The following is a 67,088-nucleotide window of genomic DNA, read 5'->3' as shown; positions in this document are numbered from 1 at the left end:
TGTGGAAGAGTTTATTTTGGCTTACAGTTCCAGAGAGGGAGTCTATAATGGTGAGGAAGGTATGGTTCACGTAGCTAGAGTAGGCAGCTGGCTGCTTACATTTTGCACTGCACAGAAAGCCAAGAGAGTGAAGAGGAAGTGGTTCAAAGTATAAACTCTCAAAGGCTACCCCACTAATGTATGTCACCCAGCAAGGCTCTGCATCCTAAAAGTTCCTCATCTCTCCAAAGACAGCCCTTGCTGAGTCTTGTGTGGTTTTGCTTCTTCGTTGTGTTTTGCACAAGTGTTGGAGATTATATATCTCCCATTTTTAGTTCTCCCCTTCCCCCACTTTCCTCTTGGTTTGATTTTATGTTAGTCTTCCTGGCGGATCCATTTGGATTTATGTTCATCAGGAAAGTTGACTGCAGTAGCAACCATCGGTTTGACAGGAGTCCCTGTGTTAAGTGCAGGAGAAAACACAGTGTCTGTGGTATTAAAAGAACTAAATAAAACCCGGCGACAGGTCCCTGCTGCTGCCCCAGTCTTCTGGGTTCCCAGATAAAAGACCTCTATTTTTGATATACTTAAACCAGCTCCATGGCTGGACCACTTCCTCAGCTCCATGTGTTTTTAGTCAATGCTTTGTCATCCTTGAGGGAGAGCTCATGTCCTGCTTTCCTTGGTTTTGTGTCAGAATACTCTATAAAGTTGTGTCATAAACTTCTAATGAGCCACATCACACCTTCCTTCGATGACCAGAGAGATGCTGGGACCCCCTCAGCTTGACTCCTTTCCCACGGTTCGTTTGGCTTGTGGTCTGCTGCGTGGAACCAGATGTTACCTCACTCTGCTGCATCCTTGCCACGGGAGGATGAGGAGGAGGGCCAATTTCTCAATGTCAGGGCCCCTTACCCTTACCCTAGAGCTGTGCCCATAGGTCGCTGCGTTCTTCTTTGCTGGTGGGAGCAGATGGACTAAGGACAGCTCTGCCAAGCTTCCTACAGTCCAGGCCTCTCCTGAAGTCAGATTGCTGTGGTATTATGGGAAGGGGATTGTGAGCTTTGGAAATTTCTCCATTTCAGATTCCCATACCTCTCGACACTTGCCTGAAGTTTGTTCAGTTACACATTCATTATGTTTACATGTCTCTCTTTAGAGTGCTTCCTTATTTGTACAGAAGTTATGGAAAAATTTCCCACAATCACTGCTATTAAGGGCTTCTTTCCACTGTGAATTTAGTGATATTTAGTAAGTTCTGACATCTGACATAATCATTCACGATGCTCGTGACATATAAAAATTTCTAGTAAGGGTTTTCAGAGGTTAGTTAAGGTGGCCATATCTACAGATACTCTATTCTAAGGCTTCTTTTTGGCACAAATTACCTGAAGGAGAAAGAAGAGCTGGGAAAATAATGAAGGTTTTTTGTTTTTTGTTATTTTCATTGTATTTATAGTTTTTCTCTACTGTGTATTTTTAAGTGCCAATTAAGGCATTTGGGTTGACTACACGTTATTCTCATTCATAGCATTCACATTTTTTCTCTTTAGTATGATTTCTTTATTAAAAATGCCGACCTTTCCATGGACGTCACATTTTTAAGGACAACCTCTATTGTACCGGTTCTCCCACGATGTGAGGCCTACCTCACGATTAAATTTTCATTCATAGTGAGTTATGAAGCTTTCTGCCATTTCTAGTGTTGATAAGAATTCTGTGATGGCCAGATGTGATGCAATGGATTATTTGAGTTTTCTTGTATCTGTTAAGACTTGCTTTGTGTCCTAATTTGTTTTAGAGAATGTTCCATGAGCTGCTTAGAAGAAAGTATATTCTTTACTGTTTTTGTGGCATGCTCTACGGATTCTAGTAGGTCAGTTTGATTTATGAAATTACTTAACTCCAGTGTTTTCTTGTTTAGTTGTTTTTGGTCTGGATGACCTATCTATGACAAGAATGGGGGTATTGTCAGCATAAATATGTGATTTTAGCTGTAGTATATTCCTTCATGAGCTTGGGGGACCTTGGGTCTGGGGTACAGATGTTTAGGGTTATAGTCTCCTCTCGGTGGGCTTTTCCTTTAATGAGTACAATGTAGTCTCTTTTCCCATCACTTCTGATGAGTTTTGGTTTGAGGTCTGTTTTGTCAGATATTAAAAGGGGTTCGAGTGCTTGCTTCTTGGTTCCATTTGCTGTTGTCATCCATTTTACTCTAAGGCAGAGGCTCTTAGCCTTCTGAGTACAGTAACCATTTCATACAACTCTTCATGTTGTGGCGATTCCCAGCTGTAACATTATTTTCACTGCTACGCCACAACTGTAATTTTGCTGCTATTATGAACTGTAATTTAAGTATCTGATATGTAGGATATCTTCTTCATGATCCCCTAAAGGTGTTGCACCCACGGGTTGAAATCAACTGCCCTACTTGATATTTGTTCTTGACGATGGGGCATTTTTTGGATGAAGCAGAAAGGTGGATCACATTTCTCTAACTGATTCTGTTACTCTGTGACTTTTTATTGTGTAATTGAAACTATTATTATTAAGAGTTATTAATACGCAGTGTTTATTTCTGTAATTTTATAGTTTACATTTCCCATTTTTGATTAATTGTTCTTGGGTTATTTATTCCTTGTTTCCTCTTGGGTATAGCTAACCTTCTCTTTAGACTGAAATCTTCCTTCTAGTGCTTTCTGTAAAGCTGGACTGGTGGATAGAAATTGGCTAAATTTGTGTCACGAAATGTGTTTGTTTTCTTCCTTCCTTCCTTTCTCTTTTTTTTCCTTCTTTTTGTTTTGTTTAGTTTTTTCATGACAGGTTTCTCTGTTTATCCTTGGCAGTCCTGGCACTCTCTCTGTAGATCAGGCTGGTCTTGAACTCAGAGATCCACTTGCCTCTGTCCCGAATGCTGGAATTAAAGGGGTGTACCACCACCACTGGGCTATCAAATGCCTTTCTTTCTCCATTGGTTATGAGTGATTGTTTTGCTAGGTATATTAGTCTCAAATGGCATCTGTGGTCTCTCAGGGCTTGTAGAATATTCATCTAGAGTCTTCTGGCTTTCAGAGTCTCCACTGAAAAGTCAAGTATTATTAGTAATGAACCTGAATTTATATATGAGTGGTCTTCTCCCCTTCTAATAGCCTTTCTTTGTTCTGTAAGGAGATTTTTTTTGTTTTTTGTCTTGTTGTTGTCAGTTATTTATTTATCTATTTTAATTAATTAATTTTTGGTCCTATTTGGTATTCTGTATGCCTCTTGTGCTTTGGTAAGCATCCCTTTCTTGGGATTGAAGAAATTGTTTGTTTGTTTGTTTGTTTGTTTTGTTTTTTGAGACAGGGTTTCTCTGTGCAGCCCTGGCTGTCCTGGAACTCACTCTGTAGACCAGGCTGGCCTCGAACTCAGAAATCTGCCTGCCTCTGCCTCCTAAGTGCTAGGATTAAAGGTGTGTGCCACCACCGCCCGGCCTATGATTTTTTATTTTTGGTGCCTTTGGCCTGGGTTGCTGCTGCTGCTTCTCCTCCTCCTTCCTCCTCTTCTTCTTCTTCCTTTTCTTCCTTCTCCTCCTCTTCCTCCTCCTCCTCCTCCTTCCTTCTTCTTCCTCCTTCTCCTTCTTCTTCTTTAGTTATTATTTTCAGGGTTGCTTTTTCCATAGTGTCCCAGATTTCCTGGATGTTTTGTGCCTGGATTTTTTTCTAGATCTAACATTTTCTTTGACTGAGCTATCCATTTCTTTTACTTGGTATTCAGGACCTGAAATTCTCCATTTTTTTTTAATCTGCTGGCGATTATGGTTTCTGAAAACCTCTGTGGTTTTCATTTGACAGTCTAAGTTTTTCATTTGCAGTTTCATTTCAGTTTGGGCTTTCTTCAATGATTTTATTTCTTTGTTACAGTCTACATTCACATCTTGAATTGGTTTCATTATTTCATTCATCTCTGTGCTTTCATGTTCTTTATCGTTGTTCGTCAGGCATTTATTTACAGCCTCTTTAATGTCCTTAAACACATTCATAATTGGTATTTTTTTAAAAAAAGATTTATTTATTATTATATGTAAGCACACTGTAGCTGTCTTCAGACACACCAGAAGAGGGCGTCAGACCTCATTACAGATGGTTGTGAGCCACCTTGTGGTTGCTGGGATTTGAACTCAGGACCTTCGGAAGAGCAGTCAGTGCTCTTAATCATGAGCCATTTCCCCAGTCCCATAATTGGTATTTTGAAATCATTGTCACCGGGCAGTGGTGGCACATGTCTTTAATCCCAGCACTTGGGAGGCAGAGGCAGGCGGATTTCTGAGTTCGAGGCCAGCCTGGTCTACAGAGTGAGTTCCAGGATAGCCTTGGAACAGAGTAAGTTCCTGGAACCTGAGTTTCAGGTTTCTATACAGAGAAACCTTGTCTCGAACGCCCCCCCCCCCCAAAAAAAAAGGTCATTGTCTACTGCTTCGACTAAATTGCTTTCCTCAGGATCTATTACTACAGGTTTCTGGTTTCTGGAGGAGGGATATTGTATTGATTGTTCATGTTTGTGTGATCTAGGCATGTGGAGTTGAGTTGGAAGTGTTTCTTGCTGTAGGTATCTAATCTTGTCTTTGTTAGGTGGGTGGTCTCTTCTTTAGTTGCTGCTGTCCACCCTGGGTCCGAGGCAAGTGTGGTGGCTGTGGAGTCCCTGGTAGAGAGCTGTTCTGTGTGGTAGAGAGCTGTCATAAAAGAATGGAAATGGGCTAAAGGCAAGATTGAAATGGATCCTTTTTATATCTTGTATATATATATATATATATATATATATATATATATATATATATATATATATATGACATCTTTATTGGCAGACCATTAGAACAGTCAATTGGCATTCAGTTCCTAGGAAATAATTAAAACTTCCAAGATTCATATTGGAATACAAACATGTAGTTAGTTATGTTGAATACAAGGTATAAAAAGGACAAATAGTGAAATACAAAGGGCCAGAGTCCCACCAGGAACTAACTTAAAGCAAATCCCTCGGGGTGATTTAGGCTGCAGATTCTAGGCTCTGGATGGATCCTGTTTAATGATATTCAGAAGAGAAAACGGCAGTTTCTGCAGCATCTCAAGGGACATGAGAATGGAAGTATTGGAAGCAAAACCATTAGAGGGGCCAGAAAACAGCATTGCCGCATCAGCACCTGTAAATCCAGGCTGGTAAGAGGTACCTAAGTAATTCCTTCTGACAGGTGTGTAGCTGCTTCATTAAAAATATGTACTTTAAAATAAGTGAATAAAGACACGTTTGAGAGCACCCATGAGCACTTGGGAGCACGTGGGTGGCTGTGCTGCCTAATGTGTGTCAGGTCCTTTATAGGCACCGTCATCTTACTATTTACACAATGTGGTTTTTTTTTTAAAGATTTATTTATTTATTATATGTGAGTATACTGTAGCTGTCTTCAGACACACCAGAAGAGAGCATCGGGTCTTATTATGGATGGTTGTGAGCCACCATGTGATTGCTGGGGTTTGAACTCAGGACCTCTGGAAGAGCAGTCAGTGCTCTTAACTGCTGAGCCATCTCTCCAGCCCCCATAATGTGGTTTTTTGAGAGCATACATTTGCTAAGTGGGGATGGGAAAAATCAGACTTAACTTTGAAAAGCTTGCATTGGCCTTGTTTTATTAGTAAGACTTTAGCCTCCAGTTGAATTTCCATCTAAGCTTTGAGGATACTGAAAAGGTCTTAAGGTCCTGACAAAATTCTCTTAGAGATATATGGTAACATCCTAAGAGTAGGATACTTTAGCATGTCAATTCTCATCTCTTATTTTCCCACTCTACTTCTCCCAATATCCCGTGACCTTAAAAATCGAGTCGGTTGTCCAAGGTGATCCCCTCTCCAAAGGGCTTTGTGCTCCTATTAGGAACGTAGCAACGTGAGTGCAAGCCAAGCATGCCTGTGGTCTCTGATAAACAAGGAACACTTGTTTGCTTTGCCTTCCTTTGGCTGCCTACATGCACGTCCACTTAGTCAGGATAGGTAGTGTCCTCTGATGGTTATATTATCTCTCTTGACCTAGGTCAGAGGCATGGATGGGCAGTAGGTCTCCTTAGTCATCAGTTATGATCCTCTCACCAACAGGGAAAACTACATCCACAGAATCGGTAGAGATGATTGGTTTGGCCATAAGGGTGTGGCTATTAACATGGTGACAGGACAAAAGGACTCTTTGCTGACCTCATTTGAGGGGCTGTCCTGCCCTAGCACAGGGCTCAGTCCTGGGGGCACTGAGGATCAGCTGGAGGGGGGAGGGAAGGGAGGCAAGGGAGGGGTACCTTGCTTTTTTGAGGCAAAGAGAAAATCAAGTAGATTGAGAGGACTACTAAACTCCTGGGCATTTGCAGTTGGAAATACTCCTACCCTGCTTCTCCATCTGGCTTAAGAGGATAGAATGGGCTAATTCTCTAATGAAGGGCAAGTTCATTACAACTTTTCTATTCCATCTGATTTCTTAAGGTTTTTATCTCTCTTCCTGCTTCCTTGACATGGGTGATCTAGCACAGGGCCAAATAGCAAATATTACAAGAGTTAGGAGACGATCTGCAATGAATCAAACATGCCCTTCCAAAATTCAAGTGTTGAAACTTTATCACCAGGATGATGATTAAGTGGGACCTTTGAGAGGTGATCAGATCAAGCCCATAGACTTCTCATGACAGGGATCAGTGTGTTAGAAGCATCTGAAGAGACTACAGCTCTTCCCTCAACCTGTGAGGAAGAGGTGCCTTCTGTTAAAAAGGAAGTAGCCCCCCACCAGACCCAAACATGCTGGTGCCTTGATCTCTAGTTCAAAGTTTCAAGCTTGAGCTTGATTTTTTCTCTTGGGTCATGAGGTACAGATCTGTTGTCCACAAGCTACTCATGTTTATGAAATTGGTTACAGTAGACACAATCGCTAAGTAGCTACTTAATTTTGATGTTGTACACAAAAGCAGCACTCAGTGCAGTTGAGTTCCAATACAATTTATAGAAATAAGTAATGGCCAGATGTGGTCATAAATTCCAAGCCTAGTTTGCCAAATCCTGCCCTTAAAGCTGCTATACTGACTAAAGTAAGAAAGAGTTGACCAACTCTCCTTGGTTCAGCCATTCTCCTAGTCTGACTTCAAACCCTGTACTGGCTAGTTTTGTCAATTTGATTCAAGTCAGAGTTATCTGAAAGGAAGGAACAACCTCAATTGAGAAAATGCCTCCATAAGATCCAGCTGTACTGTATTTTCTGAATTAGTGATTGATGGGGAAGGGTCCAACTCGTTGTGGATAGGGCCATCACTGGGCAGGTGGTCCTGGCACCTATAAGAAAGCAGGCTGCGCAAGGAATGGCAAACAAGCCAGCAAGTAGCATCCCTCCATATCCTCTGTATCAGCTCCTGCCTCCAGGTTTCTACTCTAGAGTTCCTTGTCCTGGTTTCCTTCAGTGATAGACTATAATGTGGCAGTATAAGCTAAATAAACCCTCTTCTCCCCTACTTGCTTTTGGTCATGGTGTTTTACCACAGCAATAGAAACCCTGAGACAGACCCTAAGCCTATCACCCAGCTTAACCTCAAGTTTTTGTTCATTCCAACACATCTTTATGAAGAGTTCCTTTATTTTTATTTCCTGTGATCTGCAGCACTACAGAATTCACACTCCATTTACTCATCAGGCAGTGTTTTCCACTACTACTGCTTCTTTAAGCTAGCTCCCTGGCTCACTTTAGTCATAGAATGCAAAGTCTACTGAAATCAACAACAGAGGGAGGGTGTGGTGGTCTGAATGAAAATGGCCCCCATAGACTCACAGGGAACAGCATTATTAGGAAGTATAGGCTTGCTGGAATAGGTGTGGTCTTGTTGGGAGAAGCTTATCGCTAGAGAATGGGCTTTGAGATTTTAGAAGCTCAAGCCAGGCCTAGTGGGTGGCTCACTCTTCCTGCAGCCTGTGGACTGAGATGTACAACTCTCAGCTCCTCCAGCACCATGTCTGCCTGCGTGCAGCTATACTTCCCACCATGACAGAAATGGACTAAGCTTCTCAACTGTAAGCCAGACCCAATGAAATGTTTTCCCGTGTAAGAGTTGCCATGCTCATGGTGTCTCTTCACAGCAACAGACAGAGGGAAAGAACATCAACTAGAATGGTATAGGAAGGCAAAAACACTAAAAACCTGCGATTGCTCTTCCCGCAGTTTTACTCCTGTATAACCTGTAATACAGAATATAATGATAAAAATCTGGCACTGTGCTGTTTTACTCAATATTTAGTTGAGCTTTTGTTTTTGTATTTTCCATCCTCTCAATGGCTTTGGTCACATCCGTCACTTAGAGTAATATATCACTATGATTTCATGGCATGTTTACTTTAGAGGTCAGGGATAAAGACCAACTAATGTATGGAAGATAAGAATAACAGAATAATGAGAGCATGAAGGACAGATAAGTGCTAGAAAAAGATGTTTATCCTTGGGTAAGCCACTACAGGGCTGTCCTGTGAGCCTTTTCTACACTGGAGAGTACGCCAGGGGGGCCACATAATTGCTTTAGTCCTCTTTTTGACTGGGACCCTAAATCAAATTGACCCCTATCAACTTTTCAGATATGTTCAAACTGACACACACGCACACACAGAGAACTTTCTAAAAGTCACAGAACACACTTCACCAAACGCTGAATGAAATGAACTCTCCTTCATGATCTGATCATAAAAAGCCAAGGGCTCTATGAATGGCAAAGATGAGAAAAGGGAACTTTGGCACAAAAAAAGCAAGGAAGACTCTGACCTATTAGGTACCGTAGGGTAGATCCAAGGGAACTAGAGTTTCTCCAAAACAAAAGGATAACAATGCAATTATGTGAATCAATGACCAATACAGTTCATGTAAATCCAACCTAGAACCTTTTATAAGTACATTTAGTTATGTTCATTTAGTTTTTAATACAGAAATTACTCTAGAAGGAAATGATGCTGTGGGTCTGTCTTTGAGTTGAGAGTAACTCAACTGTGCCTTCCTGAGGATAAGGTTGTATGTCTGAAGCCTAATCTGCAAAGTAAAAGGTTTCCTCACTAAATGAAAGGCTCCAGCAGTCCCTGCTATGAGCACGGTGAAACCAGATTTCACAACGTTCACAGTCTCCCAAACATTTCTTGAATTTAAAATTTGGCATTTGGAAAACTGAGAACAAAAAAAAAATGAGAACTATAGCTAGAGGTTTTCACTATTATCAAGCCAATGGGTATAAGAGATTTCCCATCTATTGTTCAAAGTTATCCACTGGACAAGTGAAATCACACACACACACAGACACACAGACACTCCCCGGGGTCACATTATGGTCCTTCTATTTCAGCAATCAAACATTAAGCTCAGCGATGAAGCCAACCTTCACGTAACACTCAGTACTCCTCAGGACTGCTCTTCTGTGTGAGTTCTTTGATGTCGGAGGAGAGATGAGCTGCACTTGAGGCTTTTCCCACACTCATTGCACCTGAAGGGCTTCTCTCCCGTGTGAGTTCTCTGGTGTTGACTAAGAGCTGATGAATGAAGGAAGGCTTTCCCACACTCCCCACATTTATAGGGTTTCTTCCCAATGTGAATTCTTTGATGCTTTGCAAAATTTGAGCTCCGGCTGAATGTTTTCCCACATTCCTTACATTCGTAGGGCTTCTCTCCAGTGTGAATTCTCTGGTGCTGAACAAGGTGTGTGCTCTGACTAAAGGTCTTCCCACACTCACTACACTCGTATGGCTTTTCCCCCGTGTGAACTCTCTGGTGCTTCGTAAGAGATGAGCAGTGGCTAAAGGCTTTCCCACACTCTTGGCATTTGTAGGGCTTCTCGCCAGTATGAGTTCTTTGATGCTTAATGAGAGCCGATGAATGAATGAAGGCTTTGTCACACTCATTGCATTCATAAGGCTTCACCCCAGAATGAATCAGCTGGTGCTGGGCAAGGTGGGTACTTCGGTTAAAGCCTTTCCCACACACACCACACTCATAAGGCCTCTCCCCAGTGTGAACTCTCTGATGGACTGCAAGGGACGAGCTTTCTATGAAGGTTTTCTTGCACTCGCCACACTCGAAGAGAATTCGAGTGTGCGTTCTCTGGTGTTTGGTTAAATTGGCTCTGTGGCTAAAGGACTTCCCGCACTCACTGCATGTGTAGGGCTTCTCTCCAGTGTGGACTCTCTGGTGTCGGACGAGCACTGATCGGTAAGTGAAGAGCTCACCACACACATCGCATTTATGAGGTTTTTTCTCTTTATAAGGTCTCTGCTTTTTCATTAACTTTGATTTCTGCTTCAGTCTTTTCCCAAGCGTGTGGAAGTCACAGGATCCTTTGGGATCTCTGTCATCAGTCCTAAGGAGAGGTTTCTGGCTGAAGCTTTTCCAATATACATCACATTCACTCTCTTCTTCCACAGGGAGGGAGTTCCTGTGCATGGACATTTGTCTTGGGTGTGCCTCCCGTGTCCCTTGCTGATGCTCTAACCAACGCTCACACCCAAGAGCGGTTTCCGTGTCGGAGTCGGAAGCAGTATTTTGCATCAGTCTGTCAGATTCTTCTTTGGAAAAGTCCAGCACTGAAGTTGACTCCTTGTTCTCAGATCTGGTTTCCACGTCTGAAAAGACATTGCAAATGCAAATGTTCTTTGTTTTCTGTGCTTAACAGTAACACAGTCCTATAACAGGTAAAGAATAATGAAGATGAAAGCGTGCCTTTGTGGAATTAGGAGATCTCACATTCTTATTGGATGGTTTGTAAAATAACAAGAAAATCGAGGGGAGCAAGTGTGAAGATGAGTAGGTTCTATTCAGGAGAATCGGATGGGAGAGAGGTAATCAGAAATATGACACAAGGAAGGAAAAGATGAAAAAAAAGTGTCAGTGGAGGAGCAGGTGATGAGTGCATTGGTGCTGGATGGGAAAATCTTTTTGTATAGAATATCTTTTGCTATAATAAAATAGCCAGGAAATTACATACAATACACAGATATGTATAGCTAAGTATGTATAATTTACTAAGATGTAGTATAATACTATGCTACTATAAATACTATTCAGTATAGTAATTAAAATAGTATGGTGGAGAAATATGGACAGATAAGCCTAGAAAGAAATTCAAATATCTATAAGGGAACTGGGCTTACCTAAAGGTAGCATCACAAACCAATGGCAAAAGATTACCCAGGAATTGATGTTGGATTATAGGCTGTGAGCATGGAAAAGATACACTTCGCATCATTTACAAAAATAAATACCCACACAACAAAACTGGATTCCTTTATAATAAAATTAGATTATCTTCTGATGCCAGCAGGACAAAACAATTCCCAACAGATGAACTTACATTAGTTAGGGCTGGGTCTGGAGAGATGGCTCAATGGTTAAGGGTGCTTGCTGTTATGGTGGAGGACCCAGGTTCAATTCCCAGGACCCACAGGGAGGTTCAGAACGCTCTGCAATTTCAGAACTAGGGGATCCAACACTCACCACGCCCACACTCATACATGTGAAGTAAAAATAAATGTTTTTTTAAATTTATTTTAATTGTGTGTGTGTGTGTATGTATGTATGTGTGTGTGTGTGTATGTGTATGTCTGCATCTATTTGTGGATATGTATGTGTGTGTCAGATGCCCACAGTGGGTGGAGGCCTTGGATTCCCCAGAGATGGAGTCACATGAAGTTGTAAGTTGCCTAACAAGGTTACAGAGAATCAAACTCAGGTCCTCAACAAGAACAGTATGTATCCTTAACTTCTGAGCCGTCTCTCCGGCCCCTAAAATGATATCTTAAAGAAATTAGTAAGAGCGAGGGATGTAAGTCGAGGGTAGAGCGCTTGCTGCGCCTGTACAAGGCTTTGGGTTCTGATCCTAGGAATGGAAAAAAATTAGCAACTCTGACCTTGAAACTTGAAAGTTTGATATACTAACTTTGGGGCTATTAAATATACCCCAAACTGGAAGACTCAATTCCTCCTCATTTTGTAACACCACTACTACCAAGCACTAGGGTCTAAAATACACAAACAGTTCCAACAAATCAAGAAGCCTTGAATAGGCAGTAATCACAAGTGCTCCCGCAGTTCAGACTTAGCACCCGGAGACACGCAAATGAAGAACACGAAGGGGCATCTTTTTTACAAGACGGACAAGAGCCACCAGTCAACCAGTATTTGACACTTTAAGGCCCATATTATCTCCTTCCAGGCATCTACTTTAAGGCTATCTCAAGAGGAACATAAGTAATAAAAGATGATCATGCAGCTCCGTTAACGGCAGAAGGTAAAAACAGAGTGTCCAGCTTAGTCACACAATGCACTTACTCCACTCTCCCTATTGTTTGAAAGGAAAAATGTACAATCTGTTACATATTAATATAGATTTATAACAAAATGAAGTGATGGAGATTAAAAATGATCACAAAAAAGCAGTAGCAATATAGCAATATAAGTTTTTATGTATATAGGCATGTGCATACACATACCTGTACACGCAAATACAAGAATGAGTCACACCAACTTTAAGACAAAGTAGTTACTTCTAGAGAATGGGAGAATGAGGTCTTTGTCTGAATCGCTAAAATTTTAATTTCTTAAAAAGCATAGGACGACACTTATCTGAAGAAATGGCTAAAATAAACATAGATAATATTAACTGTTGATAAATGTGGAAAAACTAGAAGTTGGGACTTCTTCCAGTGGAAACATAATTGGAAAGATTTTGTAAACCTCTTTGACAATGTCTACATTTCACACACACACATACACACACACACACACACACACACACACACACACACACACGTTAATCAAAAGGCATGTGGAAGAATGTATACAGGACCACTGTTCGTATAACTCAAAGTGCACACTCTCCAAGTGCCTGTCTGCAGGAGAATGGGGAAAGTGGGAAACTGAAATGATGGAAGGCTATGAACTCTGACAGTGAGCTAATCTCCGGAAACACGCCGTAAAACATGGCTCTGTCTCACTGGGAAATCTCAGGAAGGAAGTTGGACTCAGAGAGCACACAGTGATTCCACTTAAATAAGGTTCGCCAGACATCAGAACTAACCATAGGTGTTGAACCAAGGTCACCCTTGGGAGAGAGGTGATTGAACACTGGGCACCAGAGTGCTTCTCAGGAGACTAGTGCTTTCTTGACCTAGGCAGTAGTTATGCGAATGTGTTCAACTTGTAAAAATTCATAGAAATAGTGCTTTTATGTATTTTACTGTTGCATAAAAGAAAAAAAATGAAAGGAAGGAAAGGAGTGGAGAATGAAAGAAAACATGTTTAATTTTGGTGATGGTTTTTTTATTTTGACATATGTTTAAAAGTATCAGACTTTCAAATATTTTGACAATCAAGGCGTACAGGCATTTCTAATGCTCTCTTAAGCTCTGAAAAGTGCATGTGTTCATTCTTGACGCGTCCGAAGTCCCATCAGCCTACCTACCTGAGTCACTGCACTTGGGAGACTTCTTCTCAAACTTCGACAGTTCTTTTCCATCTTTCCAATTATAGTTATCAGCTTTGGAAATGGGAAGCCCTGTTTGTTAAAGAGAAAAGGAAAGGAAGAGAGCAACAAAATGAGTCTTTATGGTGTACACAGAGATCTCCACTGGAACTTAGGCCCACGCCCTTCAGCTACAGAGGAGACGGCATGTTGCTGTAAGGGCATCTGCGGTGAAAGAGGAAGGACTTAAAATATCGGCAAGAGTCTAAGACTGGTACAAGGCTCAACAGAGTTTGAAAAGACAAATTTGTCTGTTGTAAAGAAAGACATGTCTTTCAGTTTCCTTACTGTCCAAAGGGACAATTATGGAACAATAGTTATAGAACAATTCTGCAGATCAATCTTTGATTCGGGAAAGAATAGGTCTTCAGTGGCATCCCCAACCTGTGACTGCAAGTACTGCTTTTTGTCTTCTCATAGCTTTTCCCCTTCTTCCTTTTCAATTACTAGAATTTCTTTGGGGATTTATATATGAAGGTTTGACAGAGGCAAATAAAGTGCATGAACACACACACACACACACACAAACACACACACAAGTGATGCGCATAGGATCCAAAATGGGCCACAAGCACTTCTCTTTCTGCACTATTCTGTTTCCCTTATGGATATATGCTTATTAGTTAAATTTCCAAAATCAAAGTGTCTCCTTTTTTTGTTCAGTTCTCTAACTGGAAGAATAACCTATGCCCAGAGATGCTGATGGCTACCTAGGCCACACAGGAGGATGCTAAGTTAATAGTTAAGACAGGGCACAGACATGTTAATTGACTATAAACAAACACAAAGTTCCAATGACATGTTTGCTTCCCTAAGTTCCTCCCCCTGAAGCTAGTGTCCATTAGAGGGTTATCTGATATACAGAAACCTAAACACTTCACCAAGGATCTAGAACAGAATGGGGTGAGGACATAGCTCAGTGGCAGTGTATGTGCTTAGTACATGCAAGGCTCAGAGTCAACCTTCAGCATCCAGCAAAATAAAACATTTTCTTCCTCTGTGCCGTAAGAAAATACTTAAACACTACTGAATGACGAGCGATGGGTTGTTACTACATTTCATTCTTAGTAATGAAGCAGTGACAGCCCCGGGGTGGATCTCAGAGCTACAGGAAGAAGCCGTTCTTACAGAATGAGACCAGGTTCCTGTAGTTCTCCAGCATCACGTCCCTGTGTGCGGCATCCAGTTTCTCCCATTCCTCTGGTGTAAAGTCCATGGCCACATCCTTGAATGTCATGGCTTCCTAAGATACAAATATACATTTTTTCATCATCTTTTAGTTGATACCTGTGGTAGCTTTCTTGATTGTCAACTTGACAATATCAGGAATTAACTATAAACCCAAGTAGCTGGGTACACCTGTGAGGGATCTCTCTCTCTCTCTGTCTCCCTCTCTCTGTGTCTTTATTTCTTTCTTGGTTCATTTGATCATTTGAGGTGGGAAACTTCACCTTAAATCCATACCTCTTCAGCAGACCTATCCAAACTTGGGACCACACTTTCTTATAGTGGCTGATATAAAGGCCATAGGAAATGGAAGCTTTGACTTCACCTACCTGCTCTCTCTATATCACTGGCAAGCTATATATCCTGCTGCAGAGGCATCCCTTCACTGGGATTAGAGCCTACTTCTTTGGGATCCTAACATATACTGAAGACCAGCCATTCGGACCACCAGTCTAGCCTCATGGGCTGAACAACTACTGGATTTTTGGACTTTCTGTCAGGAGACAGCTGCAGCTAGACTGCTGGACCACAGTCTCTCAGCCACCCTAATAAATCTCCTTTATATATACTCATTCTATCAGATCTGTTCTTCTAGGGAACCCTGACTAATACAATTCCTCTTCCTTTCATTCTGTCCAATGGAAATAAAGCAGAAGGCCAAGATGTACTCAACAAGGGAAGTGGTGGGCTCTCTAAGAGTGTTTAGAGCTCCGATAGACTATGATTCCCAATAGACTACGCACTCTCACTGAGTGCCAGGCACAGTGTGAGACTCAACGGGAAATAAGACTATGTTTGCACCGCTGAGAAACTACCATTTTTATGTAAAAAAAATTAAGATATATGTAGTGAGAAACAAAGAGAATGTCAGCCTACTTCCTCTATAAATCTTTAATAAAAAAACAAACACCATGACATAGTCTTTGGGAGAATTACAACACAGGGGTTGCAGATAGAGAGGTCATAGAACAAAAGGATTGGCAGTGAGCAGCATATCCCAGGAAATGTGGAATTAATTTAAGGCAAACGGCCATTAAATTAGAAAGTGTGATACGCTGATTAAGGTTACAGATGTAATTCAAAAGTGTTTACAAGGAAAATGCCATAAGGGTATATCTCTGTAACAACACCAACAGCAAAGGAAAAAGAGGGAGGTTGGCTACGTGCTGGAACTGAATGCCCCCTTTAAGTAAAGCCATAGGAGTGGGAACAATATTCCAAGTTTGCTGAAACAATGTAACAAATGCTTACTTGGACATAAAGTATTTTCTATTTAAAAGCTCATGAAACATTTGCAAAACCAACAAAGTAGATTTTATTAAATTTCCAAACAGGAATAGAATAAAGCCATGGCTGATGATAACTGCAAGACTATGTTGGAACATAAAAACAGAAATAGGAGCAAAATGCCAAGCCCAGCTTTAAATGGTTAAACACTTGGGAGATGCACAGCACTCTTGAACAAATTTCTTAGATTTGAAACTCTTTTTACAGTTTTTTTTGGGGGGAGGGGAATTTGTTTTTTTTTTTTTTTTCTGAGACAGGGTTTCTCTGTATAGCCCTGGCTGTCCTGGAACTCACTCTGTAGACCAGGCTGGCCTAGAACTCAGAAATCCACCTGCTTCTGCTCTTTTTACAGTATTTTAAAAACACATAAATACATGAGAAGAGCACAGAGATCAAATCGAAGAATCAGAACAAACTCAGAAAGAGAATTCCAGGATAAGAGCAGACACTTCATCTGGATTCAATACTATAATCACAACCAAATACAGAAAAACACACACCGGACAGTGGTCCTCTGTAGAAGGAGATAAGGGAGGAAACTTATACCTATTCATATCCATCTTCTGTACTGCTTATTAAATCAGTAAGAACTAAAATTATTCTACATATTTTCTAAACCTAGTAAGAAAAGGATGAAAAAAAAAAAAAAAACAAAAACCAAACCAACTCAGATAGATTTGAACACAAAATTTTCAGTATTAGCATTAAATAAAATCTAATAAAATTTTAAAAAAGGATAGACTTTAAAAATATGCACAAAAGATCCAGCCCACCATGATGACATTAAGAGTCTTCAGTCTAGCTGGGCCGTGGTGGCACACTCCTTTAATCCCAGCACTTGGGAGGCAGAGGCAGGCAGATTTCTGAGTTTGAGGCCAGCCTGGTCTACAGGGTGAGTTCCAGGACAGCCAGGGCTACACAGAGAAACCCTGTCTTGAAAAAAAAAAAAAAAGAGTCTTCAGTCTAGTATCCAGGCATGGAAATGCACTAACCACTCTCTCTTCCTTTGGTATCTGTACCCTGATTTTTCTGTGCTGGGAGATCAGATAGAACTGATTACATCTTGGAGTCACAGGTGGAACGTGTCCATATTCGTGTGCACAGCTATACTCCGTATACAACACCAATAATGGTGTAGAAAATGATCCTTTATATGCTGCTAGAATTAATCTCAGCAGCAGGACAACACCTAACCTTCAACCTGAACGATGTAAACCTACATTTGTTTGATGATGGCACGAAATTTAAAAAGCCTGCTTAAGGGCAAAACTCACAGAGTTTTATTAAGAGGTTGACAAGATGGACATGCTAGCTCTCCACGTTACTGCCGAAATCCTTTATCCAGCCAAACCTGGACTTTCAGTTAGTTTGGTCAGTAAAGGCATCTCTTTAGCTTCAGACTGCATGTAAGCTTCTGGGGTTAATTAAGTCTGCAGGACTCACAGGGCAGTTCAGAAAATCCAAAAAGAGCGAGAAGTCATTTTTTACAAACATTATATCGAGAAGAAGCTGACTGAGGGAATCTTTGGGCTGCAAAGCATGAACACTGTAATTAGTACAACCACAGACCATTCCATATCTAAGTTTTAACCAAGTATTATTATTATTCTCATTTCTTCAGCATTTAAGGTGTTTTCTTACGTTCTTATTTACAGTCACGTGTGTGCTGCTTCCCTTAGAGAAACCCAAGTTTTAAGAAGTATATACCATATGACCCTTAAGTTAGCGTTCCACATGACCAAATACAGAAATTTGCAGAGTAGGGGGAAAGAAGAGAAATGTGGCTTACCTGCCCGTAGAGAGACAAGAAATACTAGATGGAGAAGAGAGGTACTATGGGTAAGTAGAAAATATTTCCTACTGAGTCCATTAGTTTCTTAGAATTAGAACTCAGGTCTCTAGATGGGCTCTGTGGACAAAGAAACGCCACATCAAAAAGGGAGTGTGCCTGCGCTCCGAGACACAAGGTGGGATTCGATCTCAGTAACCAATGGAGGCTCACCTGGGATCTGGCTGTGAGTCTCAGCGCAGTCACGTCTCCTTCTGCACTCTTCTCTTGGGAAAGGAGAGAATCCTGGGAAGACAGAGCTAAGGGCAGGAAAGCGGTAGTGACTGGGTCTGGATCCGTCTCTCTACTCAGATTATAATCTAAACCCCTTCATCACAGCAAATGTGCTCCCTGTCAACAGGGAATCCAAAACAAACTGCTGCTTTCCAGTACTGTAAAATATGCTCAGGCACGTTGCTGCTCTGGACCTGATTTCAGCTGCGCTACTCATGACACATCCCCTCAAACTGAACTCTCTGGTCTACAAACTAGAATAAGTAAGTTCCCATTATAATCTCCCTAAAGTAGACTCAGTAGTTTAAAAAAAAAATCCTTTTAAAACTTCCTTAAGGTAGAAATTGTTAGATCTCACCTCCAAATTCTTATTGGTTGAGTTTGAGGTGACATCTAGCAACCTAAAAAGTACCCCTGGAGGGAATTTTGGCACAGTAGGTCACAGAGGGGAGTTCAAGATACACTGGTCTCCTAGTAGTAAAGTCAGCCCCTAACTTCTGTGCCTATGAAGCAGGCTGTGAGCGATCTGTATTGAAAACAGCACACACAGTAACTGTGGTTTTAAAGTGGGATAAGGCATGGAAAAAATATTTTTTGTCAACTACAAAGTTGAATTCTTAGATGGAAACCAGGATGGGGCAGTAATGTGGAAGAACTTGGGACTACATTGTGACAATGTCCGCACTGGTGGGTTCATTGTGAATACACTTAAGTGGAATGGGGACTGACCCCCCACAGTAAGCACTGCAACTTCTCTGAGCCTACCTATCCTCAAGACAGCGTTGACAAGTCACCATCTTTTCCCAAGAACCACTTAACCCACGACAACAGTGGGTTTTCCCTTCAAAACGTCGATTTCCACTTTTCCACAATGCACACCAACCCATGAGCGATTCTACCTCTTTTCTGGGGCACTTCGGCCAAACCGGTCTCCATGATTACCACCTCTTCCATGTCCCAAGGTCCTGCTCTTCTCTGGTTCGTGCAGTCAGCAGTCCACGGATCCTGGAAGGACTTCTTCCCTGCTGGGCTCCGTGGAGAGCGTCGCCGCTAAGATCACATGTGACCTGGAAACCAGAGAAAGCATCCTGAATCTGAGTCCTCACCTGTCTGTTTCTGGCGCCTGGAACTGTCTCCTGGGGGACAGTGTGCCTGAGAGGTCTAGGGCACAGACAACCCCTTCCAGACCCGATCAGCTCTCCAGTCTGCACCCGGGTCCCGCATGGCTCGTAGGGCGGGGAGGGAAGGAGTCGAAGCTCAAAAACTACGAACTCCAATCCCACCTGGCAGAGAGCAACCACTGGACCACTGCCGAGGTAAACGGAGGACCGCAGCATCCCAGCCAAGAAACTCACCTTCCATCCCAGGCCTGACAAAGACTAGGAACTTCTCGGGTTAGCTCTGAGTCGCGCATGCGTGACATTCTGCTGGGCAAGGCTAGGAACTACAACTCCCAGAAGCACCTGCACGCTGCCAGACCCCCGTTTCACTGCAGGTAGGGACCACGAGTGGCTCAGTAGCTCAGCGGGAATCCCTCCCTCTCGCGAGAGAAAAGGATGCATCGTGCGTGGTATTCCGCAGTACCGGAAGGTTGGGACGTGGGAGACTAAGTGTCACTTTGCACCTTTGTCTGCATAATTGCACCTGTGTAGGAGCTTCAGCCCAAATTTCTTTACTGAAGGCATGTGTATATGACTTTTAGTCATGGTTTTGCCCTCCCTAAACTCATCTTTTATCTTCAAACTATTTGAAAGTTGTAGTTTTAGAGCAGGATCCAGGTAATACTCTCATTTATCCCAATGGTCTTGTACTCCATCTATTTTGCATTGTAAAAAACGTGTATGAGCAGAGCTGAAAATATTGAGCCACTTTACACATACTTGAGCAGTAAGTTCTTTGGAAGGAAAAAAAAGTTCATTTGTCAAAAAAGTTGGACCCTCAAGGGACGGTGGTTGAGTTACACCCACTTTACACTCACTGTGTCTGAACGGCCCCACCTCGCTGCGTGCATCGACTCTAATGCACCATTTACGTATGACAGAACCAGAATACACTCAACTTTTGGGTCTCACCATCTAATCACCAGATCCTATTGTTAGATGCAACTCTCCGATTAGTTCGTTTCTGTTTCTACTATGCTCTGCACCCCTTCCGCACGTCTGTCTTTGCTCCTACCCTCCCCGGCTCCTCCACCGCTTCTCATGTGAAGACATCCCATTTCTTCCACTTCATCCCCACTGACTTCCTGCTTGAGGTCCTACTGTGCTTCAGACTCATTAGATCCAGCCTCCATCTTTACACACACACACACACACACACACACACACACACACACACACACGAGAGAGAGAGAGAGAGAGAGAGAGAGAGAGAGAGAGAGAGAGAGAGAGAGAGAGAGAGAGACTCAGAGGGGGGCAATGGTCCTTGGTAATCTGTGTGTCCTTTTTCACTCCAGATCTATATAGCTAAAAAAAACCCTCCAATTCCCTTTCTCTGAAAAACCCCAAACCCTGACTTTTCTCCTAGAATCTGTCCACTGTTCCTTTGGCTCCCACTTGGGATGATTGTCAACAACTCCTTACAACTCCGTTTACTTCAGTGTAATATGAACAAGGAATGTACTGGGGCCGAGGTGAGGAAGGCTGTTTGTCCTTGGCCGCTGGTATAGAAAGAAGCTGAGAGGCTGCACAATTTTGAAGACCAAAGAGCAAATGCCCCGATTGGGACCCCAGTAAATCCACCAGCTCTCGAGATGTAGGCCCTTTTCACAGCTACCTATGTCTAGGATTTGGGGTTCAGCTTGAAAATACACTAATTTGCCTAAGACCGCTGAGGTTATACGGGGACTGGAGGAATCTTCTGGGGTGCTCCTCAAGTGATTACAGGAAGGTTTCCAAATTTACACGCCTTTTGACCACTCCCTGCAGAGAATTTTACATTTGGTACTTTCTTAATTAGTGATTGATGGGGGAGGGCCCAGCACATTGTGGGTGGTCCCATCCCTGGGCTGGTGATCCTGGGTTCTACAAGGAAGCAGGCTGAGCAAGCCAATAAACATCACCTCCCCATGGCCTCTGCATAAGCTCCTGCCTCTAGGTTCCTGCCTTGTAGGAGTTCGAGTCCTGATTTCCTTTGGTGATAAACAGTGATATGGAAGTGCAAGCAAAACAAACAAACCAACCCTTTTCTTCTCAACTCGCTCTTTGGTCTTCGTGTTTCATCACAGTGACAGAATCCCTGAGACAGTGTGTCACATGTGGTTTATGTAATAAAGATGAATTATTGTTTATAGGCCTATTCCTTTGTCCATCTTAGCATTTTTTTGCAGTCTCTTGAATGTTTACTCTCTTTAAGCCTTGTATGCATGTTTATGTACATGTGTGTGCACAGCCTCACGTACACGAATGGATATTAGGAAGCTATAGGAAATTTGTGAAAAATGTACAACATTCAAGGTAACAGGGGAAAATAATCTAGTTGACTTGGGCAGCAACCTTAGGACTAATCAAGGTGAGCTTTTGGGAGACTATGGCAGTAGGAGAGAAGAGACAATTTCTAAAGCATGGCCTCAGTTGTGGTAAAGTTAACACAAGGGAGGAGGGGCTGAATATTAAAATCCAAGGAAATCTGCAGTGGGTCAGAGGGTACAATCATCAGGCCTATGATCTATCTGTTCATTCATGGGTTGAGATCTCCCCAGCACCTGATAGGTTCATCATGTTGAAATTATCTGATTCATACCTATGTTCTCCAACAGGCTATAGATTTCAAAAGAGTAAATGTATATATCTTGCCATTTAATCGTAACATACAACAGTGCCTGTCCTAAAGGATCTTCTGACCGCCTTATTTTTGTGACTAATCATATTGAAAGCACGGTTATCTCCTCTCCATGCCAGTGATTTCTTTTTGGCACAGGGAACATTTTTTCTTCTTTCTCCACAGATCTAAAGACTGGAGAGTCAACATCAAAGAAAGTACGGTCTTGTCTGGAAAAATATCCTATGAAAGTATAGATATGGAGAAAGAGACAAAGGCTGATACAGGGACCTCCAGTGTCACAGAGGCCAGGGGACATGGTGGCCATTCAGAAACCAAACAAGGAACCTAAGAGACTCAGGAAATACTTGCTTTTAAGAAAGACCTTCTGTAGTGGATAGTCAGTCACACATCTCAGATCTGGCAGACATGTTGGTGTGAAGTCTGACTCTGTCCTACAAGCAAGGCATGTTAAAGAAGATAGAGGTAATACAAATGCAAAAGTTATTCACGGTAATGAATGTGGTAAAATATTTAACAGCTCTTCAGTTCATGTTCAATATTAGGAGCTGAGACACAGCTTAGTAGCAAAATTACAGTTATGAAATAGCAATGAAATAAATTTTTGGCCAGGGTTCCTGAGACCATCAGAAATATGTGTGTTCTGATGGCCAAGAGCCACAGGTTGAGAACTACTGATCTAGTTCATTTTAGAGGAAAAAATTGGAATGTCATCATGGGAAGGCCTTAATGGGCACTTCACTGAGCATCAGAAAACAGGCATTAGAGAGAAGTCTTATCAACGGAGAAAGGATTCACACTTCACCAAATATAAAAATATTCACAATGAGGAAGAATGTAATCTGCATAAAAGAATCATAATTCAGAATACACTCCTCACCGACGATCAGAGAATCCAAAAAGGGACGCTCTCCGAGGGTGGTGAAAATAGAAAAACTAGTAATGAAGTCCTTTATAGTACATCATAGAATCCATGCTAGAGTGATGCTGTGTGAAAACAGTGACTGCAGGAAGACCTTTAGTCAGGTAATGGATGCTATCCTGCACCAACGGATTCATGCTGGAGAGAAGCATTATGAATGCAACGCGTGTGGTAAAGCCCTTGGTCACAATGCATCCTATACTGAACACCAGTCCGGTTGCATTGGAAAGACCAATTCCAACATGAATTCACAGCGTGCATGCAGTGAATGTGGGAAAACCTCAGGTCATAGTTCCTCCACTATAGTCCACCAGTTTGTTCACCCAGGAGAGAAATCCGGTGAGTGTAATGAGTGGTGTAATGAGCATAACTAGGTCTTCAAACAGAGGCCGCACCTCTTCCAATATCAGAAATTTCACACTGGATAGAATAGAAACCCTTCTATTTGTAATGACTGTAAAAGCCCTGATTCAACGCCACAGGACTCATACTGGAGAAAAACTCTACAAATGCAAAGGTTGTGGTAAAACCTCCAGTCAGAGCTCAACTCTTATTTAAAAAAACATGAGGCCAAGCAGTGGTGGTACACACTTTTAATCCCAGCACTTGGAGGGCAGAGGCAGGCAGATTTTTACACCTGGTCTACAGAGTGAGTTCCAGGACATCCGGGCTACACAGAGAAAAAAAAGTTGAAAAACACAAGAATATCCACACTGGAGAGAGACCCAATAGTTGTAAAGATTGTGGGAAGGCCTTCAGCTAAAGATCATCCTGTTCTCAACATATTGGACAGACACTGTTCAGATGCCAGGAGTGCTGGCAAGTCCTCCGGAGAAGTGTCCGTCTCACTGTGCACCTGAGCATCCACCCTGGAGAGAAGCCCGCCCACTGTCATGAGTGTGCAGGGTAGTTCAGCCCTCAGCAAGCACCACAGTCTTCACACCATAGAGAATCACCCTAAATGTATAAACGAAGGCATTCAGATTCTAGTTTGTTAAATACTAAAGATTCCTTGCCTACATGGTTGTAATTGTGATGCTTTTTTTATTTTGGCGGTGGCCCCATTTTTTCCCTGCAAAGTAGTAGCATCCAGGATGTCACACATCCAAATGAACAAAAAATTTGAACTCTGGAATAGTCGAATGACTCTAAGCACCAATCTTTTGGGGGTGTGTACAAGTGCATTTTTAAATCTGTACCTGAAAATGACTGATGTTACCATGCATCGATCTTGCTCCAAAGCCTCAAGACTAAGCCAAAGAATTGCACTTGTTCCATCTTGTGCTGGTGGAGATTATGCTGTATCCCACCATAGTAGATGCTTATGGCTAATTATTTGTTCCAACACTACCTTCCTATAGATCTTTGTCTGAATACATAATCATTCTCCACAGCATATCTCTTCCTGTGGTCAGCTATGGTAGCTTTACTTTGTTCTATTTTGTGTACACTTAAAAAAAAAAAGAGGAGAAAACCCCCCTTCCCAATAATCCAAATATCAGGACCGGTGACAACACACACCAAGAGAATTAGAAAGTTTATTGTTCATCCATACAGAGGACTTTTAAGGAGATTGTGGATGTAAAAGCTGGCCCAGAAAGCCAGGAATGAAAAGTAGTTTGGGTGAGTCTTTTTAGTGGCTGGAGTAGGGGGTAGGCTGTGAGTGCATCATGGATAGGCTTAAGGATTTATGTTTCCTGCCAGCATTTATTTATCATTTATATGGGAGTTGCAAGGATTGACCCTACAGCCTTGTCTGTGCTAGGCAAGTGTCACTGGGCTGCAGCTCCAGGCCTGGGTTTCTTTTAGCATCTGACTTCTGGTGGGAGAAGTGGAGAGAAAAGGATGGAGAAAAGGATGCTGTTGATGGCCAGACATCAAAATATGGGGTCAGATTCTTAAATGTGTCCATTTTTCTTTAAATAGCTGCCCAAGAGTATGTTTTCTGTTGGGGAAGAAACTTGTTTCATTTTCCTGTCTTTCCTCTTCGTATCCTGTTGCTTTCTTTCTCTTTCCTGGAAGCTGAACTTACAACTATTCTTTTTTAGGAGATAGTGTGGAAGCTGGCAGCTTGTCCCAGCAACTCCCATCTCCTGCTCCCAGTGGAAGCGCTGGAGTGGAATGAGCCAACACTTTTATAAAACATTTAGGGGGAAAGTGGCTGTGTGAATTTGTATCAGAGTATGACCAGATGATCTGGAGTCGTCTGTAGAAGGTCCCTGTGTATGGCTCTAAGAACTGATTCCGGTAACACCAATTTAATTGTATACAGAATAATTCTTGATACAGACAATTCTTATATTGCAATAGGTATGGGGAGTCTATGGTGCATCGGTTCCAATCATAGAGGCAAAGGGACTTTAAACATGTAGCCTTTTATTTACAAATGAGAACACAAAAGTCTGGAGAGATTTAAGCTCTTTGGGCAGGGAGTTTGGGAGTTGGAGGGCTGAACTTTCATGGATTCACAAAACAAAACAAAACAAAACAAATACCACAGAGGAGGAATCCCAAGAGTGCAGTAACGTAGATGGTGCTCCTTGTAGTGTTATGGTGTGCCTGCCAAGACTGGAGTTAGTCTCCTGGTGTTGGGCTTTTCAGGGACAGTGGAACTTTTTAGTAGGGAAGTATTGGGAGGTGCTGGGAACACTATCCTTGGAAAGAATTAACGACCCCAGAAAGATGAACATGACTTAATTAGTATCTTTTTTGGGTGAGGACTCCCAGTGTTGTGCCTTGTGTGTGAGCTGTGTGTAAGATGCTTCTTGAGTCTGCGTTGACACAATAGCATCTCGTGCGTTAGCGCATTGCCATTCACACTGCTTACTATCGTGCTTATTTTGAAAGGGGCTCCAGAGTTATCAATCAGAGCAGAAAATGAAGTTCCAACATTGTAAAGCAAATTAATATTTTTTCTTTCACCCGAAGTGCCTTGACGGCTTTCTCTGATCAACTTGCTATAGAGCATCAGTCTTCAAAGGCAGTCAAGGGAGCAGAGGCAGATCCTCCCTTCAGAAGTGTGATGTCATTCCTATTGGCGATTCTTTGTAGAGGGGAAGCCTTGTTCCTTATAACCTTATCTTGAGCAGTTTATTTCTAGTTTCCTGGCTTCCCACAGATGTGACAAGCATTGTCTGTTTAGAATCCCTTTCCTCAACTTGGGGCTTCTCTGAGGTGGTAGGTTATACTCTACCTGAGGAAACACAGCTTTTCCAGGGATAAGGTCACAAGTCGGTCTTGTTCTGGGTTTATTCCCCATGGTAAATCCCCATGGGTCTTTTGGATTATCTTTTGTTTTCTCTCTGTTGTCGGGAACTCCAGAAGCCACAGTTTGCAGCTTGCCCCCAATATCAGGAGCAAACTGGCTGATGAAATAAATATCTAACTATAAATATCTGGTCATAGGAAACAATAATGACCTTTAATTGCAGCAAATGTGGTCATATGTGTGCGTTGGAAAGTTTTATCTTTCACAGATCTTCTCCGTGACCTGTCTGGGGCTTGTGTAAATGTCCTTAAGCATCCCGCGTTTCTTCTCTTTCTGTTATCCCCGTGGGCAACAATCCTTTACTTTAAGGACAAAGCTACCATTCAAAATGATCTCTGGTCTCAAAGCATTGCCCTTTCTTTCTGAATCTGATGTATCAAAATATTCCAAACCAGTAGCTTTGGTATGTTTTTTACTTGATGCTTCCTTATTTGTTATATTTTTCATTAGAAAGCATTTCTTTTTAAGCAAAATAACCATATTTCAACGAAAACATGAACAGAATTCAGTAGAACATGCTAGTGATGCTCTCTCTCTCTGTGTCTCTGTCTCTATCTCTCTCTGTCTCTCTCTGTCTCTCTCTCTCTCTGTCTGTCTCTCTCTCCTTCCTTCCTTGTCCCTTACTGATACATTAAATCAACTAATCCATTTGATATTTAAGTGCCCTGATGACGTGTTCTTAGACATGACTTTTGTTAAAAAGCTCTTATTTATTTTTTTCTGTGCACCAAAGGGCAGGATGAAAGTCTGGTCCTTGCTTCATTCTGCGTCATCTCCTTTCTTCTGATCACTGCCTCCCTTTGCACGTGAAGCACAGAAGTGAGTCATTATCTTCACTGAGTTGTCTTGGATGCTAGGAGAGATAAAAACAATGAATTTGTGCCTGCAAAGCCGTGCCCGGGAACAAGAACGGTGACTTCCCAAGAACCAGTTCATCTCCTCAAGTGATAGAAATTTCTTGGACCATGTTTCAGAACCAGAACTGAGATGATTAATCAGACAACACCCTGACCAAGATTGCCTAGTTCTACATACTGCTCATTCTCTCTCTTGACTCATGCAAGTACCCTGGGGGCTGGGGCTATCAGACTCTAGGACTTTCATCTTTAAACTCTGGTTGCACTAAAAACTAAAATTAATTTGGGTGAATTTAACCATTTCAATGTATGTGGCAACTAATTTGTAAGTCAATTTGGTGTCAGGTGAACAATCTACAAAAATAAGCACTTGTTAACAACATATATACACATGGCCATATATATACATAGATTTTAGGGGCTGGAGAGATGGCTCAGTGGTTAAGAGCACTTATTGATTTTGCAAAGCAGGTGATTTGATTCCCAGCACCCACATGGCTGCAAACAGTGGTCTGGAACTCCAGTTCCAGAGTATCTGACTCCCTCTTCAGGCCTCTGTGGGAACTGCATGGATGGGGTGCATTTCATATGCAGATGAAACACACACAAAATTTATACAGAGAACCCTGTCTTGAAAAAAAAACACAAAAAACAGACAAAAAATTAAATGACAAGCTTCTGTGAATTTTATATCTGTCATTTACCAGTTTTGAAGTTACACTAATGATCTGATTATTATTTAGCAGCATTAATCGATCTTTAATTCTAAAACTGGACTTGCAAAGACTTAACAGAATCAAAGGAGAAAATGTAAATCTCAAAGACACAGTCCCTCACCTGACCACCACTAAGGCTAGCTGTGTGGACAGCAACAGCTTGGCTTTAAATGGTCATGGTACTTTTTTTGGTTATAAATTGGCTGGAATAAGAATCTTGAAAAACTTATTCTTAATTTTTACATTTTTTTTTAAAAAGAGGAGAGCACAGGCCGAGAAGGCAATAGCTTTCAATCCTAATGTTACAACTGTAAGTTAAAAGTTATCCTAAGATACTTATATAAACACATATATAGGTACATACGCTCCCCATGCCTTGAATTAGACTGGTGAAAATTAGTACTTTGAGTTTGCAATAAAAGATGTAAAAACATGAAATGGCCACAGAATTTGTACTATTTTATTAGAAATATTTTAACCCAGCAAGGAGGGTGTCCTTTTTATGTCTGTCCCTGTTGGGTCACAATCCTTGGCAGTAGCTTACATACATGGGAGGGTTTGTGCTCTGGCCACATGGTCAGGAGACTATGAATGTTTTCCAGTTTCCTCCTAGATGCCCCTTTCCTCCTTAGCGGAGAAACAAGTACTCAGGACTAAACAAGAACAAAAGCTAGAGTCAAGAGCTGGAGCCATGAGGTGCTCTTGATGCTCAGGTGTGAGGACTGGAGCGTGGGCCTCAGCCCGCCTGCAATCCCAACACTTGGGAGGCCGAGACAGGATTCCCCGGTGTAAGCTGGCTAGCTGGACTGGATTGGAGAGCTATGGGTTCTGTGAGGGACCAAGTTTCGGTAAACTAAAATGGAAAGTGACTAGGGAAGACATCCAAGGTCAACTTCTGGTCTCTACGTGCATCTCTCTTCATGGTTTGGTGTGGATGAGAGAATATAGCAGGTAGGTTGGGGGCTAGGGAGCGGGAGAGAGACTTCACTTTTCCCCTTTGGGATACTGGTTTGATACAAGCTGAGGTCATCAAGGACACTGGAGGTGTCTTCTTTGATCTTCATTGGCATAATCCCCTGTCCTGGTGGTGGGCCATGAAGGCCAGAATATAAGCCACCTTAGACCATGTTTCCCCTACGAGTCCAGGACAGCGTTAGAGTTAAAGCAATCGAATGTTTTAGCCAAACTTCCCCACTACCTAGCTTATGTTATAGCCAAAAACTCTGGGCTATTTTTCTCTAGATTCCTCGACTAACCTCCCTGATTTTATCATTATCAACAGTTCTCTTGATACAATTTTTTTTTAATCCCACTGTTTCTACTTGCTGTGGCGTTACCATCCCAGGCATCATAGTGGGGTATTCAAAGGGACTTAAGGGGAATTTCCCGTGGGAATCGTAAAGGCAGAGGCAGGAAACCAAGAGTCTCTGCAATGGGAAGACATCCCAAGGCATCCCTCTCACCCATGGGCAGAGTTCCCAGGAAGACCCGTTTGTAAGCATTCTGGGTGAAGAACCTAGACACAGCCTACATAGCAGAGACCAGCCCTTCTGTCCTCATTCATCCTGCAGCTGGAACTTAAACTAATCACGCATGTTGTCTCTCCTGGATCTAAGTCTCACAAGGACTGGTATGGAAGTACCTGTTATGGCTTCTCTGAAGTCATTTCTTCTGCTGCAGGGAAGTAAGGTCCTTCTCCTCAGAGTTTCTAAAAGGGCCTGAGTCACTAGGTCTGGAGAAGAGCTTCCCTGCACCAATGGCTCCATCCTATCCCAATTGCCATCAAGGTTAAATTGCAAATGGATCTCCTGCCCTATGCTCAGAAGAACATCTGACTACCTGTTGAGGTTAAATCCATATCTCCAGGATAGAACAATCTATAGAAAAGGAGTGAGAAGGGTATGGGAGCAGCCAGGACATTAGGAATCAGGAGGAAACAATGTGACTGCACAGAATGGCAGTCAGGAAGTGCGGAGGAGAATCGACTATGAATGCTGGGAAGGGCAAACCCCATTACCCAGCTCACATTTCCCGTTGCAGGGCCCAGGCGCCCCTCAGATGCCCCACTCCCTATGTCCTTCTCCTAGGTCCCTAGGCCTATGGAGGCAGAGATCCTCAGACTCTGGATCCAATTCTCTACAAGATGATGGCTCCAGAGGGTTGGAGGTAAATCTTGGGGCCCTTGTCAAGAGAAACCCACAAAACTACTAGACCAGGGGATCTTATAGCCTTCATTATCTTAGTGCTTCTGTTCATGGAGTAGATGCAGCCTGTCCTACTACTGGGAGCCTGTGGTGGAGTAGGAATGAGTCTCTGATAGATGATCTTGGATGCCAGCTTACTACGGTCTACTTCCCTGAACCTAGTCAGCCATTCCTGTGTACCCCAAAAAAGGTGAGAGGAAGAAAGGGAGGAGAGAAGGAAGGGAGAAAGGAAAGAAGGAAAGAAGGGAGGAAGATGTGGAGGTTGGTGAGCAGAGTGCCAGCAGCATGAGGAAGTCTGGGGAAGAGACAGTACTTGGCCAACCCAGTGCCTCTGCATGGGTGCTGCCATTTGTAGCTCCACGTGGGCATCACCATCTTTGGCTGATGTGACTACCACATTGGGATGTCTTGGGTTGCCACTAGAGTATGTGTGCTTGTGTGTGTGTGTTTATTTGTGTTGAGTGTAACAATATACATAGCCTCCCATAGTTACATCAGGGATGGAGTGAGGGTTTCTGTAATGGATTTGGCCTAATGCTGCTTATATTATGTTTATTTGGGTCCCTAAAATTGTTTGTATGAGAATCTGTGGAGCTGTAAGTAAGACACTGAGGGACCCTGCCCCAAGTTGGTTCTGACTGGTATATAAAGTTGCTGGCAGCTAATGACTGGGCAGGTGGACAGAGGCATGACTTTTAGGATTCCTCAGAAAGAGACAGAGAGAAAGGAGAAGACTCTGACAGGTTTTAAGGTCACAACTGCTCTCAAATTTGGGAAGATAAAAGGAACTAAAAAGTTCAAAGGAACCCCGAGATTGTCATTGTTCCAGAACCGGATACTGTGATTTCCAGTGAAAACTGTAGGGAATCAACCCAAAGGCAGCTCAGTTTTGATGCAAGCAATATTCTGCCCAGGTACACATATATGCTTGCAAAACACCCATCTGACTTGACCTTTGACTTCTGGCCTGTTGCCTCACAACAAGATTATCTGTCAGAGTCATATGCTGGTACCTACTATATCTATTAAATGGGTTATAAATACCACACAAAATGGTTTGTATTCTGATGAAAATATTCTGTCTCATGACAACAGCTAACCTGTTAGAAATGAAGGCTGCACATGATCATGCATGTTAGAAGTGAATCCTCCTGTGACTGACTACATGGATTCATACCTTAGTGAGAGTGTCTTAGGGTTTTACCGCTTTGAGCAGATACCAAGGCAACTCTTATAAGGACAATGTTTAATTGGGGCTGGCCAACAGGTTCAGAGGTTCAGTCCATTATCATCGAGGTGGGAACATGGCAGTGTCAGGCAGGCACATTGCAGGAGGAGCTGAGAGTTCTATGACTTCATCTGAGGGCTGCTGGGAGAAGCCTGGCTTCTAAGCAGCTAGCATGAGGGTCTTAAAGCCCACACCCACAGTGGTACTTCCTCCAACAAGGCCATACCTCCTAATAGTGCCACTCTCTGGCCAAGCACATTCAAACTACCATCAAATGAAACAAAAACAGGCTTTGCCAAGAAACTGAAGAGGAGAGAAAGAATCGTTACTGCAGCAGATTAGGGATGCATGGGAGTTATTCCCAGAGTAATGCTGTCCCTCAGCAAAGGAAGCAAGGCGATTTTATTTGGGGAGCACACATTTTTGAGGTCAACACATTTCTGAGCCCACTCAGCCTCTGGTCATGATTCAGGAAGATGGTAGCACACTTGGGGCATGCTGCTTAGTTCAAGGTCATGGGGCTCAGGCTTGAAAGGTTCAAATCACAGGACAGAAATGCCTAGGGGCACACTTAGTTGTTGTTGGTTTTGTTTGTTTGTTTTTTTTGTCACAAAGTTTTAGCTAAAGGTGTCTGCCTCTTTTCGTAGCTAACACTCTCAGCATAGAGTGTGAGGATCATCTCTCAAAGACAAAAGAGGCCAACAGGTCAAAGGAAATGGAGACAAATCCAGAAATGTATAAAATACAGTTTATAGGATCTGTGGCGCAGAGTACATCTTAGCAATACAAGAGATCTACACACTCCGAGGCAAGAGAAGGGCATATAAAGGCAAAGGCGGCCTATAGGCAACTGACGTGTTCTGTCTTTCTTTGAAAAACTGCTGATACATCAACTCTCAGTTAATAAATGATACGGTAAATCAGCTAGCAGGAAAAGCTCAGCTATCAATAGCTCCATTTATCATAAAGGCTTTAGACAGCCTACCAGGGTCACCTAGTGGACAACATGGCAGTTACAACCAACACGGCCATAATAATGTCAATTACCATCTCTGCAAGTTTACAGGAACCCGGAATGGTCTGGGTTACATTTCCAATGCTGGAACCTGTTCAGAATGTCGCATCAGAGGACAGGCAGCCTGAACCATCTTTTCCAACATGAATAGTGAAGGGAGTTGGGACTTTTCAGAATCCATAGTTGAGGCAGCAAGCAGACTAGAGCCGGGGCACACTGGACAAGCTTGAAGCAAGGTTGTGGTTGAGCCATTCCACAAACAGACCGGCCATAAAAGATAAGGGGCATGCCGGGGAAAACTCCTATGGGTCATACGCTATCTGGACTGGAGTCTCCTGTCTTCTGTCCTTGGATGCAGTTTAAAATGACCTTCCTGCTAACAAAAATAAACCGCCCTCCTACATTGCTGACGGCCCGATCTGCACGTATGCCAAAAAAACCCCACCCTGCGTGCCAAAATCCCCCACCAATGTTTAAATCAGCAAATCATGTGTAACCGCGCCAATCCTCCCCGACAGGCCCCTGACTTTTCCTATATAAACCCCTAACTTTTGAGCCTCAGGGTCGACACCTCTGTCTCCTGTGTGAGATACGTGTCGATCCAGAGCTCTGATAATAAACTACCTCATGCATTTGCATCAAGTCGGTCTCTCCTGTTTCCTTGGGTTACGCTAGCCCGAGAATGGAGTGGGGGTCTCCCCAAAAGGAGGTCCTACAATAGCAGGAATTAAGTTTGGTGACGAAGGCAGAAAACTTTGAACGCTAGGCACGGAGGAGAGGTGGGGCTGGCTGCTAGGAGGGACCATCGAATGTGACCAGCAGAAACTGTGTCTCAGTGGAGAGGGCTGAGAAGGCATAGAGTGCAGACTCAGGCGTGTTTGTACAAGCTTTAGGAGCCAGGCTTCCTGACATATGTCATTTCCTCCTGAATAAGACAAATGACCCCACGAGGGTGCAGCTTCTAGTGAAGATTTTATGGCAAAGGAAATTGGTTACTCTCAGAATGTGGCCTTTGCGCAAATACCCCTCATTAGGGTGTTTCAGACTCTCTGAGGTTCAAATGCAAACGCTGAAAAAGAAAAAGGCCAACTTAAATACCAAGCAAAGGAATTATCCAAGATAATGTCTGGTATTTAACTGGGACTATGTTAAACCTGAGAACTGTGAGGAGAAAAAAAAATCAAATCCATATTTGTCTAATTAAAGCAAGCTGTATTTTGGGGTGCACCAGTGAGCCAGATGCCTCATCCTGTCAGGATTTGAAAGAAAAGCCCCTGGTGACTTCTTGAGGTTCCTTTTGTACGAGTGATAAGGTGCTCACAGGGATGAGGCAGTTGGTCGTTATACATTGTTAAAAAGATACAGCGGAGAGGAAGGAACTAAGGTAAGAATTACATCAAGTGAATGGGGCGGCAAGCAGTTTATATCAGATCTAAGAGAAACTTATTTTTAATTACAAATAGAAACCTTAACTTGCAAGGACTTAACGCAGGGCAAACAGGAAACTTAGTCTTTAGCTCCAAACAGGAAGCAGCCTGCATAGGACAAACAGGAACTTACAAATAGAAACTTGCAAGAACTTAACAGAGGACATATTCTCAACTGTCTCAATTGCGAGCAGAAACCCTAACCTTCAAGGCATATTTTTCTTGTTTTGGTCTCACAAATAACATTTTGAGGAGAATGCTTATGCCTTTGTAAGCTATGGGCACATTCAACAAAGTCCAGGCAAAAGAACGTTTTGGAGATAAAAGGAGAGAGAGCTGGGATATTACTTAGACACACAGATCCCTGGCATTGTAGATAAGAATGCTGAGTTCTTTCTGCTCATTGGTGGTGGTGCCATTGCTTAAGGAAGCTGTTCCCAAGAGCATCTTGTGTGAATTGTTGCAGTCTAAAGATAAACATTGTTACAAAAAAAACCTGTGCATAAAACACACAAAGATCACTCTTAGAACCAAAGTCCTCCAAGCAGAATTTGTCTCACACAGGCAGGCTGGCTCTGATTTTGACTGGGTTGATTCCGGGAAGAGAGTTAAGCAGGAAGAAAACTTGCCCAAGCGCCTCTACTAGTTCGTAAGGGCTGTCAGGGCCAAGGTTTTAACCCTAATAATCCATGTAACATTTCTACCCTGCCTCGTTTCTAGTCGGTTGCCTTGGCATGTGGGGCAAGAATCCATGAATGGCGAGTGTTTACAGGATGAGTGGTCTCGATTATATTCACAGGCTTTTGTGACCCGGAGAATTCCCTAATTCAGTAAATTTGAGGGGCAAGTGACCAGTCTTTAATCAGCTTCTTGTTTCACATCTTAAGAGAACTCATTTGAAGAAGGCTTCTGCTCCTCAAGTTCTGCTGGCCTTGTGACCATATTGTTATTAGTGTACAAATTCATTCAGCATTTTAATGTCTTCCTTAGCCTTTTCTCACAAACCCCAGTGTAAGGAGGTTACAGTGAATACTGTCTCCCTGTTTGACAGATGAGCAAAATGATGTATTGTTGTGCATACACAACCAGGATGAACATGGCAAGGTCACACAGCCTGGGGGTGCTGGGATAGGCACTCTGGTTACTTCACACTGCTAACTCTAGATCTTCTTTCTCACGGTTTCTGTAATACACATATATGTTATGCGCACATAATACACGTGCACATAGCACGGGGTAAATGTCCTCATTACAAGCTTGTCTTCTTATAAAATGTCCTCTGTGAGACAGTAGCTATTTACTCTCATTCGAGTGAGAGTCCAGTGCCTGTTGTTAAAAGTTCAGTGCTGGTTTTTGAGAACAGGCCAACAAAGGCAGAAGGAGCCAAGAGGGGGATGGGGAGGGGAGAACTGATGGGGCAACACATGGCAGAGACTCCTTCATCTTGTATTCTTGCTAATTCCATTTCCAGGTTTAACTAGAATTGGAAATCCTTGACAGAGACTCCTATGGAAAACTACTCAGTGATATTCTAGGACCCAAAGGTCAGGATAGCTTGTAATGCCCAAAATTAACCTGTAAGTCGTACCTACTCAGAAACCAGGTAACTTCCTGGGATGCTGGGACCTGTAGTTTTAGGAAATAACAAGGTCTCATGGGAAAGTACAGTGGCCTAAAGGGTTGTTCTTACAAGCTTCTGCAACATGTGGTTTAGGGTCATTTCAGCTGGGAAATTCCAGGGGTATGATCCTGACTAAAGCCCACCTCTTGGTCAGTATTTAATATTTAATAAATGCTTCCTTTAAATTTGGCCCAAAATGGTGAAGTTGGTCTTTCCGGCAAATCGCAGGATTAACAACAGTTCTAGCTAACTTTTATTTACACTCCAGATTGTATTCACTTCCCCCCTGGTCCACCCTCTGACTGCTCCACATCCCATATCTCCTCCCCCATGCCTTGTCTCCATGAGGATGTCCCCACTCTCCACTCCCCACCCCACCAAACCTCTAAGCTCCCTGGGGCCTGCAGTCTCTTGAGGGTTAGGTGCATCTTCTCTGACAGAAGTCAGACCCAGCAGTCCGGCAGTCCTCTGCTGTATATGTGTTGGGGGCCTCATATCAGCTGGTGTATGCTGCCTGGTTGGTGGTCCAGTGTTTGAGAGATCTCGGGGGTCCAGGTTAATTGAGACTGCTGGACAGTCCTAGCTAACTTAACTTAGCCTCTGTTAAAACTGCTTGCTTCAAACTGCTTATTTCCATGAAGGGCCCCCTCACTTTGTGCCTTTCTGCAGCTCCTGATTGAGATGCCAGGATGTGGTTTCTGCTTTTAGACATCCCATGTTCTGGACACTCTGGGCTACACCTATGCCCCCCGAATGCCTGAGTGTGGTGCCAGCTGAATGGAATGAAGACTTTCAGTTGGCTATGTCATCTCTGGTGAGCTCCCTGTAACGAAGAAGACCCATCTGGGCTGCAAAGAGTACAGTGTACTGGACCTCCAGGCCAAAAGAGCCTTAGGTAGCAGCAGCAGGTCCAGTAGGAAGGAAGAAGGGGTTTAATGTTAAACAGGCAAAACTTAGATACAGGCAATATAGCCTATTGCAGTTGAGATGTGATCTATCAGTGGACTGCTCTACACACACGTGGATGAGTATCTTAATGATTGTAGGGTTAGGGTATATAACAGAGCTCCTGGGTGAGCCAAATGTCGGTTATAAATAGGATGGCTGTAGTCTTGTCAGGTTGGATTTCCATTGTTTTATTTGAGCATCATGGTGCTGTGTGTATTCCTTAAATGTATTTGTTATGTATTCTGTTTTCTACCCTAGGAACCCCATGAGAGTAATTCCTCCATACTCAGCTAGGGGACTAGAAATACAGAATCAGTTCTGAAAACCTGGATTTCAACAAAGAAGCAAGAATGGAAACTATGTGAGCAAAAAGTCCAGGGGACTAGGAAGTAAGCATGAAGCTTCTGCGGTTCCTGAGCCACAGCCATCCTTTGGGGGAACTTTGATAGTGTCAGGTCTGTGGAGAGCCTTATTGGGGTGCTGTGCTGCCTGGAAGTAGCCTGACATTGACCAAGGACAAGGGCTCAAGCAGGAATCTGACATTAGGGCATAATAAGGAAGTAGGTTATGGCAGAAGCAAGCTTCAGGCAAGATTCTGGGCTTGGACAAGGAAGTAGGCTCAGGTATTTTTGGTCATCTTTACACACCCTTGAAACAACTGTCACTGAAATGATGTGGGACTTTGCTTAATGCCTGGACAATTTTGTGTTTACTGTCTTGCTTATTCATCATTGTATTTCTGTGGATCTTAATTCCTGCATGTAACTAAATCGGTATAAAAATGGATTGAGAATTATTAAACCCGCCTTCAGTCTCAGAATTGATTGGGGTCATGCTGCAGTTTTGTCTAATTGTCACTTTCTTTTCAATCCTCTCTCCTGCGCTGGAGAACCTGCTGACTGACTGAGCGGGCTTGGTCACAGGTCCAAAGGAAACTCCAAAAACCTAAACTCCAAAAGGTAGTCTAAATATTTAAATATGAGCTCAACCTGGACTATAGGAGGATTTCTGGCCGTTAGATAAAAGCCAGCATCCCTCGGGAACTTGTGAAGCCAATTCCCCCCTGCCAAAAGGAATCCCTTACCTCTGGCAAAAGGGACATATGGCTATCCAATAAACATATACCTGTCCATGCTAGCATGCTTCTCCCCGCCTCCTCTACTCTAAACTCCCTCCAGATCACGAGCATCCCTCCCCCAGCTGCTCACCCTTCTTATAATGTGCCCGTTGTCTCCAGCCTCTGCTCGTGCTAACCTCGCTGTTATCCTATGTTCTCTCTCTCCTGCTACTCTCTCCTCTCTGATAGTTACTTCTGGCCTTGTCCAGTCTGCTGGCCATGTTCGGTGTTCAGTCTGCTTCTTTTTCTCTTTGCTTTGGACTCTCCCACATGCCTCTGAATCCCTCCCTCTCATATCCACAATAGAAACCTTAGCTATACTATGTAGTGGTCATGTCAGCACCCTTCTAATGCTTGCATGCATCTGGTGCCAAAACCCTTGCACACGGGCAGGGCAGAGAATATGTTGTTTGTCTTGACATTGTTGTATGTATTGTTTTCTGACCCTGGTCACATGCTAAGCTTTAGAACCTAGAATGAAAAAAAGGTGTGTGTGTGTGTTCAGGGTTTGGAACCTATAGTCCCTAATTAATGTTACAGACAGAAGTCTGAGTTTTTCTAGTTACGGTTGTTGAGAAAGAGTGACCATTCTCTGAGACCTTACGACTCTGAAGGGCCAGACCTCATTAGTAAAAACAAAACCTGTAACTTGTACTCAAGTTACCTGTGCCTGTAGCCCTTGCCCAGCGAGAGACTGACCTGCCCTGGCCATTGGCTGCCTGAGCTGATGAGGGTTGGCCATGCCCTGGCCTGCCTGAGGTAATTCTCCCCTTTATGAAGGTGAGTGCAGCTTCCTGGAATGCATGGCACCCCAGCAAGCAGTAACATTAGAGGAAAACACCGTGACTGAGGGCTAGGTGCTGCCCAAATTCCAAAGACTGGCAGTCTGAACAACAGGGACTTGGGACCTCCCTCTGTGCCACCTCCAAAAACTATGCCATGTGCCACTCGGGAAAGAACATTTGTCACATATTTTAAAGGCTTGGTTTGTTCTCTATGTGTAGATTGTTCTGATGCTTTAGTCATAATCCGTGAAGATAACAAGAGTTTATTTGGGGTCTTACTTTGAAACTTATTATACCGTGATTTTTAGCACTGTTGTGGAGGGTGATATGAGGGTTAACGAAACGCAATTCAAATATTCTAAGGAGGGTGCCACTTAAATGCCACGTTCTTGGGTCTGGAATGTAAAGAGGGCCACGTTCTCACTCTTCGTTCTAAGGGCATTACAGACTCTGCCAGGAGGATCCAGAGGAGGCTTCTTCTAATCCTGGTCCTTCGAGCCTGGGGAATCATAGGGAGGCCAAGAGCATCCCTGACTGCTCAGGGAGGAAATGGCCCAGGTGGTTCCTGAGACCGGTGGGTATGAGGAGCTGAAAGAGCAGCCAAAGCTGACATCAGCCAGTTTTCTTCACCCAGCGTCCGCAGTCTCCAGGCTCTGCTCTGCTTGCTGAGTAAGACAGGCAAGGCTTATCTTTCTTCTTGTGATATTGGCAGTCTGTCCTCTCCACCGCAACAGTGTTCTCCTGTGTTGTGGAGGGAAAGCATGTGCCGCCCTGAGGTGGTCCGTCTCTCCAGGGAGCATCCATCACTGTCCCTGAGAGGGATGCTGGAGGCTTGGTGACAGTGATGGTGATGGGGCAGTTCCAAGATCTGTGTTGGGAAATGAGAGCAATGATCCCTTAAGCCTTCCACGTCCTGTTCTTTTCTTCATTTTGTTCCCTGGCTTTTCTAGCAATAGATACCAAAGCAAACCAAGGACCTTCTTGATATAGAGGGAAAGCTGGGCTAGAGGCCTTAGGCCAGGACTAGTTTCCCTTCCTCATTCCCAAGAGGTTCAGGAAACATGGCTGTTTTACAGAAGGGAGACACAACTTCAAGAGTTCTGAGGTTTGGGTGGGTGGGGTTTACTAGAAAAACTGCAAGTTAAGTTTAGAACAGTGACTTAGATGTCATTCTTCAACAGCCCCAGCTGTCAGTCCTGACAGTCTATTCCTTACTAATGTGCACGATTCCTTACTAATGTGAACTATTCCTTACCATGCACACTATTCCCTACTAATGTTTACTATTCCTTACTACTGTACACTATTGACTTGGTTTTGAATAAAGTTCCCTTGACACTTTGCAATCTGTGTGGGCTCTTTCCCCCTCCCCATTTCTGAGTAAAACACTGCATGCAGTCACCTACCTACCAGCTATTGGCTGTGTGTGACCATCTACCTACCAGCTATTGGCTGTAGGTGTTGTGTGAATCATCACAGTTCTGGGACAGGAAGCTACTTTCAATTCTGGGAAAGGATGGTAAACCACACCTGGTCCTGACCTTCCTGGTGACAGGTTTCTCTTAGGAATTAGGTAAAATTATAGTGACTTTGATTAGATTAGAGAGACACTTCATTTTATAAAAGGCAGAGAGTAGGATTATCAGCTCATAAGTCTTAAGGGAAATATTTATAGTGAATGGGAAGTCAGGTGTGAGGAAGGAAGTCCACGTACATGCTTTGACATGGTTGACGTCTGACAATATTACACTAAGTGGAACTCGCTAATCACAAAAAAGACAAACACTTTTACCTAAATCTGTGATAGCTCAGCAAAGAGGAATAGAAAGCAGCATGGTAGTTTCAGGCCTGGAGGGAGAGGCAATGGAGGATTGCTGGTTATTGAGTGCAGCGAGTCAGTCGTGCAAGATGAAACTCTCCAGGGATAGATGATGTGTGGTGCCTTCGTGCTGTGGAAGCACACACTGAAAACGGTTGAGGCATACACATTTTTATTGTTTGTGTCTTGTGCTATGTGTACTCTGCAGCAGTGTAAAATAGAAAGAAACCTCAGTGTAAGCAAAGTTGGTGAGAAGCACTCAGGGAGGATTTCTGAGAACAGAGAGAGGGAGGATTAAATCTTCCTTCACTTTGGGAAGTGACTGGGAATCAGGCCGAAGACAGGCAGGAGGAGCAGGAAAAGGTGGCCCTGGCGGCAGTGCTATGGCTTATACAAGTGTATCCCCTAAAGATTCGTGTGCCAAACACTTTACCTTCTATGTGTGCTACTGGGAGACAGTAGACTCTGAGAGGTGGCGCTCACTGGAACATGGTTTGGTTTTAGAAGGAGCTGCACTCAGAAGGATTTATGTAGTTCTCTTGGGATCCTGATTAGTTCTTGCAAAAATGGACTAATGGATTGTTATATAGAAAGACTGTACCAAGTGCTTGGCTTTTTCTGTATATGGCTTTGTTATGCGGTAATACAGTTAAAAGAACTTTGGCCAGAAGCCAAACAGATGAGACTGCTTAATCTTTGGCTTTCAGCGTCCAAAATGTGAGTTAAACAATAATATCCAGCCTTGGATGTTTTATTTTATAGCAACAAAAATAGACTAATATAAGCAACGTTTGTGAGAAGGTGGGGGACCGGCATCTGGGTGTTGCCATGGGAAAGAGGATTCCTGTCTTACCTGTGATTTGATAATTAGATGCGAAAGGGGATAGGGTCTGCTGAGAAGTGGGGAGGAAGACAGAGACATTAGGGGACATTCAAGTTCTAGTTACTGTGTAAGGAGGCAAAAGAAACTAATGGAGTGACTAAAATTGTCCTGAGTCTTCATGGAAAGGAAGGGGTGGTGCTCACAGAACGTAGAAAATTAGAAATCAGGGTATAAGAGAACCCACGACTTTATATCTTCCATCTTCTGGTTTTGAGGTGTTAAGGGCATCTAAGGCTTGGACAGTTGCATTCCAGACCCTGATAGTGGGGTCAGAGCTTAGGCCTAACAGAGACCTCCAGGAGACCCTGCTTAATGAATATAAAGAGGATTCAGACATTTTGATGGCTCCTGTGACAGGCCTCTAGAGAGACGACTGTCTTCCACTCTATGTCTATATCAGATAGTACAAACAAAGCATCATTCTCACCCCGAGGGAGCTCAGGCACAATCTCTAGGAACCAAATCAGAACTCTGTTTGCCAGTCTTGGCTTAGGTCAGTATCTCAGTTACAAAGTTTAGAGAAAACAGATGATATGCCAAGTGAAGGTGGGATCCAGAATCAGTTTTCCCATATTGTCATGACTGGGCGGAGTCTGTTAACTCTGGGCATTGATGGAGGGACGGCAAGCCCATACACTGTGTTAAAGTGTTAGTCATAGAAGGGGGTGGGGGACAGGAAATAATTCCTTAATGAATGATGAAAGGGTAGGAATGAGACAGTGGGAGAAAGAATGAGAGCCGAGTGGGAACCAGATGGAGAGAGCAGACTCCCTTCTTTCTCTTCTACCTTTGAGGTCGTAGAATGGGGCAGGCAGGGCAACCGCTTGCCTTCCTCATTCTGAGAGAAATCAAGACTGAGAGGCATGTGGGAAAACCAGTTTATCTTCTGGTGAGGTCTTGGCCATCCTGGAAATGTCTGTTAGTATTGATCTAGACATGTCTAAGAGTGAACTGGGCTGGTTGGGCAGGCTCCTTTTTTCCCCCTCCTGTCTGGAGATATAAAAACCATGAAATAAATAAGGTTCTAGGAATTGTCTTTTGGAAAGCTTCAGTGGGTGGGGTACTTAGGGACAAGGACATTTGGGGAACTTGGCTAAAGACTCTAGGAAATCATGGCATGAGTGTTCGATAGCGCTTTTAAGCAATGCAGGACTGCATCTGGGATGAATTTGCAGCCTTTTGTGTACTCTGATTCTGAGAAGCCTGTGGATTTCTTGGGTTTTTGACAAGTTCTGCCAAGAAATAGCTTTGGGTCTGTCTAGTTTACCCCGAGGAAGCAGAGATGCATGGTAACACCATATTAGATCAATCTCAGTCCTAAAGTCCAGAGTTCACTGGACCAGAACTCCTCTTTTCACCTCCTCTCTCTCTATTCCAAAGTTTCCCAAATCCCCCTGAATCTATAAAGGGAGCTGAACAAATTGTGTGCTGGGGGATGGGGTAGGGAACGTAGATCTTCTCTGGGACACAGAAGTTGGCATGCAGGTTTCCTAGAATGATCCTTCTGTTAAATACTGTGTTGTGGGTATGCCATGTCTGGAAGAGCCCTCTTTCCTCAGGGACCAGTTGCTTCTCATCCCATCCTCTAGCCACGATCTTCATCCCCATCCCCACCCTCCAAATTCATACACTGAGGTCAGAGCCCCCATTACCTCAGAGCATGACTGCTTTTGGAGGTAGGCCTTTGAACGGGTAATTAAGGGAAAATAAAGTTGGATGGTCCCCTAATTCAACCTTGCTGATGTCTTTCTAAAAGGAAGCAATTAAGACCCAGACAAGTATAGGGAAGGCAGGTGAAGAATAGGGGAGGGCACTGCAAGCCAGGGAGGGCAGCCTCAGGAGAAGGCTGCGGCATCTCCGTGCATGGAGTACACATTTGCAGAACTGTCGGGAAATTAATTTCTGTCGTCAAAGTCAATCAGTCTGTGGCACTTTGATATGACAGCCTGGGAAAATGAGGAGGCCTCAACTAGGAACATTTTTATTATCTGGATGTGGGGCTAGTTTAGTAACTGCCCCTTCGTGGGAATCACAGAGTGAGATATGCGGCCTCGAAAGACTGGATGGAGCTATCTGTGGAAGGAGACAGTGTCTTCCGTCTTCTGCCCGATGCCCCCCTTCCCGTGTCCAGTCTCAGTCAGCTCCTGGAATGCACTAGAAGCTGACACTGGAGGGTCGGGGTTATAAACATCCATCAGTTCCTGTGGTTACAGAACCAGGCTGCTGCACAGAACGGCAAACACACAGAGATCATGAGTTTTGCAAAAGAGAAAAAAAATCATATTTGAAGGCAGCTGATCTGAGCATGGAAGGGGAGAAGCACACTCAGATCCAGTTCCTGAAGGGCAGAGTCTGCTGAGGATTTATGAGATAGGGAAGGGTGGTGGAGGTGATTTCAGTTGGTCTTCACGGCTCTTCATGGGATGCATGCTCAGGACAGGTCAGCGTCAGAATGTTCTAAGGCAGAAGTTTTGGTCTTCTGATGCAGGTCCAATTTCAACAAAAGGTCATCAAATTTCGGAGAAGTGACCCAGGCAGCTGTATCACCAAACCCAACACCACATGTTAGAGGTATTTATGGCAGAGAACGGAAGGCCATGAACCCTGTGTGGCCGCTCAAAAGGGTGATCTTTAAAAGTCAACTAGAAGTGGTGCTAGGAGGACGGTTTATCGGGTCACCTGCGTCCATGCAATGGTGCTCCATGGAGTGGTGCTTATCTGTAACCCCAGCACTGGGGCAGAGACCAGAGCATCCCGCTGACCTGCTGGCTTGCTGTGCTAGGTGACCTAGAATGTTCCAGGTTCATTGTGAGATCCTTTCAGAAAATGAGACAGAGAGCAATTGAGGAAGACACTAGACTTCAAAGTCTGTTACACACACACACACACACACACAGACCACACCACATCACACACACAGACCATACCACACGTACACATACCACACACATACACTACACACATACACACACACACATACACACACACACACCACACCACACCACATCACACACACAGATCATACTACACGCACACATACCACACACAAAACTACACACATTCACATACATACTCACATACACACACACACACACACCCAGACCACACCACATCACACACACATACCATACCACACGCACACATACCACACACATACACTACACACATACACATACATACACACATACACACACACACAAACAACTAAATGTCTGATAAAAGCAAGTTATTAAAAGCAGATAAAGCTTTTATCTAGATGAATTATGTATATAGTATGTATGTATGTACGTATGTATGTATGAATGTATGTATGTATGTCAGTTTTTGTGGTGGTGGTAGGACCAAGCTGATGGGTTTAATCACTTAGGATTAGTGGTTATTCTATTATCAAAGTCTTTACATTTGGACCCCTTTAAAATATATAGAGCAGAGGGAGGGGAGGGGGAGGAAGGGAGAGAGGGAGGGGGAGAGGGAGAGGGAGAAGGGAGGGGAAAGAGAGAGGGAGAGGGAGGGGGAGAGGGAGAGGGAGAAGGGAGGGGAAAGAGAGAGGGAGAGCACCACCACAAAATATGGCTTGTGGTACCGCTCAAAGCCGCAGAGGCTTACAATAGAACTCAGGAATCTTGCTCTTTTTCCAGTCCCACAGGCACACGTGGTCTCCCAAAGAGCCTATGGGAGGTGAATGAGTCCCATAAGAATAGAAGTTTCAGGGCTGGGCTAGGAATGGGAAGGAGAATCCTGAGCCAGGGAACAGCATTGGAGCCAAGCGGCAAGGCAGTTCTGAGCCTTGTCACCATGGCTGGCTACTGGCCAAATCCGGAGGAGCCTAGTCCTGTCTGCGTATCTGAGCTTCCTCGGGAGGGAGGAAACAGTTAATGTCTCAGGGCAGCTGCAATCAGCTAGGCGTGGCTCTCTGGTTTGACTTGGGCTACACAGATCCTGAGCCAAGGGACCGAGGAAGGACGCCTTAGTCTGCAGAGCCTCCAGATGGCTGAATTGGATCTAATTGCCCCAGGGCCTCTGACTGGGGTCACTGTTCACCCTTTGGCCCCTCTCGGCCCAGACCCTGTGTCAGCTATCCCAGTAGAAAAAGAAGATGCGGAGCCTCTCAGCAAGCCAGGCGACGAAAGCCAGGACACCCAGGGGCAGGGTCGTGACCCCGCAAAGCTCGGGGCTCCTGGAGATGAAGAGGAGGGGCAGATCCTGTGTGACTTCTGTCTTGGGGCCAGCAAAGTAAGGGCAGTGAAGTCCTGTCTGACCTGCATGGTGAATTACTGCGAGGAGCACCTGCGGCCACACCAGGAGAACAGCAAACTGCACAGCCACCAGCTAACCGAGCCCACCAAGGACCAGGATCTGCGCACCTGCCCCGCGCACCACAGCCCTTTGATTTCCTTCTGCCACACGCACCAGCAGTGCATCTGCCAGGAATGCGGCGAGGGTGAACACAGAGGCGACAGTACTGCCTCCCTGGATGCAGCCCGCAGGAACAAAGAGGTGAGTGGGGGGGGGGGTCTCTCCACCTGGGAGGGGCCGGTGGGAGGTGGTGTCCCCAGGGAGAGGTCACACATGCTGCCTTTTGTGGCTCTGTGGATGCCAGTTTGTTCGGAGTCAAGAACTTTAGCGGCAGTGCCTGGGTGTTGGTCCCGTGTAAGTGAGTATCTATAGCCGCTGGCTTTGGAAACAAAAGTGGGTCACTGTCCCCATCTCGAAGTCCCTGTTGCTGTGTTATTGTCTCTGCCCTTGCGGAGGAATTTCCTGCTGTTCCTAGTTAGAGTTTAGTAATGTGTGTTTGGGTGTGGGCTCTAGAAGGTTAGCCTCAGGAGGGTGGTATTTCCCTCTGGCAGGATCTGTTAGGCATACACATATCAACCCATGAAATATAAACCTTGGCAGAAGGCCAGGGAAAAAGAAGAAACCTCAGACTTCATTTCTCTCTTTTTTTTTTCCTAACTGCAAAACCACAAAAGAAGCTAACACAAAATGCTGCATTCAAGTTAAACAAAACAAAACAAAACCTGCCAAGATAACAGAATTTGAAACGCACACTGAAGTTAATGCCAAGGACGACTTAACTTACTGGAAAATCAAGGCTCCTTACCAGATAGGCTGTCAGGAGTGCCCGTGAAACACTGTGCTCAAAGTCTGAAATTTTACTTCTATCAGATAAAGAAACCATTTCTGGAGCTCTGCTCACCTTTGTCCTAAAGCCAAGAGCTCAGATGAGACCTTGGGGGTGGACTCTGCAGCTTCCCATGTTTCGTTTCTCCTACTTTCCCCAGTAGGAAGTAAGGTTGAGTGGACCCACAGGTCCTGGTTCTTGCTCTTGGTGCCGTTGGTTGGCACACTCAGAGTCATTTTGTCGCATGTGTTCCTGGGCAGTAAAGGAAAGTGGTATCTGGGCAAGGAACTTTCCTAACCAGGGATTTCCTTTGTGCCTATACCAGAGGTAGACTCTCCCTAGCCCTGATGGGTATAGTTTTGCAGAGTTCAACACTCCAGATGCTAATGAGTCACTATTTCCGGCCTGGGAAGCCACTAGTCATCTGTTTCTAATGTTTCTGGTATCAAGGGGTGTTCTATAAGAGAAGTCTGGAAATCAACAAATACATCAAAAGAAAGGGCCCCGCCCAACTTGAAAATACTTTTTGTGGAATTTCCCATCCTATATTTTATTATTAGGTGAGGACTCCAAAGGTCTCTGTTGTACTTGTTCAAATGTACATAGTTGATGAGCAAGGCGTGGAAACTTCTGGAATGCCATGTTATTGGAGAAAAATAAAGGAAGACCCTTCATCTGTTTTATATGTGGGTGTGCATGCATGTGGGTGCATGTATGTGAATGTGTGTGTTGAGGCGGAGGTTAACATCAGGGATTCTCCTCAGGAGTTGTCAAATTAAAAAAAAAATCTCACTATACTCAAAAATATCCTATAAGTGTGCAATGAAATATGATTACATGTATTCCCATATAATCATATTTTCTCCCCCAACTCTTCCATATTCACCCAGTATGCCCTCTCTCAGCTCAATCTTCTCCTCTTTCTTTTTAAATATATCCTAATAAGTTTAGTTAATGCTGCCTATTTGAGCGTGGGTGTGGGGTTGTCCATGGGAACATGGGAACCCTGCCAGACCATATCCTCAAAAAGAGTGATTCCCTCTCCCTCAGCGAGTATCAACTGCCAGCAGCTCTTTGTTCTGTGTGAGACAGGGCCGGCTTTCTCATCTGGACTGAAGCTAATCAAATAGGCTGGACTTGGTCAGCAAGACCCAGGGAGCCCGCCACCTGTCCCTGCCACCCCAGCACTGGGCTATGAGTGCATAATACTAAGCCTAACTGTTTTGTAATCTGAAAATCTTTTAGATTTATTTTATGTGTATATTTTGCCTACATATATGTTTGGGCACCACCTGTGTGCCTGGTACCTGTGGAAGTCAGAAGGGGCTGTCTGCTCCCATGGGACTGGACTGTGGGCTGATGTGAGCTGTCATGTGGGTGCTGAGAACCAAAACCCAGGTCCCCTGCAAGAGCAGCAAGCGTTCTTAATGGCTGAACCATCTCTCCAGCCCCCAGCTTAAAAAGAATTTATTTATTTTTATTTTATGTATGTGGATGTTTTGTCTGCATGTATGTTTGTGCACCACTTGCATGCCAGGTGCCAGAAGTACAGACCGTTGTGAGCGCCCCCCCCCCCTCGTGGGTGCTGGGAGTCGAACCCAGGGCCTCTGGATAGTAGCCAGAGTCTTAATGGCTGAGTCATCCCTTCAGTGCCCCCAGTTTTTTAAGATGTGAGTTCTGATTATTGAATTTAGTTCCTCATTCTTGTGCAGCAAACACTTTACTGACTGAGATATCTCCCCGGATCTAAACAACAAAATCATCACATACACACTCACCCAAAAAAACCTGGCATATATACATTAGAGACATTTGGCCTCAGCATGTTACTATCTCTCTGGATATAGTATCTGGATTTTACTATTTTCTAATTGGAAAGCCTATACATGAGCATTTTTAAAAAAAAAAATCTCTATCAAATAACGTAACAGAGTAGAGAGGAAGTTCTCCACCCCAATTCTAGATCCCACATCCTTCTTCTCTGATCAGAACATCTGTTTGGCTCCTTCAGAAATGCTCTGTGCCAACACAGATGCAGTATAAACTGAAGTATAGGTCACCTAGTTTACCGTGGAGACTTGGGTAGGAGGAGCAGTGTGGAGCACGTACAGAGCCCCAGATGTGGAGGAGCAGTGTGGAGCATGTACAGAGCCCCAGATGTGGAGGAGCAGTGTGGAGCACGTACAGAGCCCCAGACGTGGAGGAGCAGTGTGGAGCACGTACAGAGCCCCAGACGTGGAGGAGCAGTGTGGAGCACGTACAGAGCCCCAGATGTGGAGGAGCAGTGTGGAGCACGTACAGAGCCCCAGGTGTGGAGGAGCAGTGTGGAGCATGTACAGAGCCCCAGATGTGGAGGAGCAGTGTGGAGCACGTACAGAGCCCCAGGTGTGGAGGAGCAGTGTGGAGCAATATGGAGCTCCAGATTAGACCTCGTAGGAGAGAGAGCTGTACAATACAAAATGACGCATGCTGGCTGAGAGGCGGTGGGAGGTGCAGCCTGGGTCATGGACCCTTCTGCCTTTTGCTTTGCTTCAGAGAGGTGTGTCCTTTGCATCCTATTTCCCTATTGTCAGACAGGGGAGGGGGCAGCAAGTTTACTTAGTAGGAACAGTCACACTCTGGGTGGCTCCACCAAGTCTTAGAAGTCAAAAGATTTCTTGCAAGGAGCCCAAGAGGCCAGATCAGAGGACAGTATCTTGAAGAGACAAGCACCATTAGGCTTATTTTGAAAGACATATTAGATATATCTAAGGTTCCAGAAGCCAAGAGTTCCTCTCAGCCGGTCCACACCCCCTGCATTTACTAGCTTTCTGAAGGTCACTTTGGAGCCAGTCAGGGCTAATAAACTCATGCAGGCATGTTGTGTAGAGGAAATGACAGAGCAGGGTCATCTGGGAGGCACAGAGTGACATTTCTGTCAGCCATGTGAGCCATTTCTGAAATGCCCACGGATACTACCAGTTAGACTGATGGATGAAAACTGGGGGGCTGAGAGCTGGATGCACCTGATCACTTGTCTCATCTGGATAAACTTGCAGAGCCCAGCTGTTCCCACAGGGAGCTCAGGGCTCCTATCAGCTCTGATCAGCTTCCTAAGTCTCCTTTTTTATCTTGTCAAAAATCTCACCTGCCACCACGGAAATGAGATATCCATCTTTCCTGCCTTCTGTGTGTGTGTGTGTGTGCAATTTGGGTTCCTGGGACCACTTTTGTTATTTTCTCTGCCCCACAAGGTGTGTGTGGTCCCCTCCTGCTCCTCAGAGTACATCTGATGAGGTTAGGTGGGATGTTGGCTGTACCGTGTATCCTCAGAGAATTTGGGCACAGGAAGGGAAGACACATGCTGCTATTTCATGGCATGCCAAAGGGCTGGTGAAACACAACTGCTGTGTGTTTGAAAGAGGGAGCTGGACTGGAAGTGATGTCAGGGCAGTGCTCCTGGAGGAGGGAAGGTTGAGCTAAGTCTTGCCTAAGGCCTTTAAAGACCACTAGTGCCAGCCTAGCTTCAAACTTAACATTGATTCCAGATGGTGAAGATGGACCCTGACTGCACAGTTCCCATGAAGAGAAGGTATCGACCATTCGCGAGAACTGCAAGGTTTTGAGTTTGTCTGGAGAACTGTCAGCCAGCATCACCCAGTCGTTTGCAGGAAGACAATAGGTGGTATAGGGCTACTCAGGAGAGCGCTTTCTCACAAAAACCCCAGTGAGTACCCTTGGGTCAGTATTACATAACTTGTTTGCTCACAAGCACCAGACTATCCCAGACATGTTTTCCAAGAGCCAGGAATGTGTGTGTGTGTGTGTGTGTGTGTGTGTGTGTGTGTGTGTGTGTGTGACTTAGTCCACCTCACTGGCATGCGGCAGGTCCTGATCCAGTCACTGAGGGATGGAGTCAGAGTCCGGGTCTAACTCTTACGATACTAAAAGTGAAGTCTGCCTTGCGGCAGATAGAGTAGACAGTACGTGACTTGGCAAAGTCCTACAGCCAGGAACAGGGTCTTCACACCCCAAGTCCCGTCCTCTCTCAATGCTGTTCCAACCCTGTGCTGTTGTGTGTGCCACTCTCTCTCAGGCAGGGTGTGCCAGGGCCTGGGATGAGTGTGTGGCTGCTGCTCTCTTAGGGAACCCAGAAGTCAGTCTACGTCAGTCTATCATTTTCTAGGAACAGGAATAACTGGAGAGACGGGGCTCCAAAGCTGCCCCACCTTGCGTGGTAATTGGGAGTGTTTCCTTTGTGGTGACTCAGAGCTCCTCATTTGGTACACAGACATTCCTTTCTCCTTTTATGGAAGTCTGAGGACAGAGGGGAGAAACCCCTTGTTGGACACCCAGGGTCTCCCTGTAAGGCTTGGGGGGATCACGGCTTAAAATCAGTCTTGGGGCCACCACTGCTCTGATGAGCCGGGTTGCTAGGCATGCTCTGTGTACCATCCAATTTTTTTAAGCAATCAGTTCACATTTCCCTCCTTGTCCAGAATGGGTCACTACATAAGATTCCAAACTTGCCCTCAAACTGGTCAGGCACCCCTCTCTCCTCCCCCTGCCCCAGCACCTCACTGCTAGGTACCAGGTCTCAAGTATCAAGGGTGTGATCCCTAAAGTGCCCTCCGTTCCACTCCAGTGACTAAGGGCTTGAGCAAAGGTTGCCTGCCTGCTCCCCACAATGTCCCAGTGCTCTGCCTATCGCTGTTTCCCCCAGTGTGTGTGTGTGTGTGTGTGTGTGTGGTGTGGTGTGTGTGTGGTGTGTGTGTGTTTGGGGGGGGTTGGAGGGAGGTGTGAAATTCCCCGAGGCTTCATGGGGAAAGAGCCAGAGACTTAATGACTTTAATTTATGACTTTTGAGGTCTATTACTTTTAAACACAGACAGAATCTTAAATCCCATGCCCTTGTGGACACAGGAAAGTGGCAGTGACTTTGAAGTTTGCAACGGCTTAGGTTCTCTATGTTGACAAATTGGTTTTTCTTGGCAGAAGAAGGTGTTCTCTGAGCCCAAGGAACAAGAGTGAAAGGTCAAGGCAGGCAAACCCAAGATTCCCAGGGAAGCACGCACTCTGGCTTGGCCAGGGGTGTGTGGAGGGGAGAACCTGCCTGCGTGGGGTACGGCTAGAAATCAGCTAAGGCAGCAAGCAAGGTGATTATTGATAACTATAAAGGTGACATTATTGACGCTACTCATAGTGTACCTGGCTCTGTAGAGTTCTTATTACCAGACCTAATTTTATTTAGTTCACTATCTCATACCCTGAGGAAGTAGGCATTGTATCCCTATGCCCCAGGTAAAGAAATAGATATTTAGAGGCATTATGTTGTAAAATAATGAGAAGTGCATGGCTGTTGATTGATTGCTTTCTCAGTGTTGTGGCGGGACACCTGAGGAAGGCAGAGGTTTTACTTTACAGTTTAGGAAGAGTGCAGTCTGTCATGGTGGGAAGGCAAGATGGATGGGACCCAGGGCAGCTGGTCATGTTGAGTCTGCAGTCAAGAAGCAGAGAGCAAATGCTAGAGCGATGACTCAGTAGTTCAGAGCATTTGCTGTTCTTCTAGAGGACCCAGGCTTGGTCCCCAGACCCACAGCACATATTCAAAGACATGGGACTCTGGGAGCCGTCTCACATTCAAACCAGAATGTTTTATCCATCCTTGACCTCCCACCCCACAGGCACATGGCTGTATCACACTGAAAAATAAGTTGGTCTAACTTCAAAAATCCAGTAGTCTTTAACAGTTCCAGGACTGTTAAAAAGTCCAAAGTCTCTTTCAAGTCTTAACTATGGGCCTCTGTATGATCAACACACAGCTTACACAGTTCTGATATACAAAGCACAGAGTAAACATTCTTACTCCAAAGGGAGGGATGGGGCAGGACAAGGAAAAAACTAAACCAGAGCAAGGTAATGAATATATACCACATATTATAATGTATATTTACACATACACAAACACGCACACACAAGCACATACACAAAGGGTGAACAGGTGCTAGTGGCCTCCTGGGACTGAACTCAGCATGAGCCAACCACCATGGCCCGAGACAAATGCTGCGCTGGGATGTAGGTCACTTATGCCCCACTGTCGCTACCTTCTGCCTGTGCCCTGAGAAGTTAATTCAGGATGAATTCAAAAGTAGTAGACTAATTTGTTTGGCAGAAGAAATCTCAAGACTGACTAACATTCAGGCTGAGTCACACACAGAGAGAAGATATTTAATAATTTATATATATAACATATATTCTCTACATACTAGTATGATATTTATTATATATAATAATATGTATTTTATTTGACATATTATGTATATTTGTCACCCCTATTCCAGGCTGCACACATCGGTTTTTTCCTGGGCAGGTTGCACGCCAGGCCTGCAGCTTTCCTTAGAAGATACCCTATGGTTCTGGCTTTCATCAGGTTTCATCTTACCTTCACACAGAGTCCTCTCAGGGACTTCTTGTAAAAAGTCATACTGCCTCACACGCCCAGCCACACTAGCTTTCTGCTGTCCTGCTGCATCTGTCATGCTCTCAAAACTGGGACCACATGGTTGATGCTGCCAGGCTCTCCTGCCAGCTCAAGGTGTGGCTTGGTCCCCTTGAATGACAACCCTAGTAGCCTCTCTGTTTGCCTTGCTGGTTGAATCTTCTAAAACACATCACCAGGGAGTTGTTTCTGAGCAGAGTACCCCTGCTATGACAATTCCAGGCTAGTCTCTCTTGTTTCAAATATAGTCACATTTTCAAAAATTGGACCTTTTGATGGGAGGTCTTGGTCTTAAGGCATGTTCCCTATGTCCCATGCAGAGCACGAGACGCCTCTCTAGTAGGGAGAACCCCTTTAGCTGTTTACAGATGATTTAGAATCCACCTGTCTGCAGCTTTCATTTCTGCTACTTTCCTTGACAAGTTACACATTTTCCAGACCGTGTTGTTCTCCCTCCTCCCTCTTCTCCCTTCCCCCTCCCTCTTCTCCCTTTCCTCTCCCTCTTTCCCCTCCCCCTTCCTCTTCCCCCTCCTTTCCCCCTCCCTCCTCCCCCTCCCCCTCCCTTTTCCCCCTCTCCTCTTCTCCCCCTCCCTCTTCCCCCTCTCTTTCTCTTCCCTCTCCCCTCCCCCCTCCCTCTTCAGACCTGGATGAGTTACCACAGTGAGCAGTAACATTCAGACTCAGCCTGAATGTTAGTCGGTCTTGAGAGTTCCTCTGCCGAACAAGTTCATCTACCACTTTTGAATTCATCCTGAATTAACTTCTCAGGGCACAGGCAGGCAGAAGGTAGCGACAGTGGGACATGAGTGACCTACATCCCAGCGCAGCATTTGTCTCGGGCTATGGTGGTTGGCTCATGCTGAGTTCAGTCCCCCAGGAGGCCACTAGCACCTGTTCACCCTTTGTACCTCTAGGCCAGCTTTTGAGATTGACTTAAAGGTCATGCTCTCCTTTCAGGAGAGAAAGGCAGGGACATGAAGGACGGAAAATGCCAGTCCCCTGGGGACTATTTGTACGCCCTGTTTTCTCTCCTCCTTAATCCCTTCCTTCTCCTTCCTTAGGTGGACCTTCGGTGCATGCAGCTGGACCTGGAGCAGAAGCTCAAGTTGAATGAAAATGCTATTGCCAGGCTCCAAGCCAACCATAAGTCTGTTTTGGTAAGACTGGCTCAGGTCACCTCTCTGGCTATTACTTATTTGGCTGCCGCTGTCGTTTGGGGTCGTAGGACGCGGGTCTGAAGACCCAGCAGAAGTCTCAGCAAATGAAAGGAGTAGGCACAGTCAGCTGCATTATGAGGTGCCTTCACTTTACCAGGATTTCTTATAAAATTGGCTTAAGCAGATTGAAGAGATGGCTCACTGGTTATGAGTACCAGCTGCTCTTTCCGAGGACCCAGGTTCAATTCCCAGCATCTACACAGCAGCTCACAAATGTCTGTAACTCTAGTTCTAGGGAATCTAATGACCTCTTCTGGCTTCCATGAGCACCAGGCATGTGATACATAGACATAAATGCAGGCGAAAAGCTATACATATAAAATAGTAATACAGATCTTAAAAATTGACTTAAGTTTGTAAAACTGGCAAATGTTTACCTTTTAATAATATGAAGTAGGCCCAGATTAGTCTTGAACTAATAGAGTTCCTAATTTTATATGTGCATATTATTTCTCTCTTTCCCTTTAATTTTTGCTTTTGACAGAATTTCGCTTTGTAGCCCACAGTAGCCTAGAACTCACCATATAGAACAGTTAACACCAAACTCTTAGCAATCCTCCTGTGGTAGCCTCCCAAGTGCTGCTGGACACACACCACCACATCAAGATTGTATATGCTTTCTTAACTAGGAGGAACGTATGTATATGTGTGTGCTTGTGATTGGAGGTGTTTAAGCCTGAGTTTCAGGGACTGTGTGTCCCCTGACTTCTCCTATCCTACGAGGGTGATCTGCTGGAAGCGGGAGAAAGAACCAAGAACTCCTAGATCTGTAGGTGGCATTTGGTAAGGCCAACGCTATGACAGGATGCTTAGCTTTAGTCTCTTCTGGTTTGTAGTCAACTTCCCAAAGTAAGTTCTATAAATACCTCTCATTGATGACAAGCCAAGAGCTATGACTCAGAAGAGAATGTAGGGCACGTTCCCTATGGCCATGAGTTGGCAGTATCATCTTGCATGCTGAGAATGAATGATTCTATGCATCTGTCTGTCCACATTCATCCATCCTTTTTCCAACTACTCACCTGTATACTCACCTATCACTTATTTATTTATTTACATGCTCATCCACCCATCCATCTATCCATCAATCCACCCATCCATCTACCCATCCATATACCCATCCATCCATCTACCCATCCACTCACCCATCCATCTACCCATGCATCCACCCATCCATCCATCAATTCACCCATCCACCTACCCACTCACTCATACATTTATTCTAATCTACTACCTGACTTAATTTCTGTCACCTGAATGTTTATAACCAACTAGCTTCTGAAGGTTAAAATCTTCCTTACTAATAATTGTTAGATCACAGGCCTTCTAACTACTGTGCATTCTATGTCTCCCAGAAACCAGCTCTATCTCTGCAGTCTCTCCCTCTTAAGACACAGAGCTGATAAGCCTTCCCTCTCCCTTACAGCTTCGGATAAGTTTATGGTCCTACTATGTGCTTCCTTCTATTCAGTTTCTTTGGCATGGAGGCTAAGTCAGTCAGGCTAGGTCACAGTGTGGTACTTAGCTCTGACTCCCATGCAAACCTGCAGACAAAGGAACTCCGTATGTTCTAGGAAGAAACTGATGTGCCTGTCTCTCTCCAGGGCCTTCTTGCCTGCCTGTGGTCACAATGTGCACACTGTGAAGAAATCTAAGTAGTCTCTCATGTGAGAGGTCAGAGCTTCCTCTATATGGACCATTTTTTCTTTCTTATAGGTGTAATTTCTTTCAGAGAGAGAGAGAGAGAGAGAGAGAGAGAGAGAGAGAGAGAGAGAGAGAGAGAGAGAGAGAGAGAGAGAAAACAGTTCTTCTAATGTTCCAGAGACTTGATTGGAAAGACCTGGATGATTTAAAGAATCACACAGGTCATTACCTTGTTCTGGCTCTTTAATTTGATCCCTTATTAGTTCATATAATGACATGGTGGCCAGAGAGTTATTGCAATGGCCCTCACTACAAAGAATGTGGAGACACACAGAGAGGTGTTAGAACCTGCCTTGGCCTCTTCCTAATCGACTGGTTGGGAGAATCTGCCATGGTGGTTTCCTTGGCCTGAGAATGATTCATTGACTGCTGGGCATGCACACCATCCTCAGGTTTTTAAACCATTAGCTACTGACCACTTTGTTCGTGTGTGTGTGTGTGTGTGTGTGTGTGTGTGTGTGTGTGTCTGCACAGTTTACTGGTCATAGTTAGGGACATAATTAGCATCCATCACACATCTCATTCACATGTAAATTTCTCAGTGGGATGGTTTCGGAAGGCGGGGCCACAGCAGGAGTCTCACCCATCCTCAGGTGCTTCCCTTCTGCTAGCCTTCCTCAGGATGATCTCTGATGGATGTGCTCTTGAATTTTGTCTTCAGACTAATGCATTTAGCCTCACATCATTGTTCTTTTATGAGGAACCTACATGTTGCAACTATGGATTATGGATTATTATTAAATGGATTATGTTCCTCTGCCATGGCACCCTCATTTGGATTACCATGTCTTTTTCCATTTCTGGATTTTAGAATCTGTTTTAAAAATGGCCAGGAAGCAAAGAGGCCAAAGCCAAGCAGTGTGGCACTGCATGGGCCTTATCAAACACCACTTACTAATCTGGGAATTCTTGACTCTTCTTCCAGCCTCCAGAGCATGAGACTAGTGATTTGCTCATAGAGAGCATTTCCTATGCACGATAGAAGCATCCCAGGGCACCAACAGTTCCCAAAACTCGGAATAAAAAAATCTCCACGCACATATCATGTAGACACACCCTGGTTTCAGAAAGCTAACACAAGCTTGTTGTGGTGACCCACAGTACTTGGGAGGCCGAGACAGGAGGATTGCTGAAAGTTTAAAGCCAGCCTGGATAGGGATTGGGCAGAGCATGGAGTCCCTACTTGCTTCTATGACCCATGACCCCTACTGCTTGAGGGTGGGAGTGGTGAGTGAGCCAGAGAGCTGGGATGAGTTCCCATCCCAGGGCTTTTCTAGGTCTGGGCTGGAGGAATTTGGAGAAAATCTGTCCTGTGCCCTCTTTCTTAATGGTGCCACAGTGTGTTTGCTTCCAGCTCTGTCCAGCTGCCCCAGCATAAGGAAACTAACAGATAACGAAAAGGCTGACATGCAGTGAGCATTCCATACACTCTCCAGGACCCTTTCCGGGGTGTGTGTGTGTGTGTGTGTGTGTGTGTGTGTGTTTGTGTTTGTGTATGTGCGTGTATATATGTATGTATATGTATGTGTGTGTATGTATATGTAGTTCTCTGTGTGTATGTGAGGTTGTGTGTATGTGTATGTATGTGTGTGTATTTCTGTGTGCATGTGTGTGTTTGTGTGTATGTGTGTGTATGTATATGTATATATGTATGCATGCACACCATGTGTTTTCTTTTTTGTGACATCAGCTGTAGATCAAGGGCAGATTGGAGACTGTGTGTTCTAGTGTTGCATTCCAAGGTATAGCTTAAAGCAGGCAATGGTTCTCCTATCTGCTGCCATCCTTCCTTCTTGACTTAGCTCTGCAAAGGTGTTGGCTCCCACAGACACTGGGACAGCCCTTTCTTTACCAGGTTACCCATTTTGAATGGCTGTCTTCCTAGAGAGAGGGGTACTTGTGGCCTGATGCCTGGCTCTGGCCCTCAGTCAGGAAGAATAAAAAACAGAACCTGAGAGTGAGCTCAGATATGTGTGAGGTAGGGGTGTGAAAGATGCTGAGGCAGGTGGAGACTGGGCCGTGGGCTTTGCAGTGGGGATACAAGGGTTGGGGCAAAGGAAACACTATTCGAGACTTTTTCAGGAAGTTCATCGGTTCACGTGCAACTGCTTGGGTGCTTCAGTCACCAACACTTTTTAAAACCGTTGTGAGGGCTGCCTGCTAGAAGGAAATGGAGGAGTCATGGGGGTCCCACCCCCTAGAAACACTGTCATCTCAGATGTGCTTTTGACTTAGGCAATGGCCTACTAAACAAGGCATCACAAAATGCTGAGAATGCTTACACAAAACAGCCCAATCATTTCTCTCTTAAAATGCATTTATCAAATATACTGAATACTGGTACTGCCCTTGTGACAATCAGTATTCTTTCACAGATGGTGGCCTAAGACCATCAGAAAACTCAAATATTTACATTATGATTCATAACAGTAGCAGAAATAGTTATGAAGTAGCAATGATAATAATTTGATGGTTGGGGGCTCACCACAGCTTGATGAACTGTATTAAAGGGGGTCACAGCATTAGGAAGGTTGAGAACCACTGAATCAGTATATACCAAGCCATTGGCAACACTGTGTGTGCTCTTCCTGAAGGTGCAGAGACTTGTGGAATCAGGGGACCCTCAAGGCATCTGGCCTGAGGCACACCTGTGAATGGGACTGTCTTTTCATACAGGGAACTGTAAGGTAGGGGAGTCAGGTCTTGATTTTTCAGTATATACCAAGAAGAGTATATCTATCTATTTTCCCAGGAATCCAGAATTTCTACAAGAACAAAAATCTCTTTTATTGTCTGGTGTTCCTTAATCTTTGGACTTCTTGGCTTCCTGGTTGTGAATGTTGAGTTTTGGCCAAGCTGGCAGCCTCTGTAACTCAGTCTTGTTTGCTTCCTCCTCCATCCTCATCAGGTGTCAGTGTCAGAGGTGAAGGTGGTGGCTGAAGAGAAGTTTGGGGAACTCCTCGCAGCCGTGAGGAAGGCCCAGGCTGATGTGATGCTCTTCTTAGAGGAGAAAGAACAGGCTGCACTGAATCAGGTCAATGGCATCAAAACCCACCTGGAGCACAGGAGCATCGAGATGGAGAAAAGCAAGCAGGAGCTGGAGAAGCTGGCCTCCATCAGCAACACCGTGCTCTTCCTGGAGGTACGGAGGCGTCCGGCCCGAGACGCACCTGAAAAAGGGATTGTCTTCTTATACAGGGAGCTGTAACAGCACGGGAGTCAGGTCTTGACTCATCAGAAAACATCCAGGAGGATGTAATCCAGGAGGGATAGAGAGGACTGCTCAGAGTGGGGGAGAGGCTGGAAGGTGCCGGAGTTCTAGATGCTGTGTGTGCCAGATGGAGAACACCTGCACAAAGACAGGAGTGTGAGAAGTCACGGCTGCTTTAAGGAGCCACAGCACTTTGACAAGGAGTGGGTATGGGACGATGAGCCTGGCAGGGCCAGACAGGGAGGCAACTGTGAAGGACTTAAGGAGGGGAAGTGAGGAGCGCAGAGATGCAGAGGTTTGCATGACAGTGTGAGACTGGATGGAGAGGCTGTTGGTTTTCAGACAGGGCTGAAACTGAGGAAGGCTTAGGAAAGGGAACGGAACTTTCCATCTCACAAGGTATCACTGTATACAAGAGGTATAAACCAGTTAGCTCTAGGTCTCAAGAACCTGCTGACTTATAGGATAACACTACACATGGTCCTAGATCTGACTTTAGATACCACTGTGTAGCTTTAAAAAAACAGTCACCCAAACTCTCATGGGGTATCAAATTCTTACTTAGCAAAAAAAAAAAAAAAAAAAAAGACAGGATGGAGTAAATAATGTGCACCTTTTCTTTCAGTTTTATTTTAAATACAAACAAGTCCTTGCTTTTGTTTTTGAAACAATGACCTTCTATTTACAGAAAGCTAAATACTTATAGTGAAAAAACAGAAATATATGAAAGAAAACCAACCAACCAACCAACCAAACTGCCTATAATCTTAGTATCCAAAGGCAGGCATAGTTAATTTTTCATTGAGTGAGAGAAATGTACCAAAAATGAGAGACAAAACTATGGACAAGATTTCTTGTTCTTTCCATTGGTTTGCTCTGCAATTTCAAAACATAAGAAAAAAAATGTGACGATTTGATTCCCCAGTCCATGGGATTCTACCAGGATCTCTTCTAAAAAGTGTAAGAATAATTTCCCTTTCTTCTCTGTTTGTAACTCCTCTTTTTCTTCCTTTTCCTCCTACCCTTCTTCCTCCTCCTCCCTCCTCTTCCTTTTCCTTCTCCCCTTCCTCCTCCTCCTCCCTCCTCTTCCTTTTCCTCCTCCCCCTCTTCTTCCTCCTCCTCCCTCCTCATCCTTTTCCGCCTCTTCTTTCTCTTCTTATTGAGATCTCATATATCCTAGGCTGGCCCCTAACTCACTATGTGTCTGAGGATGACCTTGAGCTTCTGACCCTCCTGCTTCTACCTCCCAAATGCTGAAATTATAGGTAGCAGCCACCACACCTGATTTATGCCACAGTGTGGGGCCAAACGCTGGGCTCCATGCATATTTGGCAAGCACTCTGATCAATTGAACTACATTTCTAGCCCCTGTAATGTTATTTTTAAGATAAAAATTTTAATATGCATAAAATATATTTGAGGGAAACGTAACTTAGTTTTAAAATGTAGTGAAAGGCAGGTTATTTTTCTACAAATAAAAATTCAGTCAAAGTGACATTTATTTATTTAGACAGGGTCTCGCTATGCATCCCAGGCTAGCCTTAAACCTCCTCTTGCGACAGCCTACTGAACGCAGAGATTACTGGAGTGAACCATAATTTACACTGACAGTACCTGTGTTTTGCTTCACTCATTTGAAGCACAGCATCAAATCGATATACGATATGGAAGTGCTTCCCTACAGAGCTGTAGTTTGGACTTCCCTTCTGCAGGTCTGCCATGGGGTAGCAGAGTTCATTCCTGCCCTATCCACTCTGCTATTTAAAGTTTCATGTGCACCTGAATAGTAGTAATGTGTCACACATGGAGACAACCTTCCCTGGTCCTACATTGGTTTTGAAACCTAAGTAGCTTAATGTGACTTAGTGATGTATAAATAACTTCTAAATTCTAAAGCAAAGTGCAAGAATAACAATTGTGTGAACTGCTGACAGTGGGTTGGTGCATTCTTTAGAATGCAACAGAGTGGCCAACTCTTCCATTGGGGCCACAACTGTACCTAAGCTATGTAAAGAGAATGGATTTAGGGAATTTCAGAGGTGAGGATGTTCTTACTTAGTCTGAGTTGTGTATTAAAGCTGTCTGTGGTCATAGATCTCTTGACTTTAGGAGACCCTCTTTCCCACTTGATTTTGAGAAGTCCTACTTCCTTCGTAGGATCACAGCGGTTCTAAATCTTCCTTACACTGCAATCCTTTGTTTTTTTTTGTTTTTTTTTGTTTGTTTTGTTTTGTTTTTTGAGACAGGGTTTCTCTGTGTAGCCCTGGCTGTCCTGGAACTCACTCTGTAGACCAGGCTGGCCTCGAACTCAGAAATCTGCCTGCCTCTGCCTCCCAAGTGCTGGGATTAATGGTGTGTGCCACCACTGCCGGCTACTGCAACCCTTTAATACAGTTCCTCATGTTGTGGTAACCCTCCCAACCATAAAATTATTTTTGTTGTTACTCATAACTGTAATTTTGCTACTGTTATGAACTGAAATATATATATTGGATTTTTGGATTTGGTTTTTTCGAGACAGGGTTTCTCTGTATAGCCCTGGCTGTCCTGGAACTCACTCTGTAGACCAGGCTGGCCTCGAACTCAGAAATCTGCCTGCCTCTGCCCCCCCCCCCCCCAGAGTATTTGGATGTCCTGGAACTTACTCTGTAGACCAAGCTGGCCTCGAACTCAGAGATCCTCCTGCCTTTGCCTCCCAAGTGCTGGGATTAAAGGTGTGCGCCACCACCGCAGATGAACTGTAATATAAATATCTGTTTTCTGATGGTTCTCTAGGGGGGTCATGACCCACAGGTTGAAAAACATTTGTCTAGAAGCATAGAATACTTTATGGTCACTCTCTCTCTGTGAAGCATGCACTGCCAGCAGCCCATTTCACAAAAGCAGAAAGAGACATGCCAAGGAAAGTCGCCTGATTTCATTTCTCTCTCTGCAGGAGTACTGCAAGCTTAAGAAGGCAGAGGACACTGCCTTCCCTAGCGTTTACATAGGGCTGAAGGATAAACTCTCAGGCATCCGCAAGGTCATCACGGATTCAACTCTGCACTTGATCCAGTTGCTAGAAAGCTATAAGGAAAAGCTCCAGGAGTTTTCCAGGGAAGGTGAGGTGCTTTCTGGAATGGTGGTGAGGAAAGGAGAAATCTGGGAAGGGTGGGAAAACGACCTATTTCAAAGCCTTTTTTCGGCTAGGTCACTCACTAGTGATTCTTATCCTGACTTTATTTTATAATTGCAACCTGAAGGAGGTAAGTTGGCCTCCTGTACATTGCATTGGCATTTCTGTGACTTGGTTCTCAGGCTGCTGATGTCTGACATGATGCTGATATGACACGGATGCGGCCGTGAATTCTGGGTCATCCTGGAGTCGTCTCCAGCAGGGGTTATCTGATAAATTGAGTGTGCCCAGGTTCCCAGGCACCAGACCCTGAAGAAGCCTGGGGAACAGCAGCCCAATTTCTTGGGTTCTCAAAGCCACCTGGACAGATATTCATTTACAACTCTTTGATTTTTTTTTAGAGGAATATGACATCAGAACTCAAGTGTCTGCCATTGTCCAGCGCAAGTATAGGACCTCGAAACCTGAACCTAGAACCCGTGATGAGTTTCTTCAATGTAAGTTGTGAAAGGCTGCCCCATTCAGACATGCTGATGGCAGCGGAATGCTTTGCCAAGGCAAGAACCACCACTTCTTATAGAGGATTAGCATTCTTGTAACCTCTCATCTCTTCCTAAATGATACACATTTAAGCTTTTAATTGAAAGTTTTCTTCTTTTTGAAATAAATTAAAAATTAAAAAACAGATTAAAAATCCCTACATATTCCCCTATCACCCAGTTTCTCCAAAATGTTGACATCAGGCAGGAAATTAGCATTGCTGCAATATTAGTAACAACATTGCAGAATATTTTTTTCTGGCTGCCTTAGCTACTTTTGTATTGCTGTGATAAAACATCATAACCAAGGCAACGAATAAAATAGAAAAGAAACTGTTTATTGGGAGCTTACACATTCAGAGGGTTAGAGTCATGACCATCCTGACTGGGAACATGGCAGCAAGCAGGCATGGTGCTGAAGTCGAAGCTAAGAGTTTACATATTGAGACACAACCTCAAGGCAGAGAGAGAGAGAGAGAGAGAGAGAGAGAGAGAGAGAGAGAGAGAGAAGAAGAAGAAGAAGAAGAAGAAGAAGAAGAAGAAGAAGAAGAAGAAGAAGATAAGTGTTTGAATCTTCAAAGTTCATCCCCAGTGACACATCTCCTCCAACAAGCTCACACCTCCTAATACTTCCCAAACAGATCCACTAACTGGGGATCAAGGATTCAAATAAATGAGCCTTTGGGGGCCATTCTCATTCAAACCACCACACTGGCCTAAAGCTGAACCCAGGAATACAGATGTGTCCATGTGTTCTAGCTTCCTTTCTGTTGCTGTGATAAACCACTTTGGACAATAGTAACATAGGGGAGGAGAAGATTTACTTCATCTTATGTTCTGGGTCACAGTCGTCATTAAGGAAAGTCAGGGCAGGAATTCAAGGCAGGAGCTTGAGGCAGGAGCCGCGAGGGACTAGTGCTGCGGCTTGCTCAGTCACAGCCTTATGCTTAGGTAGTGTTCTGATTCAGCCTAGAGGTGGAACCTCCCTCAGTGTGCTGGGCCTTCCTGTATCAATTACTATTAATAAGCTCCTCGCCTCCAGTTTGCCTACAGACCTATGTGATCGAGGTGGTTCTATTGAGGCTTTCCTCTTAGGTGTCTCCAGGCTATGTTAAATTTACAATTGAAGCTAGCTGGCGCCCTTGTTTCCTGGATCCTTGCTAGTCTGCACCAATCCCTCAGGCTTTCTTTACATTTCAAGATTTGGACTTTTAAAAAGTCCTGATCATTTGCTATGTGGCTCGTTTTTTAAGTCTGTGCCTCTAAGATCTTTTTGTTACTGCCTGGATGTGCTCTGGAAGCATTTTGTTTTTTGACACAGGGTCTCAGTGTGTATGTAGCCCCAGGCTGGCTCTCCCTACACCTCTTGCGTCTGCCTCTCAAGAGCTTCAATTAGAGACGCATGCCAGTGCCCAGCTGTTACCCTTTTCAAAAGCACTGTATTTCTAGCACCCACACGGGAGCCCACAACTGTCTGTAATTCCAGGTACAGGGGATCCAACATCCTTTACTGGCCTCTGAGGGCACCAGGCAGGCACGTGGTACCCATACATACATATAGGCAGACATTTATAGACAACAAAAAAAGCGTGACATTTCTAAGTGGTGCTTTGTGGTAGAATAGATTCATGAGAAAGTATTATACAACACATACTGTGGACTTGAAAAAAGGAAGTATCCTCACCACCTATAAACAACAGCAATGAGTACGATATACCATGTGAGGTTATACATTAACTGGCCTGCATTAGCCATTCTATGGTGTATACGTATTATAAAATATCATGTTGTATATAACAAATACAAACACCTCTTTCATGTCAATCCAGAACTTCAAGTGAGAAGGTCCTTCAGGATAGTCCACACATTCATGAAGTTTCACCTCCCAGATGAAGGGACTTCCCCTGTAGCCAGTGTTCATCTTGGTGACGTCCTTCTGGATATGCCAGTGAGGCCTGCTTCTGTTCGATTCTGGGGAGCAACCTCTGGCCCACCTTTTTCTCTGGCTATTAGGGCTCACAACTATCTTGCACTCTTGTTGCAATGCTGCTTGGCCATACATGTTATTCCCCTGTTTCCTTTCAGAAGCACATGTATATTTTAGAGAGAAACATAATCAATGCCGTATACCAAATGCCACTTGGTTTTAGAATGAAAAGCTAAGGATATCTTTGTGTAATTTGTCTTTATAAGTGTTTTTACACACATTCAACATTTTGAATATTATTTTAGGTAGTAATACAACTTATCTTTTGAGATGTTATTCTTATTGATTGTGGACAGACTTATGACAGACACTATTCCAGCTAAGATTTGCCTCTGGCTTAGATGCAGGTGATGCAGGAGTCTTGGAAGGAGTAGCTCGAGTCTACGGGACCTCCTGTTGTCTGTACTGCAGGAGGAATGAGGGCAAAAGAAATGAGTTTGCATGTGACTGGAGTGGTTGTGCGTGAAGGTGCTCTAATTAGTTGTTGGGATTGCATTTGACAGCATGTCTAAGGCTTTACCATATTAAATGCTGGTCAAATGTGTAACAAATGAATGAGTGGATCAAATGTAGGTATACGAGGACTTGAATCTCTGAGCTCACCTCAGATCTGCAGAGTAGTGCCGGACTTTCTGCGTACAGTCTATGAATAAATGAATGAATGAGTTAATTTCTTTATTCAGCTCAGATGTTACAGCAGGTGACAATCAACTTGAGCTTCAGAAAGCTTCACTGGTTTTTACCCATCTCTTTTCCTAGGGAAGCATTGGATGGGTAAATAAAACCAAAAGATGGGTGTTTTCTCTTCTCATCTATGCCTTGTGTGTGTGTGTGTGTGTGTGTGTGGCCACTTGGGTTTAAAGCTGTCCTCTGTGTTTCCTCAGATGCATGTGACATCACATTTGACCCAGACACAGCACACAGGTACCTTCGCCTGCAGGAGGACAACCGCAAGGTCACCAACACCACGCCATGGGAACACCCTTACCCAGACCTCCCCAGTAGGTTTCTGCACTGGCGGCAGGTGCTGTCCCAACAGAGCCTGTACCTGCACAGATATTATTTTGAGGTGGAGATCTCTGGAGGTGGCACCTATGTTGGCCTGACCTGCAAAGGCATTGACCGTCAGGGGGAGGAACGGAACAGCTGCATTTCTGGAAACAGCTTCTCCTGGAGCATTCATTGGAATGGGAAGGAGTTCACAGCCTGGCACAGTGACACAGAGACCCCGCTCAAGGCCAGCCCCTTCAGGAGGCTCGGTATCTATGTAAACTTCCCAGGAGGAACCCTGTCCTTCTATGGTGTAGAGTACGATGCCATGACTCTGGTTCACAAGTTTGACTGCAAGTTCTCGGAGCCGGTCTATGCTGCTTTCTGGCTGTCTAAGAAAGAAAACGCCATCCGGATTGTGGATCTGGGTGAGGAGCCCGAGAAGCCATCTGGGTCCTCTGTGGAGGCTGCTCCGTAAGATTTTAGGATCTGCCTCCCAGACTTTGATCTCTGTGACAGCTGGGCAGCAGATGGTATTTTAAGTTAGACAGAGATGCCTGCTGATGGTAGTTGGCTTCAGAAATTGTGTGGGTCCTGAATGAACTTTCCTGCCTGCTTCTCAAGACAGTTCTTGCATGAATGCAGAAACTCTAAGGCACCAAAGCCTCTCCTCAAATCTTCTAGTGATGGTCTCTTGTCTGCTCAGGTGACTGTCACCCTTCGTCCAGAATTTTCGACTGGGGATCTTCAAACCATAACAAGACTGCACAAGGATTGTAATAAATCACAAACACATCACTGTGTAATTCTTATGTCCTGGCCAGCTTTTGTGGTGCTTTCTCTGTGTTAGTTCATGTTATCTTCATGGGATAAATGCTTATATTGTCCTCATGATACACATTAGGGGATAGTGGCCAGGATGGTCAGATAAATTGTCTTGTTACCCAGTAAATGGGGGTCCGAGCTGGGATTCATATCTGTTGTTTAACTTATGACTACGTTATGCTTACCTCATTAGATCATGAATGTTATGCATAAGGGGTAAACCACATGCTAAACTGCATAGTCAACAGTGTCTTCAGCATCCCTCTTAAGAGTTTGTTTTTTTTCTGCATGTGCCAGGCTCAACTTGGTCATTCAGCCCTGCACCATCTGAACGAGCCCTCATCCCCCCCCCCCCCAACATCAGCAGCAGCAGCAGCAGCAGCAGCAGCAGCACCACATAATGGTTTTGAATAGCAAGATTTAGAATAAATGTTTTAGCGAGGTCCTTTTAAGAGGAGTAGTCATCCTTTCTCCTAAGGTTACCCAGAATTCATGGACATGTCTATTTTCTTGCGCAAAGGGATAGTTCCTCAGGTACGTGGGGACAGTACCCACCTCTCCCAGGAGCTATGCCCGTGTGCTTGTGCTAAGTCGATACTTTCTGCGATGATCCCATTTTCCCTTGTCACCCTGTTGATGGCTTCATTCTCCTTTAGACAGATGATGAACATCCATCAAGCCTTTATGCACACCATCTTCAGATGCATTTCTATTGCCCTAACCTGAAGTCGCTGGTGGGCTTTACCAGAAATACTTCCGTTGTCTTTTCCCATGACCTGTGTCAAGGTAGATCTTCCTGCTCAACCCGACTCGTGATCTTTTCACAACTGTGTGTTACTTTAGACTTATTTGGCTTGATTCTAAGACTCTGCGCCTTTGTCTCTAAGAACTTAGATGCTTTTCACCTGCCTCCTCATGTCTCTGCCTTGCACTGATACTTTCATGATCTAGTGCATTACCTCTCCTTCCAGCAGAAATAGTTCCCCTGCAGAGTCAACGGCCTTCTCTCAAGTCTAAACCTGGGTTCAGACTTACTCAGATTATTCAGATTATGAGGTTCAGCCACACCCTAGTGTCTCAGGAGAACAGTGCAGTGGCAGGGCTTCCTGTATGCCTGTCTTTCCCACTGAACAGGATCAAAGAGCTTTCCTTTTCTTATCTTTTTTTTTCCTTTTCTTTTTTTCTTTTTTAATTTGAGATAGGGCCTCACGATGT

The 67,088-nt window shown here is 44.3% G+C and overlaps 2 protein-coding genes and 1 non-coding gene across 5 annotated transcripts; 2 read left to right on the top strand and 1 right to left on the bottom strand.

Moving 5' to 3' along the window:
* Positions 1 to 5,842: 5,842 nt before the first annotated feature.
* Positions 5,843 to 5,981, top strand: LOC127695680 (small nucleolar RNA SNORA67). Its single transcript, XR_007980050.1, has one exon. It is a non-coding gene; the product is annotated as a small nucleolar RNA SNORA67 (small nucleolar RNA).
* Positions 5,982 to 9,318: 3,337 nt separating this feature from the next.
* Znf286a (zinc finger protein 286A) lies at positions 9,319 to 19,523 on the bottom strand. 3 transcript variants are annotated; one of them, XM_052196818.1, is made up of 6 exons: positions 19,451 to 19,523; positions 18,995 to 19,162; positions 18,036 to 18,121; positions 14,648 to 14,762; positions 13,460 to 13,552; positions 9,319 to 10,622 (listed from the first exon to the last, which is right to left on the bottom strand). In XM_052196818.1, exons 2-6 carry the CDS (start codon positions 19,047 to 19,049, stop codon positions 9,409 to 9,411), a joined length of 1,563 nt encoding a protein of 520 aa, XP_052052778.1. In that variant the 5' UTR covers positions 19,050 to 19,162; positions 19,451 to 19,523; the 3' UTR covers positions 9,319 to 9,408. The 3 variants fall into 3 exon arrangements, with proteins under 3 accessions (XP_052052778.1, XP_052052780.1, XP_052052779.1); XM_052196820.1 differs by lacking the exons at positions 14,648 to 14,762; positions 18,995 to 19,162 and having other exon boundaries at positions 19,451 to 19,509; XM_052196819.1 differs by lacking the exons at positions 18,036 to 18,121; positions 19,451 to 19,523 and having other exon boundaries at positions 18,995 to 19,051.
* A 24,906-nt stretch (positions 19,524 to 44,429) lies between these two features.
* Trim16 (tripartite motif containing 16) lies at positions 44,430 to 66,231 on the top strand. The gene is made up of 6 exons (XM_052196642.1): positions 44,430 to 45,182; positions 53,347 to 53,442; positions 58,115 to 58,348; positions 61,353 to 61,518; positions 61,934 to 62,029; positions 64,943 to 66,231. Exons 1-6 carry the CDS (start codon positions 44,673 to 44,675, stop codon positions 65,524 to 65,526), a joined length of 1,686 nt encoding a protein of 561 aa, XP_052052602.1. The 5' UTR covers positions 44,430 to 44,672; the 3' UTR covers positions 65,527 to 66,231.
* Positions 66,232 to 67,088: the final 857 nt, after the last annotated feature.

This window comes from Apodemus sylvaticus, chromosome 10 (genome assembly GCF_947179515.1).
Source record: "Apodemus sylvaticus chromosome 10, mApoSyl1.1, whole genome shotgun sequence".
Classification (NCBI taxonomy): Eukaryota; Metazoa; Chordata; class Mammalia; order Rodentia; family Muridae; genus Apodemus; species Apodemus sylvaticus.
This window is presented reverse-complemented; position numbering and strand designations above follow the sequence as displayed.

Coding starts and splice junctions, on each gene's coding strand:
- Trim16 (XM_052196642.1), top strand. CDS start 44,673: ATGGCTGAATTGGATCTAATTGCCCCAGGGCCTCTGACTGGGGTCACT. Junction 53,443..58,114: donor CCAACCATAAGTCTGTTTTG/GTAAGACTGGCT, acceptor CATCCTCATCAG/GTGTCAGTGTCAGAGGTGAA. Junction 58,349..61,352: donor ACACCGTGCTCTTCCTGGAG/GTACGGAGGCGT, acceptor CTCTCTCTGCAG/GAGTACTGCAAGCTTAAGAA.
- Znf286a (XM_052196818.1), bottom strand. CDS start 19,049: ATGGAAGAGGTGGTAATCATGGAGACCGGTTTGGCCGAAGTGCCCCAG. Junction 18,122..18,994: donor CGAAGTGCCCCAGAAAAGAG/GTAGAATCGCTC, acceptor TCCTGCCCTTAG/CTCTGTCTTCCCAGGATTCT. Junction 13,553..14,647: donor CAGGAACCTGGTCTCATTCT/GTAAGAACGGCT, acceptor TTTAACAAACAG/GGCTTCCCATTTCCAAAGCT.